Here is a 72,089-nt window from a genome sequence, read left to right on the forward strand (position 1 = left end):
TGTGATGTTAAATTGCGAAGCTTTTTCCGTTCAGGGAAACGGGGTGGTCATGGCGGCACGTAGAGTTTCAATCACTCGCAAAAAGCAGTAATCTGCTGTCACTAAAAAACACAATGTCCAATCTCTCCCAAAGGTCGCAGGTGTGATGAGACTCGAGCTTGGAAATGTTTGTTATGCTATTTGTCAATAATGGTTAGAGCGCCACCTAGTGGGACGACTATACTCATGGTTGAATAAGATGAAATGTTAGCTGGTGATTAAAAGCATGAAATCCATCAATGTGACATCACATCGGACGTGACGGTTTGAGGTGTTGGCAGTGGCTCGACGTGCCGGGGGTGCGAGGGCCCTCATAACGCTGCTTGCAGCTTTAATTATTATTATTATTATTATTATTTCGGCAAATGAATCGGCCTTTTGAGGACCTAAACATGCTCGAAAACTCATGAAATTTTGCACACGCGTCAAGTCTGGTGAAAATTTACGTATTTTAATGTTCTCAGACATGGCCAGGGAAAATTAGCTCAGTAGCGCCACCTAGAAAAATGAAAAACGCGAGCCCCCGGTATGGGTATCACCTACATGTTTGAAAGTCGGTACACCTATATAACGTTCAGAGTCGAACAAAAAAGTCTATTATGGCAATGTCCTAAACCCAACAGGAAGTCCGCCATTTTGGATTGAATGTGACATTTTGGCTCTGATTTTACCGTTTCCATGCCTCGAACTTTAACGAACTCCTCCTTGGGGTTTGATTTCATAACCTTCATATTTGGTCAGTGCCAACTACACCCTTATGCCATGTTAAATTGCGGAGCTTTTGAGTTTTCACAATACCATGAGGCCGTGGCGCCACGGCGAATTTCGATGACTCGCCATGAAAATCTTATTGCCTCTCATTTTGTCATACATTTTCTGACCTTGACCAAAGTGAACACATATGATAAGGCTCCACCCCTGAACATATTTCAACTGCCATATTTGACACCAGGGACAGCGCCACCTAGTGGGAACAGGAAATGTCATGTTTTACACTTTGGGGTACAGTATAGTGATGGGTGACACCTGCAGCCTCAAATTTCTCCAGGAAAGCCTTAAGGAGTTGGTCTTGGGTTACAGTGAAAACTGTGACTTTTCGCAAAAGGGTGTGACCCCAGCAGCATGGCGAACTTTGATGTCACGCCATGAAGAAACAAATTAGTATAACTCAATGAAATCCAGTCTGTTCAGTACCAGACTTTACAGGCATGATGTCAGACCCGCCCTGAACAGATTGATGTGCCCATTGTCGGGAATACGTACAGCGCCACCTAGTGGCAACAGGAAATGTCATGGCTTTAATTTTGTTGTACTGATTTTCACAGGTTCATCGTGGCCACCTCAAAAGCGGTGAATATCAACATCAGTCCCTCGTGATGCTTCAGTGCAAAAATTGTGACTTTAAACTGAATGGCGCACCCTGGTGGCAACGCGGTTCACCATGAAAGATGAAGTGGCTTTTGAGGGACTTGGAAAGTTTATAGAGGCTTGAAATTTGGCACACACCTCCAAATGGATGTAGGCTTTGTTGTCATGTGATCATTTTCATTGAATAGCTCGAAATTGCTCCACAGCGCCCCCTACAAAATTTCAAAACAACAGCCCCTGCTCTGTGTTTCATCTATGAGTCTGAAACCTGGTAAGCTTATGGAAAATATCAAGATGTACAAAAAAGTCTCTTGGAGCAATATCCCAAATCCAACAGGAAGTCAGCCATTTTAAAATTAATGTGTAATTTTGGCGACATTTTCCCCTCTTTTCAGGCTTCATACTTTGACGAACTCCTCCAAGGGATTTCATCATATTGAACCATTCTCCAGTGTGTGGAATCTAAAGACCTTTGTGATGTTAAATTGCGAAGCTTTTTACGTTCAAGGAAACGGGGTGGTCATGGCGGCACGTGGAGTTTCAATCACTGGCCAAAAAGCAGTAATATGCTGTCACTCAAAGACACAAAGTCCAATCTCTCCCAAAGGTCGCAGGCGTGATGAGACTCGAGCTCGGAAATGTTTGTTATGCCCTTTGTCTATAATGGTTAGAGCGCCACCTAGTGGGACGACTATACTCATGGTTGAACCAAATGAAATGTTAACTGGTGGTTAAATGCATGAATTCCATCAATGTGACATCACATCGGACGTGCTGGTTTCAGGTGTTGGGCATGGCTCGACACGCCGGGGGTGCGAGGGCCCTCATAACGCTGCTTGCAGCTTTAATTATTATTATTATTATTATTTCGGCAAATGAATTGGCCGTTTGAGGGCCTAAACATGCTCGAAAACTCATGAAATTTTGCACACGCGTCAGGTCTGGTGAAAATTTACGTATTTTAATGTTCTCAGACATGGCCAGGGAAAATTAGCTCAGTAGCGCCACCTAGAAAAATGAAAAACGCGAGCCCCCGGTATGGGTATGACCTATAAGTTTGAAAGTCGGTACACCTATATAACGTTCAGAGTCGAACAAAAAAGTCTATTATGGCAATGTCCTAAACCCAACAGGAAGTCCGCCATTTTGGAGTGAAGGTGACATTTTGGCTCTGATTTTACCGTTTCCATGCCTTGTACTTTAACGAACTCCTCCTTGGGATTTGGTCGTATAAGCTTCAAATTTGGACAGTGTCAACTATACCCTTGTGCCATGTTAAATTGCGGAGCTTTTGAGTTTTCACAATACTATGAGGCCGTGGCGCCATGGCGAATTTCGATGACTCGCCATGAAAATCTTATTGCCTCTCATTTTGTCATACATTTTCTGACCTTGACCAAAGTGAACACATATGATAAGGCTCCACCCCTGAACATATTTCAACTGCCATATTTGACACCAGGGACAGCGCCACCTAGTGGGAACAGGAAATGTCATGTTTTACACTTTGGGGTACAGTATAGTGATGGGTGACACTTGCAGCCTCAAATTTCTCCAGGAAAGCCTTAAGGAGTTGGTCTTGGGTTACAGTGAAAACTGTGACTTTTCGCAAAAGGGTGTGACCCCAGCAGCATGGCGAACTTTGATGTCACGCCATGAAGAAACAAATTAGTATAACTCAATGAAATCCAGTCTGTTCAGTACCAGACTTTACAGGCATGATGTCAGACCCGCCCTGAACAGATTGATGTGCCCATTGTCGGGAATACGTACAGCGCCACCTAGTGGCAACAGGAAATGTCATGGCTTTAATTTTGTTGTACTGATTTTCACAGGTTCATCGTGGCCACCTCAAAAGCGGTGAATATCACCATCAGTCCCTCATGATGCTTCAGTGCAGAAATTGTGACTTTAAACTGAACGGCGCACCCTGGTGGCAACGCGGTCCACCATGAAAGATGAAGTGGCTTTTGAGGGGCTTGGAAAGTTTATAGAGGCTTGAAATTTGGCACACACCTCCAATGTGATGAAGACTTTGTTGTCATGTCATCATTTTCATTGAATAGCGCAAAATGGCTCCACAGCGCCCCCTAAAATATTTCAAAATATCAGCCCCTGCTCTGTGGTTTATGTATGAATCTGAAACCTGGTAGGCTTATAGGAGATATCAAGATGTACAAAAAAGTCTCTTGGAGCAATATCCCAAATCCAACAGGAAGTCAGCCATTTTAAAATTAATGTGCAATTTTGGCGACATTTTCCCCTCTTTTCAGGCTTCATACTTTGACGAACTCCTCCAAGGGATTTCATCATATTGAACCATTCTCCAGTGTGTGGAATCTAAAGACCTTTGTGATGTTAAATTGCGAAGCTTTTTACGTCCAGGGAAACGGGGTGGTTATGGCGGCACTTAGAGTTTGAATCACTCGCCAAAAAGCAGTAATCTGCTGTCACTCAAAAACACAATGTCCAATCTCTCCCAAACGTCTCAGGTGTGATTAGACTCGAGCTCGGAAGTGTTTGTTATGCCATTTGTACATAATGGTTAGAGCGCCACCTAGTGGAACGACTAACTAATCATGAATGAATGAGTTGAAATGTTAGCTGGTGGTTAAATGCATGAATTCCATCAATGTGACATCAGATCGGACGTGCTGGTTTTAGGTGTTGGGCGTGGCTCGACGCGCCGGGGGTGCGAGGGCCCTCATAACGCTGCTTGCAGCTTTAATTATTATTATTATTATTTCGGCAAATGAATTGGCCGTTTGAGGGCCTAAACATGCTCGAAAACTCATGAAATTTTGCACACGCGTCAGGTCTGGTGAAAATTTACGTATTTTAATGTTCCCAGACATGGCCAGGGAAAATTAGCTCAGTAGCGCCACCTAGAAAAATGAAAAACGCGAGCCCCCGATATGGGTATGACCTACATGTTTGAAAGTCGGCACACCTATATAACGTTCAGAGTCGAACAAAAAAGTCTATTATGGCAATGTCCTAAACCCAACAGGAAGTCCGCCATTTTGGATTGAAGGTGACATTTTGGCTCTGATTTTACCGTTTCCATGCCTCGAACTTTAACGAACTCCTCCTTGGGGTTTGATTTCATAACCTTCATATTTGGTCAGTGCCAACTACACCCTTGTGCCATGTTAAATTGCGGAGCTTTTGAGTTTTCACAATACCATGAGGCCGTGGCGCCACGGCGAATTTCGATGACTCGCCATGAAAATCTTATTGCCTCTCATTTTGTCATACATTTTCTGACCTTGACCAAAGTGAACACATATGATAAGGCTCCACCCCTGAACATATTTCAACTGCCATATTTCACATCAAGGACAGCGCCACCTAGTGGGAACAGGAAATGTCATGTTTTACACTTTGGGGTACAGTATTGTGATGGGTGACATCTGCAGCCTCAAATTTCTCCAGGAAAGCCTTAAGGAGTTGGTCTTGGGTTACAGTGAAAACTGTGACTTTTCGCCAAAGGGTGTGACCCCAGCAGCATGGCGAACTTTGATGTCACGCCATGAAGAAACAAATTAGTATAACTCAATGAAATCCAGTCTGATTAGTACCAGACTTTACAGGCATGATGTCTCACCCGCCCTGAACAGATTGATGTGCCCATTGTCAGGAATATGAAGAGCGCCACCTAGTGGGAAGAGGAAATGTCATGTCTTACACTTTGTTGTACTGATTTTCACAGGTTCATAGTGGCCACCTCAAAAGCGGTGAATATCACCATCAGTCCCTCGTGATGCTTCAGTGCAAAAATTGTGACTTTAAACTGAACGGCGCACCCTGGTGGCAACGCGGTTCATCATGAAAGATGAAGTGGCTTTTGAGGGGCTTGGAAAGTTTATAGAGGCTTGAAATTTGGCACACACCTCCAAATGCATGAAGGCATTGTTGTTATGTAACCATTTTCCTTGAATAGCGCAAAATGGCTCCACAGCGCCCCCTACAATATTTCAAAACATCAGCCCCTGCTCTGTGTTTTATCTATGAGTCTGAAACTTGGTAAGCGTATAGGAGATATCAAGATCTGCAAAAAAGTCTCTTGGAGCAATATCCCAAATCCAACAGGGAGTCAGTCATTTTAAAATTAATGTGTAATTTTGGCGACATTTTCTCCTCTTTTCAGGCCTCATACTTTCACGAACACCTCCAAGGGATTTCATCAGATTGAACTATTCTTCAGTGTGTCGAATCCAAAGACCTTTGTGTTGTTAAATTGCGAAGCTTTTTACGTCCAGGGAAACGGGGTGGTTATGGCGGCACGTGGAGTCTCAATCACTAGCCAAAACGCAGTAATCTGCTGTCACTCAAAAAAACAATGTCCAATCTCTCCCAAAGGTCGCAGGCATGATGAGACTCGAGCTCAGAAATGTTTGTTATGCCATTTGTACATAATGGTTTGAGCGCCACCTAGTGGAACGACTAACTAATCATGAATGAATGAGTTGAAATGTTAGCTGGTGGTTAAATGCATGAATTCCATCAATGTGACATCAGATCAGAGGTGCTGGTTTTAGGTGTTGGGCGTAGCTCGACGCGATGGGGTGCGAGGGCCCTCAAAACGCTGCTTGCAGCTTTAATTAGGGCCCGAGCACTGATAGTGCGAAGGCCCTATTGTAATTGCTCTGTTTATTATTATTATTATTATTATTTCGGCAAATGAATTGGCCGTTTGAGGGCCTAAACATGCTCGAAAACTCATGAAATTTTGCACACGCGTCAGGTCTGGTGAAAATTTACGTATTTTAATGTTCCCAGACATGGCCAGGGAAAATTAGCTCAGTAGCGCCACCTAGAAAAATGAAAAACGCGAGCCCCCGGTATGGGTATGACCTACACGTTTGAAAGTCGGTACACCTATATAACGTTCAGAGTCGAACAAAAAAGTCTATTATGGCAATGTCCTAAACCCAACAGGAAGTCCGCCATTTTGGATTGAAGGTGACATTTTGGGTCTGATTTTACCGTTTCCATGCCTTATACTTTAACGAACTCCTCCTTGGGATTTGGTCCTATAAACTTCAAATTTGGACAGTGTCAACTACACCCTTGTGCCATGTTAAATTGCGGAGCTTTTGAGTTTTCACAATACTATGAGGCCGTGGCGCCATGGCGAATTTCGATGACTCGCCATGAAAATCTTATTGCCTCTCATTCTGTCATACATGTTCCGATCTGGACCAAAGAGCACACATATGATAAGGCTCCACCCCTGAACATATTTCAACTGCCATATTTGACATCAAGGACAGCGCCACCTAGTGGGAACAGGAAATGTCATGTTTTACACTTTGGGGTACAGTATAGTGATGGGTGACATCTGCAGCCTCAAATTTCTCCAGGAAAGCCTTAAGGAGTTGGTCTTGGGTTACAGTGAAAACTGTGACTTTTCGCAAAAGGGTGTGACCCCAGCAGCATGGCGAACTTTGATGTCACGCCATGAAGAAACAAATTAGTATAACTCAATGAAATCCAGTCTGATCAGTACCAGACTTTACAGGCATGATTTCAGACCCGCCCTGAAGAGATTGATGTGCCCATTGTCGGAAATACGGACAGCGCCACCTAGTGGCAACAGGAAATGTCATGGCTTTAATTTTGTTGTACTGATTTTCACAGGTTCATCGTGGCCACCTCAAAAGCGGTGAATATCAACATCAGTCCCTCGTGATGCTTCAGTGCAAAAATTGTGAGTTTAAACTGAACGGCGCACCCTGGTGGCAACGCTGTTCAACATGAAAGATGAAGTGGCTTTTGAGGGTCTTGGCAAGTTTATAGAGGCTTGAAGTTTGGCACACACCTCCAAATGGATGAACGCTTTGTTGGCATGTGATCATTTTCATTGAATAGCGCGAAGTGGCTCCACAGCGCCCCCTACAAAATTTCAAAACCACAGCCCCTGCTCTGTGTTCTATGTATGAGTCTGAAACTTGGTAAGCTTATGGAAGATCTTAAGATGTACAAAAAAGTCTCTTGGAGCAATATCCCAAATCCAACAGGAAGTCAGCCATTTTAAAGTTAATGTGTAATTTTGGCGACATTTTCCCATTTTTTCAGGCACCGTACTTTGACGAACTCCTCCAAGGGATTTCATCAGATTGGACCGATCTGCAGTTTGTGGAATCTAAAGACCTTTGTGATGTTAAATTGCGAAGCTTTTTACGTCCAGGGAAACGGGGTGGTTATGGCGGCACTTAGAGTTTGAATCACTCGCCAAAAAGCAGTAATCTGCTGTCACTCAAAAACACAATGTCCAATATCTCCCAAACGTCTCAGGTGTGATGAGACTCGAGCTTGGAAGTGTTTGTTATGCCATTTGTACATAATGGTTAGAGCGCCACCTAGTGGAACGACTAACTAATCATGAATGAATGAGTTGAAATGTTAGCTGGTGGTTAAATGCATGAATTCCATCAATGTGACATCAGATCGGACGTGCTGGTTTTAGGTGTTGGGCGTGGCTCGACGCGCCGGGGGTGCGAGGGCCCTCATAACGCTGCTTGCAGCTTTAATTATTATTATTATTATTATTCCGGCAAATGAATTGGCCGTTTGAGGGCCTAAACATGCTCGAAAACTCATGAAATTTTGCACACGCGTCAGGTCTGGTGAAAATTTACGTATTTTAATGTTCTCAGACATGGCCAGGGAAAATTAGCTCAGTAGCGCCACCTAGAAAAATGAAAAACGCGAGCCCCCGGTATGGGTATGACCTACATGTTTGAAAGTCGGTACACCTATATAACGTTCAGAGTCGAACAAAAAAGTCTATTATGGCAATGTCCTAAACCCAACAGGAAGTCCGCCATTTTGGATTGAAGGTGAGATTTTGGGTCTGATTTTACCGTTTCCATGCCTTGTACTTTAACGAACTCCTCCTTGGGATTTGGTCCTATAAACTTGAAATTTGGACAGTGTCAACTACACCCTTGTGCCATGTTAAATTGCGGAGCTTTTGAGTTTTCACAATACTATGAGGCCGTGGCGCCATGGCGAATTTCGATGACTCGCCATGAAAATCTTATTGCCTCTCATTCTGTCATACATGTTCCGATCTGGACCAAACAGCACACATATGATAAGGCTCCACCCCTGAACATATTTCAACTGCCATATTTGACATCAAGGACAGCGCCACCTAGTGGGAACAGGAAATGTCATGTTTTACACTTTGGGGTACAGTATAGTGATGGGTGACATCTGCAGCCTCAAATTTCTCCAGGAAAGCCTTAAGGAGTTGGTCTTGGGTTACAGTGAAAACTGTGAGTTTTCGCGAAAGGGTGTGACCCCAGCAGCATGGCGAACTTTGATGTCACGCCATGAAGAAACAAATTAGTATAACTCAATGAAATCCAGTCTGATCAGTACCAGACTTTACAGGCATGATGTCAGACGCGCCCTGAACAGATTGATGTGCCCATTGTCGGAAATACGGACAGCGCCACCTAGTGGCAACAGGAAATGTCATGGCTTTAATTTTGTTGTACTGATTTTCACAGGTTCATCGTGGCCACCTCAAAAGCGGTGAATATCACCATCAGTCCCTCGTGATGCTTCAGTGCAAAAATTGTGACTTTAAACTGAACGGCGCACCCTGGTGGCAACGCTGTTCACCATGAAAGATGAAGTGGCTTTTGAGGGTCTTGGCAAGTTTATAGAGGCTTGAAATTTGGCACACACCTCCAATGTGACGAAGGCTTTGTTGTTCTGTGATCATTTTCATTGAATATCCCAAAATGGCTCCACAGCGCCCCCTACAAAATTTCAAAACCACAGCCCCAGCTCTGTGTTTTATGTATGAATCTGAAACCTGGTAGGCTTATAGGAGATATCAAGATGTACAAAAAAGTCTCTTGGAGCAATATCCCAAATCCAACAGGAAGTCAGCCATTTTAAAATTAATGTGCAATTTTGGCGACATTTTCTCCTCTTTTCAGGCTTCATACTTTGACGAACTCCTCCAAGGGATTTCATCATATTGAACCATTCTCCAGTGTGTGGAATCTAAAGACCTTTGTGATGTTAAATTGCGAAGCTTTTTACGTCCAGGGAAACGGGGTGGTTATGGCGGCACTTAGAGTTTGAATCACTCGCCAAAAAGCAGTAATCTGCTGTCACTCAAAAACACAATGTCCAATCTCTCCCAAACGTCTCAGGTGTGATGAGACTCGAGCTTGGAAGTGTTTGTTATGCCATTTGTCAGTAATGGTTAGAGCGCCACCTAGTGGGACGACTATAATGATGATTGAATGAGATGAAATGTTAGCTGGTGGTTAAATGCATGAATTCCATCAATGTGACATCAGATCGGAGGTGCTGGTTGTAGGTGTTGGGCGTGGCTCGACGCGATGGGGTGCGAGGGCCCTCATAACGCTGCTTGCAGCTTTAATTATATGATTGTACTTGCTCTATTTTCTGACCTTTAATTAAAGTGACTCCGTGCCCATTTTGTTGTTTCCTAAAATCAACAACCATGTCTTTTGTTTTAGATATGTTCAGCTGGAGATAAGACTCCTCCCACCACTGAACAAAGTCATCAATGACTGGGCCGTGGTTAGTTTCACCCTCTTTCAGTAAGCTGACAATAACAGAGTCATCTGCATATTTAATAATGACCCTGTTTTCATGTCTGCCCTGACACATGTTTGTATAGAGAGTGAATAATAAGGGCGATAGGACGCAGCCTTGAGGAGAACCTGTGGAGGAGAACACTGGGTCAGACAGAACCCCATTTATTCTCACTCTGTGTGACCTGTCAGTTAGAAAATCTAAAATCCAGCCCACCAGGTTTTTCCTGATTTCAAACTGTTCTAAAAGTCTTTTAATTAAAATATGGGGCTGTGTTGTATTAAAAGCCGAAGAAAAATCAATGAAAAGAAGTCTTGCAAAAGTCCCTTTACTCTCTACATGTTTAAGAATCAGATTTAGTAAAGTCAAAAGTGCGTCCTCCACTCCTCTGTTGGGCCTGTATGTGTAACGATGTAAAAGAATGGATATGGTTTTGTTGTTGTTAAATTCCTGTTAAACTTGGGATCGCAACCATGGGTTTATTTTGGAACTTTTATTTTGAAAATCCGCAGCGGAAGTCTGCTACTGGTAAACGGGCTACCCCCTAAGCCTATCGTTAGTAGTGATGGGATTTCCGGCTCTTTTTAGAGAGCCGGCTCTTTCGGCTCGGCTCACTAAAAAGAGCCGGCTCTTTCGGCTCCGAACCGGCTCTTCAGGTTGTTTTGTTGCTTTAATTAATTTATTATTCACAATAATATAAAATTATGCACAAAAGGAATTACTAACGTAAAAAAGTGGTTTTATTTATATATGTTTATATATAAATATATATGCGGTGGCCCCTAGAGACAAAACACGTACAAACTCCAAAACACATTTCTAGCATGAACTGAACTTCCAAAGCAGAGCTACTAGATCACTTAAATTACACAATTGAAAGCATGTGTGTATTGTTTGTGTATTTATACACAGGCACTCAAATATATTCAAATAATTAAAAAAAAAGTTCATCTACCTGTTACTATCACACACCAAATCCGGTCGTTGGTACTTGCTGGATTGTGTAGCCACAAGATAACAAAAGCTCAACACTGCGCCCAGCATCCTGGAGCACTTCTGTTGTGTTTTGTACGTGTTTTGAGTTTTTATGTGCTTCTGAGTTTTTACGTGCTTCGGAGTTTGTACGTGTTTTTACATGTTTTGGAGTTTTTACGTGTTTTGGAGTTTGTACGTGTTTTTACGTGTTTTGGAGTTTGTACGTGTTTTGGAGTTTGTACGTGTTTTGGAGTTTGTACATGCTTCAGAGTTCGTACGTGATTTGAAGTTTGTACATGCTTCAGAGTTCGTACGTGATTTGAAGTTTGTATGTGCTTTGTCTCTAGGGACCACTGTAAATATACTTTTATTTATTCACGCCACATAAAATGTAATAAATAAATCATATAATACAAAAATCAACTATTCACATTTCAACTTTTAACTATTTAAATTTTCAGCTGTTTCCTTTTACAAATTTAAAGTGAAAACAACACAAAACACTGAAAAACACAATTAAATATAAATTATAATATGAAAACAAAAAGAACATGCACATTCTCTGTCATATGGGCCCGCATGAATCCGCACTTTCTGAATCCTTTATCATCTGCAACCGAAAATAATTGTGGATGATTACTATACCTTTCTAATGTGAAGTTGTTGTCCCTGGCTCTCTTTCTCTCTCTCTCCTTCTGGCTCTGTTCCTGTGCTACTGAGTGTAACTACCGCCCCTCCCCCCTCTGCCCAGCGTAAAGCACAAGGCTCGCGTGCAGAGTGAAGCGGAAAAAAGTGCGAGACAGAGGTTGAGAGAAAAAAAAAAAAAAAACACGAGCCGTCACGGCTCGCGATAAGGAGCCGGCTCTCGTCGTTCACGTCAAAGAGCCGGCTCTAAGAGCCATTTCGTTCGCGAACGACCCATCACTAATCGTTAGTAGCAATGAAGCTTTCGCTGTGGTAAGTTCCTCTCCGTCCGCTCTCACAGAGCATGAGTTTAAAACATATTTGAAAATCCTCATTGAAGCTAATATGACAGTGCACTAACTGCATGAACTGCCCATACGGTAGTATTTGAGTAGATTTCAGGTTTATGACCGTGTTTTGCAGTTAATAGATTAGACGGTAAGAAAAATGGACACGTGGAGCTAGCGGCTAACAGCTAGAGGAGGCTGTCGTGTCTAATAATTTTGAAACTTCTCTCAATAGTTTGGGCGGAATCCTGTTGCTGAAACCCATGGTTATTCATGTCCCATGTTATTGCAGGTATGTGTACTTTGAAACATGTATATGGTTGAGCTGCAGGCTAATTCTGTTTAAGACATATTGCTTATTAAGTTTGCCCAGTAGATGGCAGCATTGTTCCATTTACTATTGTACGTAAAAGGGAATTTTGGCTTTGGTTTATTTATATTTACATGAATGTGCATTTAAGTGAATTAATTTTTCTTTTGTTATCTAAACCACAACGCAGTAATGTTTCTATTTTATTTTCCGTGATAAGTATTGTTGCCATTTTATTTTTCAATCAATATTTGTTTTTATTTATTTGGGAAAACTAAGAGTTCCACTATACGATCATAAGCCTATAGTTAGTAGCAATGAAGCTTTCGCTGTGTTTGGGCGGAATCCTGTTGCTGAAACCCATGGTTATTCATGTCCCATGTTATTGCAGGGGAATAAATCACGCCTGAGCTCTACCCACTTCGAGTCCAGAGAGTTTTATTCACACAGCGCTGGAAAGAGAAGCTGACCAGGGGTTACATTGGTGCCGTGAGCCGTCAATCGAGTGTTTGGACGGTGGACTCCTCTCAGCAACGTGGGCCAGTTTCAGCGCTGCACGTTTGTGATTCATTGTTGTTCTTTCTGACACTTTTTTTTTTTTAAAAAAGGAGCATATATAGCATTTTTGTTTTATTCTAGTTGTTGTGATGGACATCACAGAGGAGGGATCGAGTACTCCTAATGTTGTTGGTAGGGGTAGGGGGTTGTTATGTTCCCCTTTGCGTTTGCGTTATGACACTCCTGTTAGTGGGCGTGGTTTTGTTAGGGGGGATAGTCAGGGGATCCCAGGGCCCCAGTCCAGTGAAGGGGTTGTTGTCCCTCCCCCTAGCCATGTGTCACACACGTCTCAGAACAACAGTTCACCTTCTCCTAACCCAGATACTATTGCCACGGAGATTGTGAGTCAGATGGGGGATGTGATCCAACTGGTTGGTCAGAGAGTAGCGCAGAGTATCTTAACCCAGCTCAGCCCGTCTGCTAGTACCCCCTTACCTGCACCTACGGCCACACCTTTCCATGCTGTGTCATCTACATCTGCTGTTGATGCTGCGCCGGTGCAATTTGTGTCCCACAGGAAGCTTAAGGACCCACCATGCTTTAGAGGGGATGGTTCTGATCTCATTTCTGTGAGAGAGTGGGAGGATCTGATGAGAGCCTTTATAAAGCTGGGGAGTCTGAGACCCGAAGAACAGGCTGAGGAGATTCTTGTTTATTTGAGAGGCAAGGCTAAGGATGTGGTCCAGGTTGGCATTAGAAACAGTGTCGTAGATGTCACACGTGATCCTGAGGCTATTTTTGGAATCCTGAGGAGACACTTTGACTCTGCTCAGTGCTCACCTCTTCCACTGGCAGACTTCTACACCACTCTCCCAGAGAAAGGCGAAAGTGCATTCGATTACTGGCTTAGGCTGCACCGTGCTGTTGATCTTGCTGTTGAGCGCCTGAAGGAACGAGGACAGGCATTGGGTAGCCCCAGCACTGAGGTCACCCGAATGTTCATCAAAAACTGTCCCTCCCCTGAGCTTGCCATGATCTTGAGATCAAAGACAATTGATAAATGGACAGCCAATGAGGTCCAGGAAATCCTGTGTGAGTCCCACTCTGGAGGAACGTTGAACTCAAGCAGCATGACGGCCGAGAGAGTTGCAGTGAATACGCAGCAGATATCAACAGAGAAGCACATTCAGCCACAGTCGACAGATTCAGCTGCTTTGGAGCGGCTCATAGGCATGCTTGAGAAGGTTCTTCTGCAAAGATCCTTTCAGCCTGGTTTGACCACACGGCCTAACTCCAGACGTTCCAGGATTGAGGGCCTACATGATAAGCCCTGCTCCGTCTGTCATGATATGTCGCACACAGCTTTCATGCACTGCCGAGATCACAAACTCTGTTTTCTGTGCCACTCACCTGACCACACCAGGCGTGCCTGTCCTGGATCCTCGTCGTCTTCTGCCCCTCGACGGTCGGAAAACTAGTTGATCCACATTTGAGGGAGGAAAGTGTGGATCATCTGAGTGACTCTCCCACTTGCGACAGCGATGACCTGGGATCCATGTATGAATCTCTGTGCTCCACTTCGCCACCTGGTACGACAGTTGTCTTCCAAATGACGCAAAGAATTAAGAAATCTGACAGTTTGTTTTATACGACTGTGGGGACTGTGGGCGGAGTTTCACTGAGAGCCATGATCGACAGTGGCTCTATGTCGTGCTCTATTAGTGAGGCTACTGCTACGCGGCTTTTACAGTCCTGCCCTGATCTGAAGCTCGAACCAGCTAATGACATTGTTGTTGTTGGTGCTGGGGGCCACCAGTTCCAACCTAAAGCAGTTTGTGATTTGGAAGTGACTCTTTATGGTTTCAAGCTGCTCATCCCCACGCTGGTTATTCCAGGCCAAAGTGACGACATGATTATTGGCAGTAACGCTATTAAGTCGTTGATTCATGTAATGAAGAATACGGATGAGTATTGGAGGCTTGTATCTATTTCAGGTGATGTCACCAATGATGACTGTAGACAGTTTTTATCCATGCTTTCCAATGTTGAGCGTTGGCGAGGAGGGGCGGTGCCTGATAAGATTGGCACAGTGAAGTTGAGACAGCGTGTTACGCTGGAACCCCTTCAGCAACACCTTGTGTGGGGTAAATTACCTCCCTCTTCACCTCTATCAGCAGGCTGCACTGTTATTGTTGAGCCTACACAGTCACGGTGTAGACCCAGAGACATCCTGGTTGGCCGCTCCGTCTCATCATTGTGGGGTGACAAATGGGTTCCTCTCAAGGTGATTAACCCCAGCAACAAGCGTGTGATTCTGAGGAAGAACTGTAAAATCGCTGATGTCTACCTCTGTGTCGCAGTTGAAGAGCTGTCTCCCCCTGAAAAGATCATGTCTAACAGCCACTCTTTTGAACAGGGTTCTGTTCCCATAAGGTCTGTTGAACAAAGGAAGGAACTCTTGCACAGACTAGGACTACAAGACTTGGACTTAGACAGTTGTGAGGTGTCTGACAGATGGAAAGATCAGCTTCTGCAGCTTGTGGAAAAGTATGAGTCTATCTTTTCTAAGGATAAAATGGACTGTGGAGAAGCTACCGATTTTGTCCACAAAATACACCTTGTGGATGAGAAGCCTTTTCGTTTGCCTTATCGCAGAGTACCGCCGAGTCAGTATGAGAAGCTAAGAACTGCTCTGAATGAGATGGAAGAAAGGGACATAATCCGGAAGTCGAACAGTGAGTATGCATCGCCGCTGGTCTTGGTGTGGAAGAAGGATGGCAGCCTGCGCATTTGCACTGATTTCAGATGGCTCAATGCAAAGACTGTTAAAGACGCGCACCCGCTGCCACACCAAGCCGATGCCCTGGCTGCTCTCAGTGGAAATGTTCTCTTTTCAACAATGGATTTGACCTCTGGATTTTACAATGTGCCTCTCTACGAGCCTCACAAGAAATACACAGCATTCTCCTCGCCCTTTGGTCTCCATGAGTACAACCGGATGCCTCAGGGCCTGTCGAACAGTCCGGCGACATTCATGAGAATGATGATGTCGATCTTTGGTGACGAGAATTTCAGCAGCTTGCTTTGTTACTTGGACGACTTGATGGTGTTTGCGCCTGACGAGGCAACTGCCCTTCAGCGTCTTGAGATGGTCTTCTCTCGGTTGAGGAGTCACAACCTTAAGCTGGCCCCTAAGAAATGCCATCTTCTTAAGAGGTCAGTTAGATTTCTTGGACATGTCATTTGTGCGGATGGTGTGAGAACTGATCCGGACAAGGTTAACACCATTACCAACATCAGGGAAGAACAGCTTATGGAGAGCGATGGTGTGACTCCCTCCCAGAAGAAGATCCGGTCCTTCTTAGGAATGATCCTCTATTACCAACATTTCATCCCTGATTGTTCTGCGAAGGCCAAGCCCTTGTTTAGGTTACTTTCGGGACGACAGGCAATTCCCCATGGGAGGAAAGGAAAGAAGCTCAGGAAGCAACCCTCTGCCAAACCATCTCTGACACCAAGTGACTGGACATCAGCATGTCGCACATCATTTCAAACGCTCAAGATGGAACTAGTTAATGTTGTCACCCTGGCTCATCCCAACTTTAGTGAGCCTTTCATCCTGGCGGTTGATGCCTCCTTTGATGGCATCGGGGCAGTACTCTCACAGGTTTCTCCTGGCGAGACAGTGGCTCGACCTGTTGCCTTTGCCAGCAAGACATTGTCACGGTCTCAGATGAACTACCCAGCGCACAGACTAGAGTTCTTGGCGCTTAAATGGGCCGTGTGTGACAAGTTCAGCCACTGGCTGAAAGGAAGGCACTTCACTGCTTGGACAGACAATAACCCCTTGTCCTACATCTTGACAAAGCCACGTTTAGATGCTTGTGAGCAGAGATGGGTGGCGAAGCTCGCGGCATATGATTTTGATCTAAAGTATGTGCCAGGGGTTAGAAATACAGTTGCTGATGCTTTGAGCCGTGAACCATTTGTCGAGTCATGTATTGGTCATCGTTTGCTGAAAGAACCTTATGTTGCCCTGCTAGATGAGGTCAACGGGGTTGTGAGAGGTACTGTGCAGGATGCTTTTCGGCTGACTAACAACTGCCACATTGTTCAAGACACAGAGCCAGACTCACCAGACTCTGTTTCTGAGTGCGACCTTCAGAGCGAGAGGGGTTCGATCGATGCTGATGAGGTGTCAGCTGTGCTGAGTGCGCAGTGTGACCATGGTTTGACCAATGTCAACCCACCTTTATCACAGCTCCCTGAGGTGGACCCGGTCGTTCCTCTTCCCCAAAGCCAGCTCTCGAGCCTTCAGCAACAAGATCAGGCAATAAACAGAGTCCTTTTCTATGTGCGAAGAAAAAGGAAGGCTACGAGGCGAGAAGCAGCTTCAGAACCAGGTGGTGTTGGTGGACTTCTCAGGCAGTGGAAGAAGCTTAAAGTACAGAACGGCATCCTGTACAGGGTGATAAGGCATCACCGCTTGAGTAGAAAGATTTTTCAGTTTGTTGTTCCTGATAGCCTGAAGGTTCAAGTCCTCCTCAGCCTTCATGATAATGCAGGCCATCAGGGCCAGGCACGAACACTTTCCCTCGCCCGTGAGAGGTTTTTCTGGGTCGGGATGGAGAGAGACATAACCAACCATGTTCGACAGTGTGAGAGATGTGTGGTTGGAAAAACACCTGAACCTCATGCCTGTGCACCACTAGAGAACATCCAGACGTCAGAGCCGATGGAGCTAGTGTGCATAGACTTTTGGACTGCTGAGCTCAGCGATAATAAGAAAGTGGATGTCCTGGTCGTAACCGATCATTTCTCCAAGATGGCACATGCCTTCCCCTGCCGAAACCAGTCTGCAAAACATGTCGCACGCAGGTTGTGGGATGATTTCTTTTGTGTTTATGGCTTTCCCAAGAGGATTCATTCGGATCAGGGATCAAACTTTGAGAGCAGACTGTTGAAGGACCTCTTAGAGATGGCAGGTGTGCAGAAATCGCATACTACGCCATATCATCCTATGGGCAATGGGGTCACTGAACGGTTCAACAGGACACTTGGGAATATGCTGAGGACTCTCCCTTCTACAGCCAAGGCTAGGTGGCCTCAGATGTTACGCACTCTCACGTTCTGCTACAATTGCACAGTGCATGAGACGACTGGTTTGGCCCCCTTTTATGTCATGTTTGGGCGAGTCCCACGCCTCCCTGTTGACATGATGTTCCAACATGTGCTGCAAAATGATGATGTGATCAGCCACCATGAGTTTGTCTCACGGTTGCGGAAAGACCTGTTTGATGCCTCACAGATTGCCCAGAACCACGCTTTTCACGAGCAAGCGCGCCATGCCAGACTCTACAACCGCAAAGTCAAAGGCTCACCTCTGGCTGTAGGTGATAGAGTGTTGTTGGCCAATCGTGGTGAAAGGGGAAAAAGAAAGTTAGCCGACAAGTGGGATCCCACGCCTTATGATGTTGTGTCAGTTAGGTCTGGGATCAATGTGTACAGGATAAGAGAGAGCCACACAGGCAAGGAAAGAGTTGTACACAGGAACCTCCTTCTCCCTGTTAACTTCCTGGGCTTAGGTGTGGAAGGGAGTCTGGCCTCCCGTGCTGACTTGGACGGAGGGAACCCGAACAGTGGAGATGACCAAGGGTCTGTGAGGTCAACACAGATGGATCATCATGACAGGACACTGGACTGGCTGCTGAAAACGCCAGAGATACAGGGTCTCGCTAATGAGCCGGTGGAAGTTGAAGGTTCCCTCGACGTGGGACACCATTCTCTCTGCGTTGTGGACCCCAGCAGTGGCTCTATCGCAGCGGAGGACCCACCCCCTGAAGTTAATGCTGAAGTGTTTGAAAACTCCATTAGTGAATTCCCCTTGCCTGCTCCCGTGATCAGTGATGCTGCTCTCCGTCAAGGCTCTGAACCTGTTGCCGTGGCTCCTGTGGTTCCCATGGCTGATGTTGACTTAGATCTTGCTATTTGCACACAGCCTCAGACTATTCAGGCGGGCATGGATGGGCTAGCTATCACTAGGTATGGGAGAAGTGTTAGGCCTCCCAAGAGACTGATTTGTGAGATGGCAGCGCAGAAAGTTGAGGAAACTTCTTCTGTTTCAGGGTCAGTTTTTGCATTTCTGACTAGTATGTTTTAGCTCTGAGGGAATTGACTTGGTTTCATGTATCTTTCGACTTATTTTTTTGTGTGGTCCAGGATGTGATTTGGAGTATTATTTCGGGTGCTCTTATATGTGATGTTAAGGAGGTGTAGATGGCATCTTCTCTAGTCTGTTGAAGGTATTGGGCTTGGTACCACCCAATGTCTCGACACTTTTATATAAAAGGATTCTGTATCGACAATGATTAATATTAGTGTATCGATTTTACCCCGAAGCACCTGCTGTTCATAGTTCTTTTGTTTCTGGCCCTTGATACTCCCTTGAACTGGTTTGGAGTTTAACAGAATTTAAGGGGGGTGTATGTAACGATGTAAAAGAATGGATATGGTTTTGTTGTTGTTAAATTCCTGTTAAACTTGGGATCGCAACCATGGGTTTATTTTGGAACTTTTATTTTGAAAATCCGCAGCGGAAGTCTGCTACTGGTAAACGGGCTACCCCCTAAGCCTATCGTTAGTAGCAATGAAGCTTTCGCTGTGGTAAGTTCCTCTCCGTCCGCTCTCACAGAGCATGAGTTTAAAACATATTTGAAAATCCTCATTGAAGCTAATATGACAGTGCACTAACTGCATGAACTGCCCATACGGTAGTATTTGAGTAGATTTCAGGTTTATGACCGTGTTTTGCAGTTAATAGATTAGACGGTAAGAAAAATGGACACGTGGCGCTAGCGGCTAACAGCTAGAGGAGGCTGTCGTGTCTAATAATTTTGAAACTTCTCTCAATAGTTTGGGCGGAATCCTGTTGCTGAAACCCATGGTTATTCATGTCCCATGTTATTGCAGGTATGTGTACTTTGAAACATGTATATGGTTGAGCTGCAGGCTAATTCTGTTTAAGACATATTGCTTATTAAGTTTGCCCAGTAGATGGCAGCATTGTTCCATTTACTATTGTACGTAAAAGGGAATTTTGGCTTTGGTTTATTTATATTTACATGAATGTGCATTTAAGTGAATTAATTTTTCTTTTGTTATCTAAACCACAACGCAGTAATGTTTCTATTTTATTTTCCGTGATAAGTATTGTTGCCATTTTATTTTTCAATCAATATTTGTTTTTATTTATTTGGGAAAACTAAGAGTTCCACTATACGATCATAAGCCTATAGTTAGTAGCAATGAAGCTTTCGCTGTGTTTGGGCGGAATCCTGTTGCTGAAACCCATGGTTATTCATGTCCCATGTTATTGCAGGGGAATAAATCACGCCTGAGCTCTACCCACTTCGAGTCCAGAGAGTTTTATTCACACAGCGCTGGAAAGAGAAGCTGACCAGGGGTTACATATGCAAACTGCATTGGATCCAGCTGACCTTCAGTCTCTTCATAATAACATTTCTGATGATTTTTTCAAAGACTTTCATGACAACTGAAGTGAGGCAACAGGCCTGAAGTCGTTTAGATTTAGGGACAGGAACCACGACTGCTTCTTTGCAAAGAGAGGGCACATGTTGTGTTTGCAAGGATTTGTTAAAAATAACCTGAAATATAGGCCTGAGTTCATCAGCACAAGATTTAATTAGGCGGCCACTAATATTATCAGGACCTGGCTCTTGTTCACATTGACTGTATGAAAGGCCTTTTTAACATCGCTGAGTTCAATGATAAAGTGCTGAGTATCTCTCAGTTTCTGTTTCACTTCCCAAATATCCTCGCTGAAATCAGAAGAACTAAAACGAGCAGAAAACATGTTTAAAGCATTTGAAAATCTCTGTCTGAATTAAAACATCTAAAATGACCTGACTGCTGCTCTGGGGGTTTTGAAACCCTGCTATGGTTTTCATACAAGTCCAGGCAGACCCAAAAGTTTTTGCAGCAAATTTGCTTTCAAGAAGGTTTTTGTCTGTTTTGCTTTCAAGATCTCGATTTTCATTTCCTTGGTAGCTGTCTGAAAATCGGTAACAGCCCCTCTTTAAAGGCCTGTCTCTTTTTCCTTAAACAGGATTTGACACTTTTAGTGACCCATGGCTTATTGTTAGCGTAAATTTTAACGCGCTTACGGGGTATAATCATGTCTTTACAAAATACTGCACAGGAGCTAGTAACATCCACCAAAGCGTCGAGATCATCTCCACAAGACTTAAGACGGGGCTGTACGAAGTCACTTTATCTCTACAGGACTGTAAGCTGTCGTCTGTGAGGCGTGAGCGTGTTTGTTTGAACACAGTTCACGGTGGAGAACAGCTGCTGACATAATGTGGATCCAAGATCCATAACTGGCCTACCTGGGGCTGAAAGTCTCCATAAATGCAGGCGTTTCGGCGGCTACACCGGCTTCCACGAGTGTGACGCTTATTTTGAGAAAATAATAGAATATAAATGTATTTTTATATTTCAATATCACAATAATCTTCCAATGTAGAACTACAAGTTAAAAAAGAAGTAACATAAATCAAATCCACTTCAGCTAAATACTTCTCATTTATTTCCATCTTACATGCTGTGACTGCAGCCATTCCCACATCTCTGTGAATGGGACTCATGGACATGGATCAGTGGTTGTTGATCAATGGTCCTGAGAATCTGCATAATTAAGATGAAGGAACGGAGCTCCCAGCCCATCGTTCCTGCAGCTGCTTTCAGTCTTTATGCAAATGTCCTGTTTGTAAGACTGAAACCTGCAGCTGAGACTGAAGACGTCACCTGATGATGACGACACGTTTTTCCCACAAAACGCTGCGTCCAGATGAACAGAAGCAACAGACTCACTTTCCTGGATGATTGAGATGCATCAAGACTTCATTGTGTGTTACTTCTCATTCAGCACAGACACATTATTCCTGTTAGGTCATGTCAGCTGTCACTCAGTACAAGCACAACTGTGAACAACACAAACTTCTCTTCAATGTGTCACAGAAACACTAAGTGTGAGAGCCTGTATGACACACAGGACAGACTGTAAGCTCTGCTGGCTGCACAGCACTTTGTAGCAGTTTTCCAACATGTCCTCCACCCGTGATGTCAGTGGTGGGACCCCAGTCACAGCACTCAGCACCACCTCCTTTAAATGTATTTTATAGCAGTTCCTCCCGTTACTCGGTGCAACGCTTCTTAAATGTGTTTTTGCAGGATAAAACACAGCAGGTGGTGTAGAGAGGACGTCAGCTGACGGAGCAGAGGGAGGCAGACTGTGGATAAATGACAGAGTGAGAGGAGAGCAACCATGACAGAAGCACAGGTGTGGCAGATAGAAGTGGCTTTATAGACACTTATTGTCAGTCCTCGTGCATGCTGTGGAAATAAGTGTCTGTGTCATGAGGTGACATGTGAGCTTATCTTTGGTCAATAAAGCTGAACGACCAGTTTTCACTTTGCTTGTTACGCTTGTTTAGTGACGTCTGGGTTTCTGTGGAGCCCGAATTTTGATGAGTTCTGGTGAAATCATCTGAGATCATCTGAGCATCGGTGAAGAGTCAGCAGAGAAAGTGTGGGACAGAAGTTTGCTTTGGACACATGGACTGAAATCAAAAAGTAACAAACAGGATTTCCAATGGACAGTATGGAGAAGTGAAAGTACACAAAGGCTGTGCTGGAACACGTGTGTTACACTTTTTGACAGCTGAGAACAAAACACAATATTTTGCATCATCTCTGCAGTGTCTCTTCTTTCCTCTGCTGTTGTGCTTTTAGCTCCAAACTGTTTCAAATGGTTTGTCAGCAAGCTGACCTCTGACCTCTGCAGTACTAACTCCTGACCCGTACAAAGAGCGGGCGTTTCTGACCTTTGACCTGCAGCTGTATGTCTCTCAGTCTCAGTTCTTCTCTCCGTCACTGATGGAGCAGGTGTAGTTGCTGCTGACAGTCAGTCGTTTGTTTTCTCAGAGTGAGGCTGAAGTCTGAACTGTTCAGAGCATCAGGTCTCATCAACGTGCGCTGCTGTAACGCCGCTTTGTCCTCTGAGATCACCAGGTATGAAACCTGAGTGCTGACAGAGCAGCATGTTCCCCCTCATTCACCTCCACCACCACAGCCAAGGCATGCTGGGAAACTGAGGACACACAGACGGAGAACTGAAGTGTCTGCTGTGTGTTCATCTCAGAGTCCTCACAGGTGACACATTAGCTCCAGAACACCAAGCCAGGTGTTTGAAGCCTGACAGGGATTCTTCCCATCCAGAGGGAGGATTTAGCTGCACAACAATGAACATTAGTGTGTAGTTTAGAAACACAGACTGTGCCTGCACTGCATCTAGTGAAGAAAAGTGTTACTGCGAGAGAACGAGGCTCCTCAGGCCTCAGGCCCTCCAAGGTTTGGAGGCCTATCTCCACCCACCACCACTTCCCCTGCCGGTGGCGGACTCCCTCAGGTGTCGGTGTGTTGGTGGTTCTTTGTGTCTGGGGGTGGGCGTCCGGGTACACACCGGCTCACTCCTTGGCGGCCGCTTGTCGGGGCCTGGGGCCTGGGGCTCGCTCGGGCCCCTTTGGAGGTGGGGTGCCCCCGGCCTCTCGGCCTGGGGCTCGGTCACTCAGGCGCAGCTGGGGGCCGGCGGAGCTCACGGGCGCGTCACTGCAACTCCCCCTGACTTCTGCTCCGCGGCTGCTGGGCGAGCCCTCATCTGGGACTCTCCTCAGCTCTTACTGGGACAGTGGCGCGGCTGCCCCTCTGTGGGTCTTCCATGGTCTCTTGTGTTCTGGGGGCCTCTGGATGTCTGGAGTTTTGATCTCCTCCATACCCGCTTCACACCCTGGAGGACGGGGCTGTGGCCCCCCCACACTCCCTAGCAGATCATTACATGGAGAAACCTTTGGAATGCAAGCATGCTGATCCACACAGGTATGCACACATGGGTATTCACAGACGCGGACTAAAGCTTTCTTGGCTGCTGCCTCAAAGCACACTGTGCGCTGTCTATCTTGCGTGCTGCACAATATCGTTTATTACTTAGTAAATACTGATATCTATGACTAGCTAGTTTATTGTGATGGTGCTTTGTTTTCTCTATTATTATGTTGCTCTTTGTTGTTTGCTGTCTCCTCTGTTTGTTTTTGTTTGTTTGTTTGTTTGTTTGTTTTTTTTTTCTTTCTCCATACAGGTGACCCAGGAGTTTTTTTTTTTTTTTTTCTGTCTCTCTTCCCCCCCCCTTCTCACCGTCTCTTCTCCCCTTTGGTTTTCTTTCTTTCTCTCCCCCTCTCTCTCTCATTCATTCCCCCTGTCCTATTTATTAAAAAAAAAAAAAAAAAAATGACAAAGGATGAACTGAAGCTCTGCCATCACGTAATGTCGCATACTGCTGTTTCTGATGTCATTTAAAAAAAAAAAAAAGAAAAAAAAAAAAAAAAAAAAAAAAGAACGAGGCTCCTTTAAAGCAGCTGATATTAAGGTTGAAAAATCAACAATAAGCTGATGTAATCACCGTTTCACAAAATGGTCAGCAGCTAAAATCTGGAGCCGTTCTTTGGTGGTAATTAACAGTTTGTTCTTGTTAGCTAATTATGTAATTAAAGGTAGCAGCAGAAGCCTTGTGTTGAAAGCCCATTCACTCACACATTCACACAGTATGTGTGTGTCTGTGTTACACTGTGGACATCCCTTCTGTTGGAGCGCCATCTTGTGGCAGGTTTAAGAAATGTTCTTCTTGTAAATCCAAACTGATGCACCTCCATAGCAGACTGTGGAGGCTTTCAGTGACATGAAGACTTGATTTATACTGTCATATTCTCCTGTTACACAAAGCACAGCACGCTGAACATGGATGAACTGAAACTCCCAGCATCTGACTGAGGAAAAGCACAAATCATTCTCACACTGACTCCTGCTTGATTTTAGATTTGCTTTCAAATCCTCACACTTTCATATGAAGCACTAAATGGGCTCCAGACTGTTTATCTCAGCTTCCTGTCAAACACACTGCTGCTCACACCGAGGCTCAGTTTACTCCTCCAGCCTGGCTTAACCTGCTGTCTGTTAAAAACAGTCCCACACTCCTCTGTTTAATCCTTCTGATCAGACTCTTTGATTTTGTATTGTTTTTACCTGAAGTTGTGTTTTTGACATGGTTCTGTCTGTGAAATAAAGCTCACACACACACTGCTACAGTCCTTCATACACTTAGAAACGAAGCTGCTCCTTTCCTCAGTGCTGACACATAAAGAAGAGTTGCTTTTATATCCAACACGTCTCTGTTCCAGAAAACAGCTTCAGCAGCCTCTGAGTCTGAACTTGGAGTTGGTTATAAGCCACAGGCCTGTGTGCACAGCAATGAGGAAATATAATGCAGTAAGTGAAACATGGATGTGTGGAACAGATTATCCCAAAGGTTGATTCTGTTCATCTGGACGTTCTCAGTGAAACATTTGGTCTCTCGGTCAGGTGACTCCTTTAGTCTCAGCTGACTGCAGGTTTCCAAACCTTTGTCACTGGATCACTCACTTCATCTCCAACGTGTCCCTGACACAGACAGCTGGAGCCGTTACAGCAAAATCATTGATCATCGTTTTTAGAACATTAGCTGGTGTTGGTGGGCAGGCTAGCAGTGCTAATTGTTAGCACTAGTTCTGCTGCTCTCCCTTTGTCTCTGTTATTGTTGGTCTTTAGTGAACAATAGAAAGTGTCTTCATGAGACTGTTGCCTAATGTTCAAATGTAGATAACACCACCTGCACCAACCTGTTACACAGCACAACCCTCTGGTGTAGCTTTGGCTGGAGCACATATTGGCAGCTCCAGTGACATCACCACTCCATGGTGACATCATCTCTACAGACTGTGGCTGTTACATATCCTCACCTGGTAATAATAAGACTGTCCTCAGCTGCACACAGCTCCAAGATGAACAAACTGAAGTAAATACAAATTAGAGTTACGATAGATTGAAATCTTGTAATCAGAGCTAATTCTTAGTGAAACTCTCACAACATCATATCATGATCCTGGGTTAGTGTCTCGGTCTCAGATCACAACATCAGCACAGGCTTGGCTTGGGTGAGGTATTGAGTGGTTCTTGTCCATGACAGCTGCAGGTACAGTGCCATAAGCTATGCTGCACCACATGTCTGCCCAGGAACATTAGTGTGGCTGAGTCTCATGTAAACATTGTGCTAAAGTGGTGGGAAAGTGGCTGCAAGCTGGCTGCACTGTGTCCAATACTCTCAGTATGATATCCACAAACCTCTGAGTGTCACAGAGTGGGCCTGTGCTCAGCTCACTGTGCCCCATTCAATTCTACTTGCATAGTTTTACAAGTAAAATTAAATATACAAGTTGCTCAATGATAAGTTATTGTAGTAACAACTAAGTCCATGGTCATTATTTGTTAATAGTAGCTTAAAGCTTCTGCACCAATCATGGAGCAGCAGGTTTAGAGCATGTGGATCTACAAAAGTAAGTCCCAGTAAGATGGGCTGAGCCTTACATACTAGAAGAAACATGTCATTCCCAGCAGATGAAGCGCCCTTTAAAGCAGGATCTCACTTTAAACCTAAAGAACTTGCTATGAGCATGCAGTGCATTCATGGTTATTATTCATACGATTGTGGGGAGCTAATAAAGTGCAACTATCACATTACATTTTATTATTAAATTGTTGTTAACAATCCCTTCACTTCTGCTTATCTAATTCATGGTTGCAGGATGGCTGACAGCTTCCATTAGGCAGGAGGTAATGTCCATTCTGGCCACAGTGCAACCCACAATGTGTAACTGACACTATTATATTGCATTATGTCACATTGTTACATCTTTTTAATAAATGATGACAGTCAGCTGAATTTGCTGCCCCCTTGGTGGAGGACATCAGGATCAGCAGCTGCTGCTCCATCACAAACACCACAGAAGAAGAACACTGGATCAGATTATCTGGACGTGTTTGACAGGGACAGTGTTCATGTTCATGGACATCAGGACAAAAACAGACGATGGAAACCTGCCAGATTTGAGCTAAACTGCTCGTTTCCATGTGTAGTCCCTGGGAGGTCACATGACCAACAAAGACACACAAGCTGTGTCCCAAAACGTCGGCTGCATCCTCCGGAGGCCGCATTTGAAGGCCGATGACGTCACAGCCAGGCGACGAAGGCTGTCCCGATTCCTCGACTCCTTCAAATGCGTCCTTCATTCCCCCGAGTTTGAAGGATGGGTCGGGTGTGTCCTTCGTGGCCCACCATATCCCAGAATTCATAGCGCGGCCCAGCCAAATTTCAGCTGCCAACAATGGCGGCCGCTACTAAGTTTTAAAATTTAACGAGGGAGCACTACTTACTTACAATGAATTCCTTACACTATATAATTTTCCCGTCAGTGTTGGGGAATTCTCAATGGTGCTTGGTGCCATACCCTCAGGGACTTTAATGTTATATAAAAACACTGACAGCTCAATATCTGCCTCAGTCACTCTCCCTGATCCAGCTGAGTCAGCAGTGGGAAAAATCTGCTTTTCACAGGAACTTGGTAACAGCAATAAGAGAATACGTAGTTTATTCCAAGAAGATATCATGTCTCTCCCATATATAGAATATCTTACTGGAACCGACATGTTCCAGATATCACCTGGAAGACAGTCTGGATGATCCCATAAATATCTAATTGTGAACAAGGTGAAGGAAATCTCATATAAAATTCTTCATAAATGTGACCCAGCCAGTCACTATATGGTAACATTTAAAAGAGACATAAATACTAATTGAACTTTCTGTGGGGATCATCCAGAAACTGTGGCACATCTCTTTTGGTTCCTCTACACAGAGATTCTGGAAGAATTTAGCAGTTTTGTTATTGTCCATATTTTAAGGGAGTTTTCTTTACGATGGAAAATGTTTTATTCTGTTTCTTTAAGTTCCCCAGGAAGAATGATAAATGTTTTTTATAAAAAATTTGTTAATACTTTTAGCTATTTTATATCCATAAATGTAAGTTTATTAATAAAACACCATATTTCTGCCTTTTTATAAGGATATGAATTGTACATACAATCAATTTCAGACTCAACCAACAAAAAGCCTCTCAGAACAATATTTATATGTTGATTTTTTTCGCCTACTCATATCATCATTTTTTTACTCCTGGTTCTGTATGTTCATGTTCTGTTCTTTTGTAAACTTCATCTGTTTGTATGTTGTAAACTCATTGTGTTTCAATAAAGTTCGATTTAAAAAAAGGTACTTTCTAAACGAAGCTTCAGACGTCACTGATCACGTGACTCTGGCCAAACGAATCAAGCCTCGACACGGTGCTTCTGAAGCAGCGCGTTGATCTTTCTGACACACGCACCGGAGCGTCAGCTTCAAGCGGACCATCACTACGTCTCACATCTAAAGGTGTCAAGGTAACTTTGAACTGAGTTCAGTCAATCTGGAGTTTTTCCAAGTTTTCTGTTGCTCTCTGTGAGAGAAGAGCGTTAAAGGCGGGGCTCTCCAGAGTCCAGCAAAACAGGAAACCACAGCTGGGTGTGTGTAAGTGTGCAAACCAATAGAATGCATCGTGGTGGGGGGGGGCATCACGGGCAAGAAAAAAATAAAATAATCGGTCGTACCCATGCTTCCCCGACGTCATGCCAGCGCATATTGGGAAATTCGTAGGCACCGATCGGTTTTCTATCAGCCATTTGCTGGGAGTAAGGGCGCCCTCCGTTTGCGAGGTGCGCCTGCTGCTGGCGGCACAGGGAGGAGAGGGCGGGGCGGCGGGGAGTCTCTGGCTGGCTGGAGCGGCATCTAATAACCAACTCGCAAAACAAAATAAAAACAACAAACAGATATTATGATACAGACTTATAATCTGCACCGATGTTTTTTCTAAATTCTATAAAGTGAGCGCGAGAGCCCTCGGTGCGCCTGCGCGCTGCTGAAGTCAAAGTAAACTTTATTGTCATCTCCGCTACAGACAGTCCAGCATATAGAGAGACGAGACGACGAGGCTGCAGTTACAGCGGTGCAAGTAAACAAACAATAAATATAAGAAGAGTAAGAAAATAAATCTACACTTTAGGACTCGGGGTAAAGGATCAATAACAATTTAATTTATAATTTACAGTTTGATGATTTAAAGTCTCACACAACCCGTCAAAAGGGGCGGGGCCGGCTGCTTCCAAGTAGAGCACATTTCATTTATAATGATGTAAATCCAAGCCCATCATGGATTCACGATCTGAATCCTGGGTTGTGTGAAATCCCAGAAATCAACCTTAGACAAAGTGAATCTGTGAACTAAGGTGTAGGTCTGTTAGGCAGGGCTGTGCAGAGAGGTTTAAAGGGGCGGGTGCTCAAAGTTAAAAAGGAGCACATTGAACCAGGCTGAATAACAACAACACACTTTCATCAAGAATCTAATATGGGCAACAAGGCAAAGCAAACGTAGCCGATGCTTTACCTGATGGGTACAATGTTGCTGTTGAGGGGTTGCTGTGGATAGTGCTGGAGGGCAGGCAGGGCTGGACTGGGACAAAAAATCGGCCCGGGCATTTTGACTGGAGACCGGCCCACCAAAAATGTGACGTCATTCATGGATAAAACCGCAAAGGATTCTGGGAACTTTTGGCAAGCGGTACTAGCGCATGCTGGGTGTCAATTGAACTCAGTTACACAGCGATAAAAAGAAACACAAAAAATGGCAAGAAGCTGCTGTATTATTAACTGCAATAGCCGGTGTTGTGCCAAAAAGTGATTGTCTGCCAAAAACTGATTTCCGGTATTTGCAAAGAAACTGATTGCTCGTATTTAAATTGCTATAAGTAACTTGATGGGCTATAATATGTGAAACATATGTCAAATGCATCCCTCATGGATGACACAAAGTCATACTGAGCTACAAACAACATTAGTGTAACAAGGTAGAAGCCGCAATCAGTCTTTGGCAGTGACATTTATATAACCTTTATTTATGCCGTAAAAAAAAAATCTAATTAACATTAAAAATTTATTTTGTAAGAAGTAGTTGGACAGCAGAAATGGCTCAAATATTACAATTATTTTTCCACTACTAATTAATTACCGTTGAGCTCAAAGGTTATATTAATACACGGTTAACGAATGTGTATTTATGAAGACGATTTGTGAGACGAACAAAGGTAAACGTACCTTTGTTCGTACGATGGTCTTTCGGTGCATTTCAAGGTCCTGTACCCATCCGTCGGTAAACTGTACCTGGGCTTGTTGCAGTGACCTGAAGTTACTAAACTTCATGAGTGTATGCACTCACTCCAAGAAGCGTATAATTATAAATCTGAGCGTGGTGAAAGTTGGGCAGCACGCTAACGTCTTTTGTCCCTCTGTGTGCTCGTAAGGGTCTGACCCTTTCACTCCTTTGATTTTTCCTCGTATCTTTTCTTTGTCTTTTCGTCGAGTCTGTCTTTGTACGGACCGGCATTGTTCTCCGTCGTTTTGTACATACCTTTTTTGTGCGGCAAAGAAAAAACAAGAAGGTATTGGAACCGGAGAATGAACGTTTTGCGGTGCTGCAATTGCAAATGCTTGTATTTGATGCGGTACTTGGATTGTTTTGCCAGGAGTTCCCGGCATGCAATGCACAAAGTCACGTGGTCTGTCAATCGCTATAGGAAAAACCATAAAGCCTTTGCATGAAAACAACTGCTTTGATGTACACTGCCTTGTTGGTATATATGTATCAATCTGATAAAGTTAAACCTACACCATTCTCCCTATTCGGGATTTTAAACAGTACATAGCGGAAACAAAAAGACTGCTTGGTAGAGTTAACCTCCTGAACTATCTACAACACATGGTAGAAACCTGAAATTAAGACCAAGAACACTAGAGGTGAGACATGATCATTAATTAATATTAAAATTAACAAATGACAGATTTAGGGATATTTTCATAAAGTATTTATTTACCAAAACAATAGAAAACAGCATGGTAGCACAATATATTTTGCTAACACAGCAACCTTTAAATATGAAAGGAGACAGAGAAAGAAAGGTGAGAAAGAAGAATAAGAATAACACTTAATTGAGTTTTTGATGGCATTTTACACACAGTACTAATACAGTATCTAGAAAATATGGGAAAATACTGGCATCATATACAGTACTTACTTCTGAAGAAATTATATGGGACCCTGAAAAACAGGACACAAGTGAAAGGACAAAGAACTGTTAATGGCAATTGATGGACTTGCTCAGATGATCACAGTACTGGCATCTTTATTCCAGAAAGGAATTAGAGAAATCATATACACTAGTACTTACGTTGATGAACTTAAAGAGTTGAATGGTCTCGAACCTCTTAAACAAACAATGTATGATCAGACCCTGACAAACAGGACAGAAAGGAATAAAGATTAGATGAATATTAAAATCTATAAAGGACAGATTATGATTGAATTGTATCACCAAAGACTATTCACTCATCAATAAAAGGTCACCTACAACACTTCCACAGCAGCAACACTGAACATATCTTAAGACATGGAAACCTTTATGAAGTGAAAGGACAGACAGTGAAGGTTGAGAAAGAATTGTACTTAATAAACTTAATTAAACTGGTGTTGACCAGAGGGGCCGATGGCGCGATATGGCAGCCTCGCTTCTGTCAGTCTGCCCCAGGGCAGCTGTGGCTACAACTGTAGCTTGCCTCCACCAGTGTGTGAATGTGAGAGTGAATGAATAGAGCTTTGGGTGCCTAGAAAAGCGCTATATAAATCCAATCCATTATTATTATTATTATTATTATTAATAGATTTTTTCAGACGATGACAGTACTGGTATGCTTACTCTAGAAAAATGGTTGAATCATATTCCATATAGTACTTATTTAAAATGAACACACTTCAGTCCTCCTAAAATGACTGACAGCATCTGAAATGAAACAATGACAGATTAAGACTGTAAGAATATATGTTTATAAATGCCTAATACTCCAATCTCATATTTATTCTATCTATTAAGATGGACAAATTCTAAGCATTTACCAATCACTTGACTTGTTTGAAGTGAAGGTAGATGCTAAACGTATTCATTTAGGCAATAACAATAAAGCTGAATTTAATATTAACAATAGATAATTAGGAATGTTTTGCTCATTTTTATTTCACCTCACCAGGTTACAAAAGGAGCTTTCTCAGCAGGTCACTCTTCTCAGCTACCCTGTCAATGACCATGTCAGAGTCCAATGACATGAGAATGTCCTTTTCAGTGGCCATCAGCATAAACATCTCCAGCTTGTTTGCAGACAGGCTGCTTCGGAGTCTGCTTTTAATGAACTTGAGTGTAGAGAATGTTCTTTCACAGGCAACCTGAGTGAGGGAGAGGGTCAGCAGGTACTTGTATGCCAGCCCAAGGAGACGATAGGCATCAGACAGCATGTTGAACCGCCTGAGTATTTGATAGCAGCACAGTGGGCAATTTTTGCAAGAACCACAGCTTTCGGTCACAATTTCACTTTCTTCGTCCCATTCTTCAGATCTGTCCTTTGCTGTTCTGGTCGTGTACTCATCTACATGTGATGTCTTAAGCCTTTCCCACTGTTCAGCAAAACGTTTCAGTTCTGACTGAAGGTTATTAACTGTAGCCCTGCTGTCAAATTTAAGTAGACAGGCGCTGAGGTTCTGAAATGCATTACTTGGAAGAGAAACTGTTCTGACCTGGCTAAACTTCCTGGGGTCCAACCTTGCCAAATCGGCAAGAAGAGGGCCATGCATGACAAATCGTCTGTGGATTGCTTCAATAACTGTGTCCAGGATGATGTTGTGCACTTTCACCTCATATGATTTCTCAGCATTGATTTGCAACTCATCTTCAGGCATCTCTCCGGCCATGCCTTTTCTCCTTTTGGCTCTCTTTTTAGGTAGTTCAGCCTCCACTTCCATGTCTGTGTTGTTCTCCCTCTCCTCTAGTTTTTGATTTGTCTGTTTCACAAATGTGTCTGCAGCTGTCTTCACAGTTGGAAAGTCCCTGGCAATACTTTTGAGGCCATCTTGTGTGGCAGTCACCATATGATGGGCAGAGAGAATGTCCATCCCCTTTGACTGGAGGTACTTTGACAGAGGAGTTGTTGCTCAAACACTCTAAGAAATATCTGTGCTGTTAACACAGTTTCATGCTTCAAGAGACACTCTTTAAAGCCTCGTGCTTTGGCACGAACAGCTGGCTTTTCTTTTTCCCTCTTTTCAATGGCTTCCATCGTCAGCACTACATCAACGAAGAGGCCATCATCTGGTTTTCCAAAATGTCCAAAGATTTTCTGGAGGGCATCATGCTTGGCCCACCACCGTGTCTCACCTATTGGACTGAGGCGTCTGTGTCTTGTGTTTTCGGTTTGTTTCTCCCACAGATTAACCCTGTGATAGGACTCCTTGATGAACACAGCTATGTCATTAAGTTTTATTTCACTTGTATTTTTATTTTTATTCCTATTTATTCTATTTATCCCCTTCGTATATTTTATTTATATTGTCTCTGTATTTATATATATGTGTGTGTGTATAACTCTGTAACTTCTGTCGGTGCTGTGCTTTTTTGGAAATCGAATTTCCCAGAGGAACCCACCCGAGGGATTAATAAAGTTCTATCTTATCTTATCTTAAGTAAATTAAAGAGTGATCCACTTTCAATGACACTTTGTGTTGTGTCAGCAATCACAAGATTAAGTATGTGTGCATAGCACCACACATGCACATGAGTTGGAGACTGGGCAGTCATAAGTGCTGAAAAGCCTTTGTACTGGCCCTGCATATTTGAAGCACCATCTGTTGCATTCCCAATGCACATGGCCTTGTCTAGATTCAGATGCTCTAAAACTCCGGAAAGCAAGTTTACAAAGTACTGCCCCGTGGATGCTTCGCACCTCACTATGGAGACAAGCCTCTCCTGCACAGACTCAGTAACATACCTGATGATTACTGAACACTGATCATAACCTGTGATGTCTTGGGTTGTGTCTAGCTGAACAGAAAACATCCCAGCTTTCTGGACATCACTGGCGATGCTCTCTTGAAGGAGATGGCCAAGTGCATCAATCACTGAGTTGACAGTTGTTTTGGAGAGTAGGGTGATGAGAGATCCTCTACCTCTTGATCCACTGGTCTGATGCAACTTCTTGCTTTTTTCAATGCAGTCATTCAAATGTTCTCCAAGGCACATATCATACTTGCCTAATAACACAATCAGTTCCAGAAAGTTACCATGATCGATGGTGTTATCACCTAAAGTGTATGCAGCCTCATTCTCCACATGCCTATAGCTGAGTCCCCTCTTCCCAAGTACTTTGATCACATCCACTATACGCTCTAAAACTTGCCGTCTCTTTTTCACTTGTGCTCTGTGAGCTGACAACTGACTGCCAGCAAACAAGCTCCTGATGTTGCCTTTTGAGCACCTTAAGAAAAAAGCTTCAGCACAGGTCTGGTGTGTATTGCTCTTTTCATGCTCCTCTGTGCGCAGATGTATATGTCGCCAGTCACTCATGCCTGTTATAAATGTGCTGGTGTCAGTCAGCCTTGCAAATGCCAGACACACAAAGCAGAACAATAAATGGCGTTCTTTGCAATAAGTAAGCCACTTCCTGTTGGTGCCATCTTTACAGCTGAACACCCTCATCACAACTGCACTGCTACTGTTCTGCTGTGGGTGGTAATCTAAGAAGGCCTGTAATATGGCAGGTTCAGGGCGAGCAAAGTAATCGATGCCCTGGCTCTCTCTCTCTTGCTCTTCCATCTCTCTCTCTTGCTCTTCCATCTCTCTCTCTTGCTCTTCCATCTCTCTCTCCTGCTCTTCCATCTCTCTCTCTTGCTCCATCTCTCTCTCTCCTGCTCTTCCATCTCTCTCTCCTGCTCTTCCATCTCTCTCTCTTGCTCCATCTCTCTCTCCTGCTCTTCCATCTCTCTCTCTTGCTCTTCCATCTCTCTCTCCTGCTCTTCCATCTCTCTCTCCTGCTCTTCCATCTCTCTCTCCTGCTCTTCCATCTCTCTCTCTTGCTCCATCTCTCTCTCTTGCTCCATCTCTCTCTCTTGCTCCATCTCTCTCTCTTGCTCCATCTCTCTCTCTTGCTCTTCCATCTCTCTCTCTTGCTCCATCTCTCTCTCTTGCTCTTCCATCTCTCTCTCTTGCTCCATCTCTCTCTCCTGCTCTTCCATCTCTCTCTCTTGCTCCATCTCACTCTCCTGCTCTTCCATCTCTCTCTTGCTCTTCCATCTCTCTCTCTTGCTCTTCCATCTCTCTCTCTTGCTCTTCCATCTCTCTCTCCTGCTCTTCCATCTCTCTCTCTTGCTCTTCCATCTCTCTCTCTTGCTCTTCCATCTCTCTCTCTTGCTCTTCCATCTCTCTCTCCTGCTCTTCCATCTCTCTCTCTTGCTCTTCCATCTCTCTCTCTTGCTCTTCCATCTCTCTCTCTTGCTCTTCCATCTCTCTCTCCTGCTCTTCCATCTCTCTCTCTTGCTCTTCCATCTCTCTCTCCTGCTCTTCCATCTCTCTCTCTTGCTCTTCCATCTCTCTCTCTTGCTCTTCCATCTCTCTCTCCTGCTCTTCCATCTCTCTCTCTTGCTCTTCCATCTCTCTCTCTTGCTCTTCCATCTCTCTCTGCTGCTCTTCCATCTCTCTCTGCTGCTCTTCTGTCTCCTCTGTCACAGACTTCTCCACTTTTGATGATAAATCAGCCTGGTGCAACATGGATTGGCACAATTTGTTCAGATTTTGAGGAGTTTGAGAAACTAACCTTAAGCATAAAATAAAATTTACTATCAGTAACTTCATAGCACCCGCCCAGCAGTATATAAACTCCGTCATGCTAGTTACGCTGTACGAGTTATTCTAAGCGACTGTATAAAGTCACCACAACGAAAACCAACTACAACTAAAATTAGTTTCTATCTGACACAGATAGACAGCAGGTCATAACTTCTTACCTGAAGTTCAGTTCCTCTGCCACTATGACCGGCGGCCGCCTCGGGTCTCTCCTCCTCTTGCCTCCCCTTTCCTTCATCCACCTGCTGGCCTCCACCACTTGCTGATCTTGCTAAATCTATGGAAGCTATGCCATAGCTACCACCAAACAATTCAGTAATTTTCACACATTTGGCAGCGTCTGCCTGAAGGGCTTGTTTCTTTTTGGCCCTAATTTTTTCGGCACCTCCTTTCCTTTTCTTGTTCTCCATTTTCTTTAGTTCGTCTATAAGATTGCTAAACAAGGAGGAGGGTGCATCCGACCTCCTCGGCTGTAATTGGTCCAGCCCAGAGTCGATCATGACCAATTGGCCAATCCAACACCTTTCATTGTTTATACCCTTCCCAAAAAAAAAAAAAAAAACTGGCCCGATGGCCAGTCCAGCTATGAGGGCAGGGCTGTGTTGGTCTGAGACTGTAGACATTAAAAAGTCCACAGGAGAGATGGTAGCTGATTAAACAAGTGTCATGAGATAATAACAAAATGCAAAGATTGGTGACAGCGCTTGGAACCATAAGGCAACAAAAAACTGTGAGAAATAATTTAGGCTCTGCCTGTGAATCACTCTTTGCTTCTCTTCTTCCTTCCATCCCATCATTTCATATATCACTCTCCACTTGCTGTCTATCTGAGAATAAGGCACAACTTGCTATTGCAATAAACTATAATCTAATTATCCACACCTAACAACTCTTGCACTTAATCTATAATAAAATGATGACAGAAAAATGTTATAGCCCTGCCTTTAGTAGCCTCACGCAGCTCCTGCTGTTTCCTCCTCATGTCCTTACCAGCCATGTCTGCACAATGTTATATCATGAGTAATACTTTTTTAAAATCCATCTAAATAAAACACACACATGCACGCACACACAGTGACATTTTAGACCTTCTTCAGAATACTGTATATACTATGGGCATCATGGTGCTGATCCAGAATCCTTACATTATTATTCATTACTAGAGCTACAATAATAAAGCAAAGAAGAGGGGGAAGTAATAAATATGAAATAATGTATTTATGATGATTCCATTTGTTTCACTATCCACTCTGTGCAGGGCAAAGCTTATTACATGTTTAAACTGTAGAGATACAATCATTTTACTACTGTAAAATCCAAATTTTGTCTTATTTAAAATATAAATCTAATATAATCTGCTTCTTAATGTATGTTCTTTAAAATACAGCTTTTTTAAAAAAAAAAATATTATATTATAAAAAAATATTATAATTATGCATAATTATGTGAACATGCATATTAGATCGTTTTTAGTGAAATATAATCCCTCCAGAAAGGCAGGAAAAGCCCGGAAACTTACTTTAAAACTAAATATGTTCCCTAAAACGGTGACAGAGCTACAGACCCATGACAGCCTTACACAGGTAGCCAGCAGCTGTGACCAGCACTACTTGTGCAGTTAATAAAAGGACAGGTAATGTTTGTCATGCTGTTGCACACACAGCACGCTCGTTTGTTTCAGTTCGTCAGTAGCAACAAGACAGCTTACCAACGTGTACGTAATAAGCTAATACTCCTGTGTGCTACACACTACAGTGTGCGCTGTACACCTACTTACTGGTTTTGTCGCATCAGTCTGTGTCTCTGAGTTAACTTGTGTTAACTTGCACGCACACACACATTAAAAAAAAAAAATCATTTAAAAAAAAAAAAGTTGCCTCAACAAAAGGGCACCTTGGGCACCCATCAGGAAAGGGGCGGGTGCTCAAGCCCCTCTAGCCCCCCCCCCCTCTGCACGTGCCTGCTGTTAGGTTAATTGTGCTGATCCTCGGGTTGGGGGATTTGTGTTTGTACTGGAGCGCAAAATTCAAACCAATGGAAGATGGACAACAAAAGTTCAAAGCCATCAGGTGCTCAGGTTAGAAAGAGAGAAAAGATGCAGGTAAGCAGACGTGTGATTGGATAATGGCAGCTCATCCTGAACCAATCAGACTAAACTCCAAACAATACATTATGTTACAGATTTTAATATTAATTAGTCATTGTTACTTGTTGATTTGTCCTTTTCTCATTGTGTGACGAATTATGACGACTGTTTGGTAGCTGTTATTGTCTCTCTCTCTCTCTTCATGTGTGTTTCTCTGGTGAAACAATAGTTTTGTGTTAATGTTAGGGCTGCACGATTTTGCATAAAATGAGAATCACGATTTTTTGGCTGAGAATTGAGATCATGATTCTCTCATAACAACAAATAAACATAAAAACAACAAATGTCTCACGTTTTGTTGTTGCAGCAAAATGTTGTCCTGCTTGAAATTCCGTCTCCACCGTTGCTCGACGCTGCGTGTACAGAGCAGGTAGTGCAACAATAGAAAAATAGTTGCGGGACGGCACTGTGTAGCGTTTGTCTAGGGTGTTGATCGTTTTCCTAAATCCCTCGTTTTGCACAGTGTTGATGGGAGCCATATTGTAGGAGCCATATTGTCAATCCTCAAGGATTGACGTACGCACGATGTAGTTATAAAACAGGGTTTATTCTGGTCTTGGCAACCCGTGAGAACTGCTCACGGACAAAACAATAAAACAAAAACATCACATCAAAATGCGCTCTTGTACGTAGTGTCAATCAATCAAAAAAAATCCTTAATTACAGAAAATAAACCATTTAAAATACACAAACCTCGTGAGCTGACATCCAGGAGGAGCTAAATAGACCTTTATGGCCTTATTGCCTTATCTTCCATCTTCTTCGTCAATTATTTTCACTCTTTAAACAATATTTTCTCCATGTGTGGAGCTAACTGTGAGTTGCAGCATGCAGACACCATGTGTGCTAGCAAAAGAAAAGTGGCTGGGTGGAGACCCAAACAGCAAAGCTGTACCCTACACAGTTCACCACCAGAGGGTGCAAAGGAACAAAATCCAGACATACAGCTTAACAAATATCAAATGCAACAAACATCAAATGCAACAAACATCAAATGCAAAAGACCGTTACACTCCCACCAATCACTTGTGATTAAAAAGAATAAAGTATTGCCTATGAACTAATGAACGGCTTTTGAATGAACTATCGTGAATTATCCTTTAAGCAGAGTGCGGTGGAGAATCGTCTTCCGCTTCCATCAGAATGACTGTCTTCTGAATGGGTCTTTCCAGGTGCACAGGTTTGGAGGTACGTTTTCCTGCTCTATCCAGGGTTGAATCACAGGAGGACAACATCATTGATCTTAGCATTTCTGTGCTCTTTGGTCCACTTCTGTCTTCCTTGAAGATTTAACAAATACTCCTTTTTCCACCTTGTCCAGAAAGTGTTGGCAAGTAGTTGAACACGACGCCACCTCTTACGGAGATAAAGATCTTCTTTCACAAACCTTCCTGGAGGTGGAGAGATGATTGTGGACTTCATGGTTAGTATGTGATTCGGTGTTAAAGGTTCTGGGTTTGATGGATCACATAGTTGGTCAGTAGTCAATGGTCTGCTATTAATCACTGCCATGACTTCATACAGGAATGTCCTCAGAGAGGAGCTGTCGAGTTGTTTGGCTGATTGTTCCAGAATGGACATGAGAACACTTCTTATGGTGCGAATTTGTCTTTCCCAGACACAACCCATATGACTAGATGCTGGGGTGTACATGAGAAACTCACAGTCCAGTTTCCCTAGCTTGACTTGATCCATTTCCTTAAATGCTCCAATAAACTCATTTCTAGTGCCGACAAAATTCGTGCCTTGATCGCATCTTATCTGACGAACTGTACCTCTGATGGCCATGAATGCACGTAATGAGTTGATGAGGGAATCTGTAGAGAGATCGTCAAGCATTTCAAGATGCACTGCTCTGGAGCACATGCAAGTGATTAGCAAGCCATAACGCTTTAGCTCCTTGCGGCCTTCTTTGACATAAAAAGGACCAAAGCAGTCCATCCCACAGTAGGTGAATGGCGGTGTGGTCTCCATCCGATCCTCTGGGAGGTCTGCCATCTTCTGCTGCTCTGTGCGCCTTCTGAACCTTCTGCATTTTATACATTTATAGATGTAAGATGACACGATCTTGATGCATCCAAGAATCCAGAATCCGTTAGCTCGAAGTTCATTCATGGTGATCCCTCGTCCTTGATGGTATGTCTTCTCGTGATAATGTTTGACCAGTAATGCCGACACGTGACTGTCTCTTGGCAGGATCGCGGGATGCTTGACATTGGGGTGCAAAGCTGCATGTGTTAAGCGTCCGCCTACCCGAAGAATGCCTTGGTCATCAAGAAATGGACATAACTTGTGTAACTTACTAACCTTGTCTTTCATCTGCATCACATCATGATGTTGCAAGGTTTTTATTTGCTGAGCAAAGGCTGTTTCTTGAACCATCTTTATGATTGTTAACTCTGCTTCCTTTCTCTCTTGTTACACTACTGATGTCGTGTGATCTACTCTTGTGATCCTTTGCTTCGTTCACATAGCGCTTGAGTCTAGCAACTGCCTTAATCATCCTCGACCAGTCGGAAAACTTGTGTAAGCGATCTAACAGTGACCTTTGTTCCTCCCCTTGTATCTTGTGGACTTGAACCTTCTTAACCTCCGGGTCACTGGTTGATAACTCTCCCACCTTAATTTCCCCACTGGGTATGATCTTCTGCCAAAGGAGGTCTGGGCCTTTGAACCAGTTTGATGCTACAAGTTGTTCTGCTGTGAGACCTCTTGAGGCGTGGTCTGCCGGATTATCTTCGGAAGTTACATACCTCCATTGGGTTGAATCTGTGCTTTGTTTGATGCGTTCCACTCGGTTTGCAACAAACACATGAAATCTTCTGGCTTCATTGCTGACGTATCCGAGTACCACCTTCGAGTCAGTCCAATACCTTTCTTCTGAAATTTCCATTTCCAATTCCTTTTTCAGCATGTCACCAGTGCGCACAGCAACAACGGCCGCCGACAACTCAAGCCGAGGTATAGTTGTGACTTTGGCTGGTGGAACTCTTGATCTTCCCATCACCAATGAGCAGTGGACTTCACCAGTTGTGCTTACTGCTCTGAGGTAAGTGCACATTCCATATCCAGATGCACTTGCATCAGAAAAATGATGAAGTTCGTAGTGCTGTGCCTTGAAGTTCGAAGGAATGTAGCATCTGTGAACCTTTACGTCTGCAAGGTTTCCCAGGTCACGCAACCAATACTCCCACTGAGGTCGAAGTCTGTCAGGTAAGTTATCATCCTGGCTGAGTTTATCTCGACACATTTGTTGCAAAATCTGCTTTCCCAGCAGAATGAAAGGTGACACAAACCCAAGTGGATCGAACACAGAGGCAACTGTGGCCAATACTCCTCTTCTGGTGAGTGGTTTGTCCTTAACAACTACTCTGAACTGAAATTGATCTGATGCCACACACCATTGTACGCCAAGTGCTCTTTCCATGTGTACTTCACCGAGTGCCATATCTAGCTCTTTGGGAGCTGCAGCGCATTCTTCTTTCGGAAGCGAAGATAGAACTTTGGTGCTGTTTGAGATGAACTTGTGCAACCGAAGTTTGCCCATGCTGCAGAGTTTGCGTGCTTCATTAACCAGCTGTATTGCCTGATCTTCAGTATCAACACTTGCTAGTCCGTCATCAACATAGAAGTTGGTTTTGATGAACTTGATGGTTTCTTCATTAAAACTTCCTTCCCCTTCAGCTGCAAGATGCTTGAGGCCATAGTTGGCACAACCTGGAGAAGATGCTGCTCCAAATAGGTGTACCTTCATCCTGTAGACAGTGAATGGAGTTTCAAGGTCACCGTTCTCCCACCACAAGAACCGTAGGTAATCTTGGTCACAAGCATGCACATGGAATTGGTGGAACATGCGTTCGATGTCACACATGAAAGCCACTGGGCCTCTTCGGAAGCGACACAAGACTCCGAGCAAGGTGTTTGTTAGCTCTGGACCAGTGAGGAGATGGTCATTTAAGGAAGCGCCTTGGAACTTGGCAGAGGCATCAAAGACGACACGAATCTTTCCGGGTTTTTGTGGATGATACACACCATGATGTGGGATGTACCATACTGGTGTCTTGTCAATGTCTTGCTCTGTGACCTTTTCAGCATCTCCATGGGCTAAGATGTCATTCATGAATTTCTTATAGTCCATGTAGTACTGCTTGTTACTCTTGAGCCTTTTTTCTAAACATTTGAGGTGATGAATAGCACATACCTTGTTGTTTGGCAGGTTCGGCCTTTCACTCTTAAATGGGAGTGGCATTTCAAAATGACCATCCTCCTTGTGCCTAATGCCGGCCTTCATCTTTGTTAAAAATTTGAGATCTTCTTGAGAGACCTTTGTGTCTTCTGGTGCTTTCTCAACAAAGTCAGACTTCAACATCTTTAGGACCTCTGTGGGAGAGATCATTTCCTTTATTTGAGTTCTGTAGACATAGTGAACCTTGTTGGTGAGATTTAAAGAGGGATTAATGTCAGGCACCACTTCCTTCACAATGACTTGGTGACTTATTCCGAAGGCGTCTCCATAATCGAGACATGGATTGCCATAACCCACAATACTCCATCCCAGATCAGTTCTTTGCACAAACGGCTGATTTTCCTTTCCAGACACAACCTCACAAGGAACAAGTGCTTGGGGGCAGTTGTACCCAATCAGCAGACCAACATCACAGCTTTGTAGTGGAGCGATCTCACTTGCAATGCAGTCAAGATGAGACCATGCCTTAGCTGTTGCAGGCGATGGAATGTGATCTCGGTTTGCGGGAATAAAGTCTCTGGCATACGTCACTGGTAGGGAAATGGTCTTATTTGAGTAGAACCCTCTGACTTGTAGACCTGAGAACTTGCGACAGGACACAACTGTGTTTCTTGAAGACATAGTAGTGAGCTTTAGCTGAGTCGATTCACCTTTGATATGCAGAGCTTGTGCCGTTTCTTCAAGAATAAAGGTCGTATCGCTCTGTGTATCAAGGAGCACGTACACAAGAATTTCATGCGCTGGCTCACCTTTGGTTGACACCCATACTGGAATAATGGAAGATGTGTGAGTGTCGTCAACATTCTGTGTGACTCTGTTAGAAGTCGCTTCACTTGTTGTTGGTGTGACACTGTTGTCTTGTGAGACATCTGCGTTCGTTTGTCTTGTCCTGTCACTGTTCTTGTGTGGATTTCTCCTTGTTCTGTCTTCCTTCGTGCGATTGTCATGAAGACATGTTGGATGTCTTTTATTACATGTGTCACAGGTTTCTCTCCCTTCGCAATCCTTGGAGCGATGACCAGAGTTCAGACAGCCAAAACATAACTTCTTGTCTTGAACAAACTTTAGTCTCTCAACAATGCTCTCATTTATGAACCTTCTACACTTAAGTAGGCTGTGACTCGACCTTTCACAGTACACACAACTAGCACTAACAGTCCTATCATTTGAGTTAGTTGCTAGCACCTTTGCTCCATTGCCTCTGTTCCTTGTTGTTTTTGCCCCTTCAGTTTCACTTGGCTTCAGAGCAAAGAGAGATGTTATGGGATTACAGGCAATTTTGGCTTCCCGTGAGATGAAATCTACGAATTGGCTGAAGCTTGGAAAGGTGTGAGTCTCTTCTTGCACTTCTGTAACCTTTCTGTTCCACCTTGAAGTAAGCCAATCTGGAAGTTTTGCGAGCATTTTTTGGTTTTCATTGCAGTCATTGAGCACTTCAAGCCCCTTCATTTGCGACATGGCTGTCTTACAGCAGCAAAGGAAGTCAGCAAATGCTTGAAGTTCCATACTGCCTTTAGAGCTTATCTTAGGCCATGCGTCAAGTTTGTCTCTGAAGGCCTTTGCTACGAGGAAGGGATTTCCATACCTCTCTACGAGAACTGTCCATGCTGCATAGTATGCAGACTCTGTGCCAAGCGGGAAGTAGCCTTCTATTGCCTTCCTTGCAGGTCCACTTACATATTTCCTCAGATAATAAGTCTTCTCTTCAGTTGGTATATTTTTCCTGTCAATCAGAGTCTGAAAGGAAATTTTCCAATCATTATATCTGATAGGGTCGCCACTGAATATTGTTGGCTCTGGTACCGGAAGACGACTTGCATTAAGAGACACTGCAAATGCTTTGACCAGATCTTCTGTGTTCACCTCTTGGTGCGGTGTCACATTTCGTGGCGAGGAACACCGTTTCATATGCTGGTCATTGTTTTCAGACTTGACTTCATTTTTATCAGATCTGTGGTGAAGTAGGTTGTATATTTCTTCATCTGAACATTCACTTTGTTCATACACTCGCTGTCGAGCCTTTGCTGCATTCAGCTTTTTTACAGTCTCAAGTCGCTCTACTTCTCTGCGCTTAGCTTCTAGAGCCTTTTGTCTTTGTGCTATTTCTGCTTCTTGCCTTTCAATTTCCTTCATATGGATTTCTTGTTCAAGCAGAACTTGGAGAGCAGCCTCATTTGCTGCAACTTCAGCAGCTGCATCTTGTCTTTTAGCCGAGAGCCGGCTGGAGTGTCTAGAGGAAACCCTCGAATGAGAAGAGAGCTTAGTGTGGTGTGACTTAACACTCATCCTGTCTGAGGCTTCTAACTTAGGCATAGACTCAGTCTCCTTCCATTTTTCATCCCTTTGACTTTTCACATCTGAGGCTACGTATTTAGATGAAGACTCAGTGTCCTTCCAAAGTTCTTCATCTCTTTGAACCTCCGCATTACTTGGGCTTGGACACTTTCTTACAGATTCGATAATTGTCTTTGTTATGGCTTCACACGTATCCATCCTTCGTCTTGTGTCACTATCTGGAGATTCAATACGTCTCAAGTCATCATAGGCTGCATTCACATCCTTAGAAGCACTCAAAACCTTGGAAACATGTTCTTGTAGCAGATCCTTTGAGCATTGACCATCTATAGCTCCTTTGGCATTCTTAATGACAACCTTCCACTTCTCATAGCGCACACTGAAACGATGTGCAGCCTTCTTTATGTGCTCACCGTACAGTTCTTTGCCCTTTTCCGTCAATGTACGGACTCGTTGGCTCTGTCGTGCTCTTTGTGAGGTAGTAGAAACATCATCAGCTGTGCCTTCAACTGCTTGTAGTTGCTCATCTGCAGAAAGTTGTTCCACATCACCCTTTTCGCTGACTTCTGGATTAGCCTCAAACTCTGCCATTGTTGGAGGGGTTTGGGTTTTTTGTGTATCTTACTTAGCCTTAATGTAAAGGTGCAGCAGCTTAAATTTGATTTGTTAGTTGAGGAGCAAATGAATATTAATCTTCATTTACTGTTACAACTTTAAAGCACAGTAATTACTATTACTCCTTAAACATCACTTAACATGTATACTTAACTCACATTACATCTCTTCTCCAAGCCAGTAATACTGTTTCTTACAGCAACTGCTGAAGCCCACCATATGCACGATGCACAGGTTACTCATCACAACATTAACTTAACACTGTATGAATATCAGTCACTTGAACAGCAGAAATGTAAACAATGAGAAGGAAAGAAAAAAGAAGAAATATTTCAGTCCTTTGTTTATTTATAAAAGGAAACTTATCTTAATTAATTTTACAGTCCTTTTCCTTTTTATTTCTCTTTCTTGTGGTTAATTATATTGAGTCCTTTAACTGAGGCAACACTTATTTTCGGGGCACCTGAATTTCCTGCGGGGCTGCGTCCTTCATCTACCCGTGCAGAGCGGAGTTCTCACTGTAGCACCCTCAAGGATTGACGTACGCACGATGTAGTTATAAAACAGGGTTTATTCTGGTCTTGGCAACCCGTGAGAACTGCTCACGGACAAAACAATAAAACAAAAACATCACATCAAAATGCGCTCTTGTACATAGTGTCAATCAATCAAAAAAATCCTTAATTACAGAAAATAAACCATTTAAAATACACAAACCTCGTGAGCTGACATCCAGGAAGTGCTAAATAGAGCTTTATGGCCTTATTGCCTTATCTTCCATCTTCTTCGTCAATTATTTTCACTCTTTAAACAATATTTTCTCCATGTGTGGAGCTAACTGTGAGTTGCAGCATGCAGACACCATGTGCGCTAGCAAAAGAAAAGTTGCTGGGTGGAGACCCAAACAGCAAAGCTGTACCCTGCACAGTTCACCACCAGAGGGCGCAAAGGAACAAAATCCAGACATACAGCTTAACAAATATCAAATGCAACAAACATCAAATGCAAAAGACCGTTACACATATCTTTGGTCAGGTGATAAGTGATAGCCTCCGTGATGTCTTTGTGCCTGCGGGAGTTTGACGTGTATAGGGAAGCGCTGTATAAGGTTCCCGTTATTGATGTTTGGGTGGTTGAACCGGACGGATTTTCTCCTGTCACTTTCTCGTCATCCCTGACGTGCTCTCCGTTGTTTTTTCCCTGCTAATTTTAGCATCACACGGCACAGCTTCTGTATCACGTGGTATAAGGCTCCGCCCTTGTGATTTGTTGAGTAGGAAGAGTGAGCGCTTGTTTTCATGCAGAGTACGTCCCGGATCAAAATGTGAAGTTTTACAAATCACCACTTCTTTAGTTAATATCATTTCAGTCTCAGACAATCTCGTTTCTCTTACAGAGGTTGAATGCACCTTCTGCGGATGGCGGTACCACACAGTGTGCGTGGACTTCCCCTGCACAGAAGGCAACTACAAATGCTGTGAATGCTAAATAAAGAGAAACAAATGATCCCTGTTGTCTTTGCTTGATGATTGGTTTGAGTCTTGACAATCCACATTGCTGGCGTTGCATCTTTCAATGGCAGCAATGGCAGGTATCAGTGCTCAAAGCTTTTGTGTTTGTTTCCAACAAGTTGCCCACCTCGGGAAACAAAAATGTGTTCTTTTACTTGTCAGATGAACATATGAGACACTTTGACTCTTCAGTGCAGTGTGGAGCCTAACAAAGATCTGTTTTGTGTCCCAGCTGATCAGCAGGAGGAGGAGAGTCTGACGGAGCAGCAGAGGAACATTTTCAGCTACTTGGACTCAGCTCAGCCACTACAGAGGAAACAATGAGCTCAACACAGAAGGTGACAGACAGAGCAGGACCATATGACCAAAGATATTTATCACCATATACATTTGAACATTTGCCATAACGATGTAGCTGACGATAGAATTGACACCAGACAAAATACTTTACAGCTGCACAACTTTATTAAAAACCCATCAATGTATTTTCACTGAAACAAGCAGCTGTTGTTTATGTGCATTAAAGTTATATAAAAATGTAACAGTGCAAATGCAAATTCCTCGCTGACAGTTTAACCAAAAGGCGTTTCCAGTGGAAACTGGCCGACACATCCTGAGCATAACCATGTATAATATCCACTAAACTTCAGAAGAGGTTATACAGTCGTGGCTAAAAGGTTTGAGAATTGCATAAATATTGGAACCTGGAGAAGTTGCTGCTTAAGTTTTTATAATAGCATTTTGCCTGCACTCCAGAATGTTATGAGGAGTGATCAGATGAACTGCATCGTCCTTCTTTGCCATGAAAACGAACTTAATCCCCAAAAAGCCTTACCACTGCATTTCATTGCTGTCATCAAAGGACCTGCTGAGACCATTTCAGTGATCGTCTTCTTAACTCAGGTGAGAATGTTGGCGAGCACGAGGCTGGAGATCATCATGGCTGTATCCCGATTCAGGTTCTGCAGCTTTAAAGTCCTCAAGGGCCGCGTACTCAAAGACCGCTAAGGCCGAAGTGCGAGGCTCGTAGGCTCGTGAAATGGGACGTCTAGCCTCCGTCGCGCTGCCCAGGTTGCCTAGCAACCATGATACTAACAGCTGGAAACGTTTCATACAGCTTTGTTTGACAGAAATGAAGGAGAACATATTTAGTTCATTTGTTTCTACATGAGCTCTGTGTGATTTGATGAGTATCTGAGGCTGAGACCACAGGACTGTGAAACATGATTGTTGGGCTTCATTTCTGTGCTGAACAGTCGTTTAAGATTAGCTGTAAATAACAATTAGCTGATGTTGTTCATGAGACTAAAGTCATCTCACTGTGGTAATGTAAATATAATATGGCCAATATTATAGTTATCATATTAATCACTTCACTCACAGACAAGTATCTGTGACAGTGTGTATACAGATGTATCATATATAAGAGACAAATATTGTTCATTTAATATGTTGGTACTAAATGTGGCTCAATGCTTACATATATGTGTAAAAAGCAAATGTACGAGCTGTGATAACTGTGTCTGATAGAATGAAGAGTAGACTGATATATGAAATATTCCTTTATTGGGTGAGAAAATCAGACCATGTCATAACTGCTGTAAGTCACACAGAATAGATATCAGAGCCTTAAACAGGCTGACTTCTGCTAAATGGGTCAAACTGGGCAGAAAGTCTACAAACACATAACATCCTTATAGAATATGATGTAACACTATAGATCAACTTAGCTCAGAATATATAAAGCATATAAACAGTTACAGCAATATGATGCAACAAACACAGCAGCTACTGATCCAAAATACTCAAAGCTTCATAGAACTGAAACCAACATTTATTTTTAGCTCCATCCTGCTGCTGATACAGACTTTAGGTTTCTGAACATTAAACTTGTTGCTGCCTTTCATAGTGTGTAACTTGAAGGCCCTGAGTACTTTCTCCCACACTGAAAACACTGGGATGATCACATTATTTGAACATTACCTAATAAGACTGATTCAGCACAGACAGTTATGTTAAACTTTCCTAGCAGTCCTTCACAAACAGGGAACAGTCTGTCTATTCTCTCCATCTGTCAGCTGCTGCTGGCTCTTCCTCCTCCTCTTCCTCACACACTGCTGAGTTTGTCCTGGTGGATCATCAGGGCTGCAAAGCCTCACAAATGATGTGCAGCAGTGGCTCCCTCAGTCTGTCCTCACTCTGGACACTTGCAGTCGTCACACATGGAAATCAAATGTGTGATAAGCTGCAGGATTCAAACACAAGTGTAACTTATAAACACATGTTCATACTTTTATTCCACAATCAGAGAGAAAGAAACAGAGAGAGTGCAGGACAGACAGACAGGTGACAGTCTCAGGTGTACACACTGCTACACAACAGCACCAGAGAAGCAGGATTTAGTGTTTGTGTTATTACGAGTGTAAACAAGAAGAGTTCCAGATGGTGCAGTGGACACATGTGTGACTGCTGTGATTAAAGCATCTTTCTTTCAGCTTAACGAGTGAACCGTCAGCTCGTTCAAACACACGTTAAAGTGCGTTTGGCTCGACACCACCGAACAGAGGCAGCAATATAACACAGCTCACATTAACAGTGCAGTGAATCCTGCTTGTGCCGTGATGTTCAGGACTGCAAACCGAGCAGCATCACTGACTTTCAGCTTGTTGTGTTTGTGGATATATGACTGACTTTAATTATCCACAAAATCATCACATTCTCTGTCAGATTAAGGTCGACTATTGGACGGCGTATATTTTAAAGGCTTTAAAACCAAGTTAACGCTGAAAGTACAAACATCACTAATGTCACATGACTCTGCCGACAAGGCATAGCTATGGCTATGAAATGCTCTTTGTGTATCACTTCTTCATTATGAAAGATGTCATTAATGCACTAGTAATGTCTCATCTGGAGTATTGTTCAATCATTTGGTCAGCAGCTAATAAGAAAGATCTTAACAGACTTCAGTTAGTCCAGAATAAGGCGTCCAGATTAGTGTGAAGATGTTCATACTATACTAATATTGATAAAATGCATAATAACCTTTCTTGGCTTCCTGTACAGGCTAAAATATTCTATGGCTTACTTGTAGTTCTAAAGAAAGCAATTCTGTTAAACACACCACATTTATTCTGCTCAGCTGCAGTATCCAGATGAAATACATCATCATATTACACAGTTTTCAACAAGCTGCAATTTAGTAAATGCTCGAGTTAAAAGTAACGTTTTGTAAAACTGTTACATTTAGAGCAACTTTTAAGTGGAATAAGTTGCCTTAAAAAATTAGAGAATTATTCAAAACTTCAATGAACACTTAAAAGCCGATTTACAGAGCTTTTAGTTGTTGTAAATATTGTAAGACATGATTTGTTTTTGAAATTTGTGTAATGTGCCTCAATGTTATTGATATTATTATTATTATTATTGATTGCTTATATTTGAACAATTGTGAAACCTCACTGTGGATGTAAGAGTGAAATTATGTGGATATCTTGAATCCACTTTATTGTGTAATATTTTATGTGAGTATTTGACGGAAGACGAGCAACATCTGTTGTGGAAGCTAACGGGGTTCCTTTAGAATAAACAAACATAGGATTTATTATCACTGAATAATTCTGTATAAATCTATACAAATTATAGAAATATGTAATAGGAAACAACAAAATGATCTAAATTATAAAATAATGTGTGTGTGTGTGTGTGTGTGTGTGTGTGTGTGTGTGTGTGTGTGTGTGTGTGTGATTTTAGTGTTTGAACAGTCATGAATTATCTTTAACAGCAGGTTGGATGTAATGTGTTAGAACTACCAGCAGGTGGGGATAAGAGACCTTTAAGGTGTTTGGCGCCACGCTCCACCTTCAGGTTTAAAACTAGTGTTAATGGAGTTTGAAGGTTGAGTTTGTTCCACGACTGCATTTCACTCACTGCCTCTGTTTGTATCTCTGTCACTGCAGGACCAACATGGAGCCAGAAGTCAGGGCTCTCAGGAGGCCGACAAACCTCACAGAAGAAAGGGAGAGAAAAAACACACCTGTGACGAGTGTGGGATGGAGTTTACTCTGAAGGCTTCACTAAAACGGCATCAGGTCATCCACACTGGAGAGAGACCGTTCAGCTGTGACTTGTGTGGAAAGTCTTTTTCCAGGAAGGGTTACCTAAAAACACACCAACTCATCCACAGTGGAGTTAAAGCGTACAGCTGTGATCAGTGTGGCAGAGCTTTTACTCACAGTAGCCACTTACAGAGGCATCTAGTTACCCACTCTGGAATTAAGGCATACAGCTGTGACGAGTGTGGAAAGTCTTTTTCCTTGAAGGGTCACCTAAAAGAACACCAACTCATCCACAGTGGAGTTAAAGCGTACAGCTGTGATCAGTGTGGCAGAGCTTTTACTCGCAGTAGAAGCTTACAGAGTCATCTAGTTACCCACTCTGAAATTAAGCCATACAGCTGTGACGAGTGTGGGAAGGGTTTTACTGTGAGGGCTAAACTAAAACGTCATCAGGTCATCCACACTGGAGAGAGACCGTTCAGCTGTGACGAGTGTGGAAAGTCTTTTTCCTTGAAGGGTCACCTAAAAGAACACCAACTCGTCCACAGTGGAGTTAAAGCGTACAGCTGTGATCAGTGTGGCAGAGCTTTTACTCGCAGTAGCTACTTACAGAGTCATCTGGTTACCCACTCTGGAATTAAGCCATACAGCTGTGATCAGTGTGGCAGAGCTTTTACTCACAGTAGCAGCTTACAGAGTCATCTAGTTACCCACTCTGGAATTAAGCCATACAGCTGTGACGACTGTGGGAAGGGTTTTACTGTGACGGCTTCACTAAAACAGCATCAGGTCATCCACACTGGAGAGAGACCGTTCAGCTGTGACTTGTGTGGAAAGTCTTTTTCCTTCAAGCGTTCCCTAAAAGAACACCAACTCATCCACAGTGGAGTTAAAGCGTACAGCTGTGATCAGTGTGGCAGAGCTTTTACTCAAAGTAGCCACTTACAGAGTCATCTAGTTACCCACTCTGGAATTAAGGCATACAGCTGTGACATCTGTGGAAAAACTTTCAGCCAGAGAGGGTACCGAAATACACACCTACGCATTCACACCAGACATGATGTGTACTGCTGTGAACAGTGTGGCAAATACTTTACAACAGACGCACACTTAAAACGACACATGTTTACCCACACTGAGGAGAGACCTTATCGATGTGACCTGTGTGAGAAGACTTTTAAAGCTCCACATCACCTGAGACGACACCAACAGATCCACACCAGAAAGAGACTCTACAAGTGCAGCTACTGTGAGGTATATATTTATATTGTTATCTTGTCATTTTAGCCTGACTGTTTGGAACAACTCTGCTCATTAAACTGTGTTAGCATGTTAGCAATTCTACTGCATGGAAAAGCAGCTCTGAGTGATTATTCAGATTTTCCTTTCAGTTATGATTTTAGTATTACTGTAGTATTATGGTGGTAGTATTGTAGTTATTGCAGCCCAGTAAACTGAGTGTGTTAACTGAAACAGTCAAATGTAGTTGGACGTCTGCAGAGATGCTCTTTATTTCAGGCGACGTTCAGGATACAAATGTTGAAGGACTGACTTACACTGTCTTTGTGTCTTTGTTTAGAAGCAGAGCGACACAGATGGATCCAGTTCTCAACCCTGTCATCACTGTGGTGGTGGGAAAGACTTTCATTGTGACCTCTGTGGAAAAACTTTCAGTCAGCAAAAGACCCTAAAAGTACATCAACGTAGACACACTGGAGACAAACTGAAATACTGCAAAGAATGTGGGAGAAGCTTCACCACACCAAGTGAGTTAAAACAACATGAACTGATTCACAGTGGGGTTAAAAAGCACCTCTGTGATCAGTGTGGGTCATCCTTCACCACTGAAGATCAGCTTAAATCACACAAACGAGTCCACACAGGAGAGAAACCACACAAGTGCAGACACTGTGAGAGAAGCTTCTCACGGTCAGGTAATCGTAACATTCATGAACGTACACACATGGAAGGAAACTACAGCTGTGACCAGTGTGACAAGAGCTTCAGGAATCTCAGTTCATACTCTGCACACAAACGATCCCACGTTACTAATAAACTGTTTCACTGTTACCAATGTGCCCAAACATTCACCTCATTGTCTGCTCTGTGCAAACATCAGCGCGATCACTCAGGGCTGAAATCACTCCCATCACTGGATCACAGTGAATCTGAAGACACAGAAAGATCCTCTGGTTTCTGTGTCAGACTCAAAAAGCTTGAGATCAGGCTCCACAGAGTTCAGATAGAATCATTTAAACTTGTGTTGAACTGAACTGGTTGCTGGGCTGAACTTCTACATAATACAGATCTACATGGGATCTTCTTTTCTGTTGTTTTACTGAGTCAGTTTTGTCCTTTTTTCTCTGTCCTGGTTTTGCTCGTCTGTAAATGATTGAAACTCAGTCAAATAGTTCATTGTTCTCCAGCAAAACATTTTGGAAACTCATGTTTAACCTTTAAAACTCTGACATGTTTTAGCACACAAGGCTTCATCGGGGAGTTCACTCATGATTGGACCATGAGAACAAAGGTTTTTAGTTCTTTCAAAGAGAGTCTTGGAGATGTTTGATGTTTCTGTTTTTCTGAAACCACCTGAAAGAAAAACTATTTTTCTTGCTTTATGTAGTGTGGAAGTTTTTAATGTTTCTTCATCTGTGATGTTCTTGAATGTGTTCACGTGAAGATGGTACAAATAAACTGTCCTTTCAGCTTTAGCTCCTAATTTATTCATTATTTATGGATGTAGCACAGCAGCCGTCTCTTGATTAACACATGGAGGGCTCGGGATCTGATGGTGTCGTCTCCCTAATTTGCCCACTCAGTAAATCTCACTCATGGCCAAGAAATTGAAATAAACCTTGTTTCCCTGCTGGATAGTGATCCACTGTAACTCTGCTCCTCCTTCCTGTTTAGGATTTCTGTGGCTGAAGTAAAATTCCCTCCATCCATCACTTATCCCAGCTAACCCAAAGTGAAATAAAGTTTTGCTGGTCTTAAAAAAGCATTACAATAATGGGCATTACCAATGCAAACTGAATGATACAGAAGATGAAAGAAGAGACTTTGATCAGTTAATAAAGCTCATGATCTGGATTCATTGTGGCTGCTACACAGATACTTCTGGGTCACTTCTCTCAGTTAGGAACCTTCCTCACCAAACTGACTGTTGGACCACACCCCTGGTTTCATGAGAAATTGTTTCAGCCATGATTTCTCTTCCTGTATTTCAGAGTAAAGACTGAAGTGACAAATGGAAGCATGTTTAAAAAACACAATGTGAGAGAGACGTTGAGGTCCTTAGAAGTTACCCTGGGTTTTTCTGTCACCCTGCTAGATGTTACACACCTTGTTATTGGACTGATTTCTACTGCTGGACTACTCCTGCGGAGAGTAACAATACTCTTACTAATTAGCTCCCTTTCACACCTTTGGGGATATTTATTTTTGTGTTTGCAGCGCTGTGAGCCAGAACAGCGAGAGAAAAATCTGCAACAGCGACGAGCCGAATGCTTACGTGAATCGCAGCAGCTGCACATGTGCTACGCTGAATTAGAGGATATCTTTGCTCTGGATTTCTATTTCTACTTTTTCATTTCTATATGATTCTTCTTGCATCTAAACAAAGATGATTCAATTTGCTAAATGTTGATGGCTCTTCGTGCTCAGGTGTAAATGAGACGTAATATTTGCTCTTGGTTTGGTTCTCCTGTACAGAACCTTGCAGTACAACAGAAACCTAAAAACATTATTTGTAGTTGTTATTCTTAGTTGTTCTGCTGCCTAAATACCACAGGGTCTGATTATGAAGTTATTGAGCTGCACATACTTTACGACCTGCTTAAGTTCGAGGTCACAGCGTCTGTAGAGCAGCTGGAACATAATGAAGTCTACAAGGTTAAAGTTTTCTCTTCAGTTATTGTTCTTTCTGCTGCTTGGTTTGATGGATCTGAGAGCTTTTGTTTTTATTATTGTTATTATAATTATCATTAATATTTTACTCTCTAGAAGCTTTAAAATAGTGTTTGTGTTTGAAAAAATTGATTTAAGAATTGAACAGAAACATCTGCCCTCCTGAAAATCGCCCAAAGGCACGGAGACAAAGTCAAAGGATGCAACCTGTAACTTTCTCTTCCTTCATGTCAGGACCATCATCCATGATTTATATAAAATGCATATAGCAACAGTAGCACTTTAGTTTGGACTTTATGATTTCTGTAACTGGAAAATATTATTTTGTTTAAAGACAGAAGTGACCGCATAGTTGCAACATCAAAGGGAAATATTAATTAATTAGCATCAAGTATATTTGTTGCTTAAGCGTTTGCACTATAACTTAAGTAGGATTACAACTTTTAAGGAAGGAAAGATTTCAGATATTTAGTTCACTGTTTCAGTTATTTTATATGAAATTAAAACATTTACGTTGGTCAAATATGATGCTCTAAATCAAATAAAAGTTTGAAAATAAATGATGTATTTTTAAATGCTGCAACAAATGTTCACAAAAAGTAACTATAATTAAAACCAGTTAAACAAAATCAAATGTTTGAATCATGCTTAACCAAATGCCAGGCTGGAGAGCTGAACCTAAAGTATACGTAGAAAGATTTCAACATGTGAGCAGTTTTTAATGTTTTTATCACATATAAATGTCACAGCAGTGGGTCCTGGCCCAATGCTTTGTGTTTTTGGTTTTCTTTGACTCTTGTTTTTCTTGGTTTTTGTTCTTCTTATTTATCAGGCTCTCAGTAATCTTAGTTCTCCCTCCCTCGGTGTTCATTTCAGCCTGTGTTTAGTTTCTGTTCCCGTGTCCCACGTTTCATCGTTTCATGTCGAGTCAGCCCTGTCTCTCTGTTTCCTGTGTCTCCCCAGTCAGCCCCGCCTCCCTCGGGCACTCATGTGTGATACAGAGTAATAAACCTGACTACATTTGCTACACTCTCTTTATTACCTGTTACTTTAAAATTCATACACTAATTATGTCTGCCCATCTCTCTAATGTGAAGGTCAAAGGTCAACATCCCAGTGACATAAGAATAATCCCAAAGGGGCAAAGGCAGCGGTTAATTTAGCACATTTAGCATTAAGGGTACAGCAAGGATATACTTTTACTTATTGTGGCAGGGGTGTGGTCTCTGGCCTGCTGCAGTGGAGGCTGGTGGCGGGACATTGGACGGCCCAGGTGAGGGTGATGGAGCTCATGACTCTCCCCTTTATAGTGACGGAGGAGACTGGCGTGGGGGAAGCGTGTAGTGGAGGAAGCCGAGGAGAGAGCTGGTTTCTGGCTACAAAGACGGCGTCAAACCAGAAAAGATTGCTCGTGGTCAAATGTCAAAGGAGCTTGCAAAGAAAAGCGTCTGGACTTCTTTAAGTTACTTGAAGACGTTTCACCTCTCATCCGAGAAGCTTCTTCAGTTCTAAGGTCAAATGGTGGAGAGTCCCAGATATAAACCTAGTGGGAGTTTCCCCCCCCAGAGGGACAAAAGGACCCCTGATGATCCTCTAATCGCCTGAGCCAAGGTGTGAAACTGGGTGTGGGTCCCAATCAGCCAGAGTTTCGGGTGAGTTCATTGTGAAACCTGGCCCCACCTTATCATGCGGATTCCTGAGGTCAGATGGCCCAGGATGTGAGTGGGCGTTAAGGCGTCTGGGAAGGGAACTCAAAACTGGATTATTGATGGCAGAGAGTTGGTGTCGTAAACCCCGCCTCTGTTCAAAGATGGTCGCTCACAGTGGACATAGATGCTTCTTTCACTCCTCTTTCAAACCATCTGTCCTCTCTGTCCAAAATGTGAACATTGGCATCCTCGAAAGAGTGTCCTTTATCCTTAAGATGCAGATGGACTGCTGAGTCTTGTCCTGTGGAGGTGGCTCTTCTGTGTTGTGCCATGCGCTTGTGAAGTGGCTGTTTGGTCTCTCCAATGTAGAGGTCTGGGCATTCCTCGCTGCACTGTACAGCACACACCACATTGTTAAGTCTGTGTTTTGATGTTTTGTCTTTCGGGTGAACCAGTTTTTGTCTGAGTGTGTTGCTGGGTCTGAAATGCACCGGGATGTCATGCTTGGAGAAAACTCTCCTGAGTTTTTCTGATACACCGGCTACATAGGGGATGACAATGTTGTTGCGTCTGTCTTTCTTATCCTCCCTCGCTGGTGTCTGATCTTCTTTTCTGTGCCTCTTTGCTGACTTTAAAGTCTAGAAGCGCTAGAATAAAGGTTTTTAGTGGTTTTATTATAAGAGTTGTATTATTATTATATAATAATGATAATAATAATATCAATAACATTGAGGCACATTGTGTGGAGGAGGTTCAGTCATATCCTGATCATCCAGACAGATTTGATGTTTGGGAACAGCTGCTGTGTAGAAATGGTCTGACTGGTCGCTGTTACTGGGAGGTCGAGTGGAGAGGAAACGTTTTTATATCAGTGAGTTACAGAAGCATAAGAAGGAAAGGAGACAGTTATGACTGTGTGTTTGGACTCACTGATCAGTCCTGGAGTCTGATCTGCTCTGATCGTGGTCCTCAGTCTGTCTGGCACAATAAGAGTCAAACATCCATCTCCTCCTCCCCCTCCTCCTCTGTCTCTAACAGAGCAGCAGTGTATGTGGACTGTCCTGCTGGCACTCTGTCCTTCTACAGAGTCTCCTCTGACACTCTGATCCACCTCCACACCTTCAACACCACATTCACTCAAACTCTTTATCCTGGGTTTACAGTCTGGTCTCCTGGTTCCTCAGTGTCCCTGTGCTGAGTGGAGTGTAAAGAGTGTCTCCTGTTACAGAAACACTCTGACTGTTGAACAGATAGTTCAGTCTGTACATGTCTGTCTCTTTCACTCACAAACACGTTTTCAGATTCATGGATTCAATCAGTTGATGTTTGAAACTCTTCTAAATGATTCCTTGTAAACTTCTTCAGTCACAAACAAACAGGAAGTGATGTCACATGTGTTCCTGTCCACACAGCAGAATGAGTCTATTGCTGACAGTGATGTACAAACAGAGTGAGCATTTCTGAGGCCCAAAATAAACTGAGTAGTTCACTGAATGAACAATGGACTGTGAGCTCAGTTCCTTCATCATTAGTATGGATTATATATGTATATGTATTATATTAGTATCATATATATCAGGTGCTGCTGCTTTCAGTCATTGTGCAAATGTGCTGTTTGTAAGCTTGTAAAGCTGCAGTCAGCTGAGACTGAAGAAGTCACCTGATCAGTGAGCAAACGTTTCTGAAAAGGTCCAGATGAACAGAATCAACCTTTTGGGATCAGCCAGCAATGCAGCATCATTGTTGTTCAGCTTCAGAGGTTTGCAGGAATGAACTGATGACCAGAAACAGCTGCAAAGTCCAAGAAAATACCAGCTGGAGTTCAGCTGCATTTGAAGAAGTCAAAGAAAAGTAAGGATGGCAAAGGGCGACGTTTTCTTCCAAAGAGCTGCAAACATGGTCGACGCCTCATTAGAAGAATCATCTGGACATTTGTGAGGAACTCTAACCAAGAAAGCAACGTCACACAGATCCAACAGACAGTTTCCATGACTGCAAGTGTTGAGTGGAAAAATGCTACATTGCATTATTGCATCCTCTCACCACAGGAGGCGCTGTTGGTAATCATTATGAGTCTGAACACATGATCACTGAATGTTAGTCTCCACAATAATAAGCTAACACAAGCAAACACAGCTTTCAGCTCTTATTTTGAAACTGGCTTATTTAGAGAGCTGTGATGTGAGCGTGCCTGGCTCTGAGGCACTTGGGTCAGCCTCTGTTGTTTAGAAGTGTTACAGACTGTGAATGACACAGACCTGTCAGTTTCCATGTTTGTCTGTAACACAGCTCAGGGCTCCATGCTGAACGCATCCATCCAGTGTTATTGATCCAGGACTGATACCAGCATTGGGATCAATACTACAACACACAATCACATGTGTCCACGTGATGTGTTTGACCAGCTTTATTCATTAATGATCAATCAGCTTATTTACTGCATCTGAGTCCAGCTTCATTTAAATGATCCAACCATGAAAATGACATCAGTCCTACAGAAGCACTTCATGCTAACAGGAAGTCATTGATTAAGGTGGAATAACACAGAGACACAACCACTCACAGCTAACCTGACCCCACTAACTGCATGTGTTTGGACTGTGGGAGGAAGCCGGAGTACCGGAGAGGACGCACACAAACACGGGAGAACATGAAGCTCTGAAACAAAGATGGTGGATTTGACCTCAGGACCAGGCGGGGTTACGGGGGTCATGACCCCCCAATAATAGATCCAGCTACACTGAAACTGTCAATTTCATTTACTTTTCCTGTTTTAAAGCTATCAGGCTGCTTTGTGGCTCACTCAATACTAAACTAAGATACTTTCAGTGTGAATCATTTGCAGGAACACAGGCAGGATTTAAAGTGCAGAACTTTACAGTCTCTGTCTCAAAGTTGGTCTAAACATGCTAACAGCTCTTTGTTTTTTTCAGTTTTCACTGGTTTGATGTAATGAAAGAAATTTTAAAGAAGCAGACGATTGTTGTTATTTTAGTTCTATAGTTTCATAAATCGTGGTGTGGATCTAAGTCAACATTCAGAATAAATAAGATAATACAGCACTTTGATGGTTGCCTTTGTATTTTCCCAGCAGTGCTCAGGTTGGTTCTCGGCTACATTTACATACAGATGTTAATGTGTTCAGCAGCTGGACTCATCTGAGGAAGGAACATTGGAAAGGTGCTCAGTGCACAACTGCATCACTAATTTTATGTAAGACCCTGTGTTTTATTGTATTTATATATTTGTAACATTTGACTCAAACACTTTTGGGAAGGATGAAAATGTTTTCTGGAGGAAGTTTTTCCTTCTGTCCGACTGCAGTACACACAACACTGCGTCTCCCCCCATTATCACACTTCCTCAGGCTGGTGATGAGCGCCCCCTGGTGTCAGTGTTGATGACGTCATGCACAGTGAAACATAAACAGTGTCTGTTAATAAAAAATCATGTGTCCATTTTCATGTTTGCATCATGTTTCTGTAAAATCATCAGCTGTTTCTGAACCTTCTTCATTGTTTGACTCGTTCCAACAGCTGTGAGCTGTGATGGAGTCAGAGCAGCTTCATCACTGATGTTCAGGTGAAGCTGAACTTAATAAACTGTAGAAATGATCAGGATTCAGGTTGGATGTGTAAAACACTTCTGTGTGAGGTCGCAGTGCTTCATATGTGTGTGTGGGCTGAAGCACACACGTGTGAGTCCTCAGAGGTTTCACACACATCACTGCACACACTTATAATCCTAGTTTAAGCTTGTGGATCATATCGGACACATCAGCAGCTCTTTGGAGACAAAGATTTGAGATTTAAGATGAGTCATAGTCTTTCTATCCATGGTAGCTTCCACTGCTGAGGCTCGGGAAACATGAAGAGGATGATTAAGAGCAAGCATCAGCTCTGTCTCATCTAACTACACAGTATTATGATCATGCACTTATGTCTCAAACTAAGACACAATGAGACAAAATGAGTTCTGTGAGTCTTTAGATTATCAGTAAATTCTGGTGACAGTTTGACACTCAGTGGAGCCATTTTTGGTTTGTGATGAGTGTTTTGTGAGCTTCTGTTTTGTGAATCGCTCTTTGTAATTTAGAAGATGGTGCAGAAATGTGCGCGCCCTTATCTGAGAGGACACGGAGAGAGTGTCGCAGACTCGAGGTGAGGAGATAAACCTCGGAGCAGGACGGCCTGCACGTTACCCATGTGCATCTTTTCAGTGACATCAAGTGAACCCATAATAAGCATTTCTATGTCTTAGACATCATGTCCATTTCTAATGAGAGATTATTTTTAAATGAGGGAAACCTGGTCTAACAACACGCTTCCAACAGAGCTAAAGGTTCACCACAGTGAGACGGTGGGACTCTGATAAGAACTGAAACACTGTGTATGAACAGCTGAGACAAAACTATATATAAACACTCATTTATTCCAGTTTAGTTTACAATGATTTTAAAGTAATGTGGAACGATTCATGTTCATGAGCTGTTACAAACACAACTATTGATTTGTCTATATATGGTCGGACTACAAGGCTCGTGTTGAGGCTCTTGGAATAATGTGTGAATTACAGCAAGAAATGATGGTTTTCCATTTCACCAAAGTGGAATAAAATCACCACAGCAAAGAAATAATGTTATTGTCTGCAGCTAAAATATATGGTGAACATGGTTTTATAATAATGTGCAAACACAACCTCACTCTGCTCTATACGAGGAGCCAACCACAGCTGTCCGGGTCTTCATCCACCACCTCCACCATCTTTGCTCATCATCATTCACTTAATTGCTGATTGGTTTAAATCAAACTCCATTACAGGTTCAACTCCATTATATAACAGCATGTTGACTTTGGATCTGGTGTGCAGTGCCACCTTAAAAGATGAGGAAACTAAGAGATTACAAAAAAAGAAGTGGAGGAGTTAAAGAGCTGCAGCAGATTAACAGTTTCTGACAGTCATGTGTTAGAAATAGGACGATTAGATGAGCTGAGGGATCCATCTACTGCTCAGTGAAGCCTCATCAGAAACAGTCTCAGTGGAAGGATGGCTCTATTGTTAAGGAAGGACACAGGCAGAAAGACTGGCGTCTGTCACACAGGAACTGGACTGAAAATCAGCTGCACATATTCATCAGTACATGCAAACATATTATAGGTGTGGAATTCAGGACAGTACCATCAGAAGTTGATCCACTGTGCAAATGTCTGATTGGCAGTGGCTTCATTTTTCACTATGAACAAACTGCTAATGCAGCATCACAGGACGTCAGCCATGGATTGGCCTCCCCAGACCTCAACATTACTGAAACATCTTAACAGAGGATGGAAACAAAGGGAACCAACATCCAAGAAAAGAGCTGCTGCTGAAAACTTCCTCACAGAAAACACAAACGAGCTTGACTAAGAGACTCCAGGCTGTGCTGAATTATAAAGGTGGACTGACCTCCAGGGTCCTTAGTATCATATAAGCTCAGTTTGTGTCTTATATACTTTCCATTTATATAACAAAATATATAGAAAGGAGGGTGGTTTAAGATGTGTGTAGAGTTTTATTCATTATCTTTAGACAAACAAAGAAAGCACCATCCATTCGTCTCCAGTCTGTATGAAAAACAGGGGAAAGGTCAAATTAAAACTTTGAAATTCCTTTCACAATAAATCCATAAATAAACAAAATAAAACATAGAAAAGTGTTTAAACCCACTTTTCCATAAAGCTGTCAATAGGAAATGTTCCAGTAAACATGTCTGTGTTTCTGCTGTTTTCCTTTCATGCGTCCACAGCTGACAGGTAACCCTATTGGAGTCGCCATAGTGACGGGTGGCGTCTCAGCTTCAGCGTGTTGATGGGCACAGCCATGGTTACCACAGCTGGAGTTGGTATACGGCGAGCTGTGAGAGGACAGAGATGGAGAACGCACATTTAACTCTTTAACAGGAGATACGTTACGACTAACAGACGACTGCTGTCTACATGATGTCTTTGCAGCCCTTATGCTACATGTTACACAACTTTTCTTCATGCCAACAAGACTGAGGTGCCACATAGTCGACACACACAGCTGATTATGATGCATGTTTTACTATTGCTATGTTCACATCATCTGCTTGGCTTTATTACTGAAAGCCTGGAGATCCTCTGACGTGTGAGAAAGAAATTCATGTGTTAGTGATGTTTTTCAGCCCTGATGGCTCATGTTGGAGAAACAAGCTGAGGTACGTGGAAAGTTCACACACACAAGTGGGCGTGAGCGCACACACAGAGAGAAACACAACTGAAGCATCTGTTTGCTGTTTCTGCTTTCATCATCTCTGCTGCTGTGTCAGGCTGGGGTCTCTCAGTGACGTGGTTGAGGTGAAGTATGACGAGTATCCCTGATTCAGTCCATCGAGACAAAGGGCAAAGAAAGCTGTTGTTAACAAACTCTATGGTGATGTGGCATTTAGCTCTGACTCTACGCTCTGCTGAATCCTTTGAACCTGCTGATCAGTAAAGCTCTACGTGCTGCAGCAGATTGACCTCATCTGTGTTCACAGGTGTGGACCTCAGCGCTGAGGTGCAGGAGACTTTCATTCAGTTCTCCCTGCAAACAGCATCCAGCCTGGAAATACTGTCATCTTTCCCACAAATGGTGCTCTTATCTCAGAGAAGAAGTCTGATGTAAATAACTGCAATCAACAGTGATGTTCTGCACAGATCACTTTTCCATTTTGCTCTCTAGATGAGTCCCAGCTGCCTGACCTTGTGTCCAGGTGATCGTCTCACTGAGGAGCTTTTGTTCTGAAAATCTCACGTCCATCACCTGTTTCCTTTTTACTATCTCTGCTCTTTCTTTATTCACAATGCTCATAATATCACACAATTATATTCATCACCTGCATGTTTTTATCCAGCTGCTGTTAGAACCAAACAAATAAAAAGGATGAAAAGCCTGAAATCCTTTGATTTATTACATTTGAAACAAATATGAGAGCATCCCTAACAGCACAGCTGAGACCTTTGTTTTAATCAAGCCTTTGTATCGACACACTTGTAAAGATTCATATACAAAACATAATAGAATAAATCAATATAAAATACACATAATCACAAAAATGCAGCCATGTTGTGAGTTTGCATCTAAAACATGCATGTTTCCCTTTGTACAGGCAGATTTACAGCAGACAAAGCAACACGCTGATCGACTTTGACCGCTGCAAAAACAAAATACCCACCAAGTCTGAAGTCGATCAGAGGAACTGTTGACAGACTGACAGACAAACAGATGCTTGATTCATTAGTGCGATTAAATGTTCTTCTTTAGCAGCATCACTTCATGTGTTTGTGTTCCAGGAATAAAGGTCTGTTTAAACTGGACGTCTCCTCAGCATCACTCGTGCTGTCATGGTTTCAAAGCTGTGCAGAAAGAATCTGAGGGATGATACAGAGGTGACCAAAGTTACAAACATCCAGCTGTGCTGCAAATGTTTGCAGAGCTCCAAACTCTTTGGCTTTCTGCAGAGCAAGTATGGAAGAAGCACCTGAGCTAACTTCAGTTTAGACGATATGAGGAAAAATGCTGCTTCCCAAAGTTTCCTACAAGTATCCAGTTTATATTTAGAGAAGCGAAGGCTCTTTATCCTGACAACTACTCCCTGGTGGATCCCTGTCCTGTGACAGCAGCAAAGACTGTGTATCAGTATCATCAAAGCCACTTCAATAACCAGTGTTTAAAGCTCTCTAGCAGATGGACTTCAGTGGCAGCAGCCTCTGTCTGCTGTGTACAGAAGGTTCTCTGATGAAGCACACAGCAGATGCTGCACTACAACAGCAGCAGCAGCTCAGCTTCAGTTTGCTTCGACGCCCTTTTTGACCTGTGAAACAGCAGAAAATGAAACATTTCAACACCCGTTTGTTAGCGTGAGCTATTCTGCTGTTTTTCATCATTTCACAGGTGAAATAAAATCACATTTACTTCCTGTAGGAGTGATCGTGTCCAGCCTGACTGAGACCATGTGCTCCATCCTGCACAGGTAATAAACCTCTGACATGAAGGGCTGTCAAGTAGTTTTAGACAAATGGGGGTAAAAGAGACGTTAAAAGCTTAAAGAGAAACTACATTTTCTAAGAACTGTCTGACGTTCACCTCTCACACAGTGGATACGATTCTGCCGCTGCAGGAATAATCTTTGTGCTTATGAAACTGTCCATGTGTTTGCAGAAAATGTCACATGTTCAAAGCCATCCCAGCACCTGGGGTTTGTATAAGTGCAGCTGTTGGTGGGGAGATAGTCTCACTCTTCTATATAAAGAGTCAGCAGGCAGCAGATCTTCATCTGTGATCTCCTCCATCATCACGTCTTCACTCTTCAGCAGCTATGGCTTCACTTCGTGCCCTTCTGGGAGTGGTGCTGTGCTCCTCATGGTTTCTGCTTCTGCCTCAGGCGGACTTTGATTTACAGAGTCATCCATAATATTTTTTATTTTTTATTTTACTGCCCATCTATTTTCATACAAATGTCTCCGTCTTATGGAAAAGGGGTGGAGCTTATCCAACGAGGACAGGCAGGGCCCCCCAGACAGTTTAGCAGTCTATACAGGAGGCTGACCTTTGCAACATGTACTTCTATAATGACTTCACCATTTAGGTTATTTGGTTATGTTTCACCCTGGATTTTGTGTGATAATATTTATTTTGTCCACTGATTTAAAAACAACAAACTATATGAATATAAAACAGTGTGAACAACAAAACATCAGCTTTGGAAACTTTGATGTAAAATTCTGCAGTTGTTTTCTCAGATATAGCATAAATCAAACTAACATACATCAGTGTGTTATTAATGTGCACACACACACACACACACACACACACACACACACACACACACACACACACACACACACACACACACACACACACACACACGTGTTACAATAAACAGCTCTTATGCTTCTGTATGATTCTCAGTGCTTTCCATTTGCGTGTCCACAGGTTGCTGTAAGTGCTGCTTGACTGCAGTTTGCTCTCATTTCAAGTGGTTTGCTGTCACAAAGCCAACAGGAAGTCCGGCCATGGTTGAGCCAACTGAAGATGGGTTGAAGGTGGCGTCCTCGTTTCCTCTGAGTGCGAGAGGACAGACAAAGCAAACACCGTTTGGACAGCATTAAAATATTTACACTGATGATTAATGTTGTGTCTTTGCACCTGTAGCGATACATGTTGGAAAATGGAGACTTTAGCCACCAAGACTGACATGCCTGGAAACTTCCCTGTGAGTACGCCCACAAAGACAGGAAACAGTTTAGCCACCGCGGTTAATCCTCCATCATCATCATCCAGTATTTTTCACATCTTTTCTTCTGCTGTTTCCCTTGTTGTCAGTCACGGGGTTTGTGACTGAAATGCGTGTGGTCGACGGGAAGCCTGACGAGTACGGCCTGAATCATTCCATCAACACCGGACGGAGTGAAACCTTTGTTGAAAACAGATTATATGGTAACGTTGCATTTAGCTTCAGTAAACTGTGAAGTTACAGCAGCAGATTTACATCACGTGGCTTCACAGGAAGTAGTCTGGACCTCAGCGCTGAGGTTCAAGCAGCTCTGCTTGCAGACGGCATCCTTCCTGAAAATGTTCTTCATCTTCCTAAAACCAGAACTTTTACATTGGTGCTGAAGTTCTATATAAAAACAGCCTGAAATACAAAGTGATGTTGTGCACTGATTACCTCACACTTTCCATGTTTCCTTCTACAGAGGAGTGTCCGCCTGAGTGTTTTGTCTGATCTGTTGTTGATCGTCTCATTGACACTGCATGCAGATCTGACACCAGGGCTGGACTGGGACAAAAAATGGTCCCGGGCATTTTGACTGGAGACCGGCCCCCCAGGTATTAAAGGAAAAACCATGAAGCCTTTGAATGAAAACAAACGCTGTTGTCACAGTGATGGACGCTGTCTTGTTGGTATACATGCATCAGTCTAATAAACTTAAACCTGCACCATCCTCCCTGTCCTGGTATTCTAAACAGGAAGTAGACTGTTGGTCGAGTTAACCTCCTGAACATCTACAACACACGGTGGAAACCTGACATTAAGACAGAGACTAGAGGTGAGACATGATCATTGCTGATTACTGATGACAGATTTAGATATGTTTTCATAAACCTTTCATTTGCCACATCAATAAACAGCACGGCAGGGCAAAATATGTTTTCTAACATGGCAACCTTTAAAAAGTGAAAGGAGACAGAAAGACAGCTGAGAAAGAATCAAACGGACTTTTTGATGCATTTTACACACAGTACTGGTGCAGAATCTAGAAAATGTGGGAAACACTGGCATCATATGCAGTACTTACTTCTGAAGAAATTATGATGGGACCCTAAAAAAATGACTATGTACAATAATGGATTTCTATACATTTTACATCAGATGGAAACGTTTGTTGTAAGATTCAGATAATTATTTATTAAAAGTGAGACATTTTAAATGAGAATAAGAAAGAAAAGTATGTCTTTGTGCCCCCCTCTCCCTGTTAATGCCCTACCTGCCCCCTGGCAACACTTTGCTAGACCCGCCCCTGCACAGTTACCAGCTGTCAGCTACACAAAAAGGATCCTGGTGTTATTTGTCTCTCAGAAACAGTTCATAACTTCAACTCATTTTTGTTTTGTCATGTTTTGTTCTTTACATTGTCTTTCTTCTATATAATTGTTAAACATTTAATAAATATGTCTACAAAAAGATTTTAAAAATCAGACATTTCACACAGACACCCAAATGATTTCTGACTGATGAAGGGGGCTGAAGGTGCCCTGCTCTTGCCCAGCTTCTGCTGCTCTCTCCCTGCTCACTGTCAGCAGCTGGCAGCCTCGGTCCTGCCTGAGACTCTTCATCTATCAGTGCCAAAGAATATGGGAAATAGCAACGCACAACATGCACATTACAAAACAAGCACATGAATCAGCATTACATTCATTAGTGAAGTGCTGACGTTCGTTCCTAAACTTTGGGCCTTAATTAACATCACTGTGAACTAATGTTTGCTTTGCTTCTTAACCAGTGAAGCAGCGAGGGGCTTTCTGAGGTTCCTGCTCGTAAATGCCCAAAATGAGTCGAGTATTTCTGCAACTACAAACTCTGTTTTCATCAGAGGTGTAAATATTACAGCACTGTGTCAGAGTCACTGAGGCTGGAACACAGAAAAAGGAAGTAGATGTATTTATTTTTAGGCTTTATTGCCTGGAACCACTTTAAAAATACGCTTTGGGTCACAATTAACTCCAGAAACCAGGAATCCACATATGAACATTATCTGTGCAGAGATCTATGCTTCTGAAGGTAAACACTGAAAACTTACAGCACTAAATGCACAGATAGCCAGGCGTTTCACATTTTGGGACCATCTGCCAGTTTTCATTTCTTAGGTATTGAAGAGCAGAAATGATTGAATTTTATTTACATGCTTAAAAATGTTTGCTTTTGAATATTATTTGAAGAATTACCCACACACTCAGGCACTGTGGGCCTGTTTCCCTTTGCACAACCGAGTGTTGGAAACGGGCCTTTTCTCTTTAAACTCTGAGGGGCTGTAACTTTGGCTTCTATTGGCAGATTTGCATGATTGACCCTCTTTTTAAAATAGTTTTAGCCAAGAGAATCAAGCTAACATCACTGTTTTTACGTCAGCTCACGTCACACGAGCTGTTTCAAGAAAAGTCCTCCTGTCACACAGCAATGCCTACATGAATCACACCACTCTGCTTAAATAATAATAATAATGTTTAGTGAAGCAGGTGAAGCAAAGGGCTGCTTTTAATAGGCTGGGAGACCCAGGTGTGCTGCTTTAGCTGCTGAGCCTCTCATGCTAGCCTCCATCTATAAGCTGGGATCACAGGAGCACTGCAGTCCTGACTAGATCAAGGATTGTTATTCATGCAGGTGACAAAAGTTTACATTCACAGAGTCATAGGATTGAGCCTGGTTTGAAAAGCAGCTGTTTAATGCAGCTGCTTAGAGTTCACACACAGTAGAAGAATCAGACTTGAGTCACATTTCAAACACTGGAAAAATACTCAGCAAGTAACAATGAAAACAGCACAGACTCAGTATATCCTGTTCAGTCCTGTGTTTGATATGAATGTGCTGTTCAGAGAGGATCTCATGTCCTCTTTTACAAAGCCTTTGTTTCATGATGTTTGTGTATAAATGAATGTAGGTGTGTTTCTAAGTGTGAAGGAGCCCTGGGAGAAAAGACTGAAGCTTGTGCCAAAGAACAAACAGGAAAGAAAGACCAGCATTAATGAAGACGAGCACAGAAGGAGCCCAAGCACGTGTTGCTTTTTCAGATTTCTCTAAAAGTGTGTGTTCATTTGTTCCATCCTTCACAACAAACAACAGCTGACAGACACACATGCACTCTGTGTCACTTCACAGGGGCTGATGAAAGTGGACACAGTAAAGGGAGAGCTGGACCTGCTCTACACATCCTGCACTCTGTTAACAGACTTTATTCTGCAGCATCAACAGATAAAAATATATGAAGATATAGAAACGTTTAACATTGTGACTGTTCACATTAGTGAAGCTGTTACTTTGCTGCCAGGTGGGAAAAGAAGCCTAAAGCTGAGTCTGATTAAACATCTGCTGCACCAGAGAGTTTCATGGCCCTGCTTTATCCTGTGCTTGCTGACCACCTCGTCCTGAAACCTCTTCATCATCCTCACAGTCGTGTGAAGAAAGAGGGAAGCAGGTGGAAACCATCTGTGCTGCTGTGTTCACTTGTGTGTGTGCGTCTATGGTCATATCTAATGTGTACCTACAGACAAACACAAACACCTGGCATTGCACAAGAGTCTCTATGGAGCAACCTGCAGATGTCAGAGATGTGATTAGAGGGTAAAGTGGACTAGTGAGAGCATCTATGTTGTTGTTGTCTGCTGGGGGACAGCATCAGCTCCAGAGATGCATCAGGATCAGCAAACTAATCTGCAAGGCTGCAAGTGTCACTGAAGGAGTTTGAGTCAGTGAGGGACTCAAACTCACACAGCTGGTCAAGAAGGCTCAGCAGCTGCTGTATTTCCTGAGGAGGCTGAGGAAATTTGGTATGTTGGCCAAGATCCTCAGCAGGTTCTACAGCTGCACTGTGGAGAGCAGCCTGACCAGCTGCATCACTGCACGGTACGGCAGCACTACTGCAAACCGCAAACGCCTGCAGAGAGTGATAACAACTGTGGAGAAGATCATCAGGACCCCGCTGCCCTCTCTGCAGAGCAGCTACCATCACAGACTCCAGAGGAGAGACACACCTCTGCCCTCGAGACGAAGGTTCAGAAGTGTGAAATGTAGAACATCCAGACTCAACAACTCCATCTTCCCCACTGCTATCAGACTCCTGAACAGCTGACCGACCTCAAACTGCAGTTTGCACATCAGGTCACTTTGCACACTAAGTTCATTTTGCACATTAAACTCCATGTACATCCATGTACATCGACATCTGCAGACCACACGTGTCTTCAGTTACTTATTTGTACTTATTTGCAGTTATTTATCTTTTTATTTTATTTTTTTAAGTTATTTTTTATCCTTATTTTATCTTTTTATTTATTCTTATCTTGTTCTTTTAACCATTATCTAACTTGGCATTGTGCACGGTGTGTTTAGATTCAGTTTAAATTCAGGGACAAGGAGCCCCTGTTGATCCTCTACCTAATCACACGAGCCACGGTGTGAGAACGGGTGTTGGTCAAGTTACTTGAAAAAAGTAATCAGTAATTAATTACTGATTACTCCCCCCAAAAAGTAATCCCGTTACTTTACTGATTACTTATTTTCAAAAGTAATTAATTACTTAGTTACTTAGTTACTTAGTTACTTTTTAAAAACACGATTTACAACCTGAAGAGGTGATAAAGTGATAGATCTTTCAGCCCAATTCTACTTTTTCTACATAATCCATCATACAAAATGTAATCAAATGGAAAAGTCTCTTTTTAAAACTTGTTTTATCAGTTTTAATCTTTTAACTTTATGCATCAAGCAAAACATTTAATTATATGCAACATTCTCTGACTTGAATAAATTAGTTTAACATTTAAACCTATTTTCTGCACATTCCAGCACATAAAATAAAATATTTTTTGTGTTTACACTCAGTCTTTCAAACAGATGCAAGTAAAACACAGCAGAAAATAAATAAAGTCAAAGACTCAGCGGTCCTTTTGCTCTATTTTCACCTGTAAAGCAGGAGCAGGGTAGGCGGAGGGTTACCCTGGTGTAGGTGTGCTGCGGTCAGTTGAAGAATCCGCGCGAGTGTCTCTGTGAGTTTCCCATTATGTCGTAGCTACTCGGTGCTTGCTCGGAAGTTTAGGGGGTTTTTTTCGCTGTAAAAAGAAGTTTTCTTCCCACGCACGATGGACGCTAATGTTTTTGTCACTTTTTATGGAATCAAACTCAAAGTAAGGTCAGTACTTCCACACTTTAAACGCTGCACGCTCATACTCTCTCCCGCACTCGATATATTATCCATTGTTGATCTGCACACAGCTGCTGTCACCAACGTCGCACTCGCTTACGTCACTGTCATGAGACATTCTCGCAAAAAAAATCACGGTTTTAGTAACGCAGTAACGCAGCGTTCCTACGGGAAAGTAACGGTAATCTAATTACCGATTTTGCAATAGTAATCCCTTACTTTACTCGTTACTTGAAAAAAGTAATCAGATTACAGTAACGCGTTACAAGTAACGCGTTACTGCCCATCTCTGGTGAGAACGGGTGTGGGTCTCAATCAGCCAAGGTTTTGGGTGAACCCATTGTGAGATCTAGCCCCACCCTATCATGTGATTTCCTGTGATCAAATGTCCCAGGATGTGAGTGGGCGTTAAGACGTCCATGTCCCTCTTCAAACAACTTAAAGAAGTCCAGACGCTTTTCTTTCCAAGCTCCTTCAACAACATCATTCATAGAACAGCTTCCAGCTTCTTTTGCTCGGCTACAGTTTGGATGGATTTGCAGATGCAACAAGACTAAAATGGTTAGGGTCAGGAGGTCAAAGGTCAGAGCTCCTGTGGGTCTGAGGGCGGCCTCACGCTGGAGAAGGATGAAGGAGTCTGACCTGAGCCAGTGTTTGACATGAACACATCAGCACTGCTGTCAGTGAGCCTAACGACAGCCGTTAGCATCATTTCAGTGTTTCAGTCATAAAAACACTTCCTGTCTCTGTGGTGGTTACAGTGACATCATGCAGTTTGTGCTTTGACCTCCAGAGGGCGACAAATCAGCACAGACAGAGAGCTCCATTCAAACTTTGCTGCCATCAGGAATAATTCTTCAAATATAATCATCAGTGTTTGAGCAGTTATGATATCAGGGACAATCTAGACATGTGTGACAATACTGAACATGTCACATGACACACCTCAAACATCATGTGATCCACTCTCAGTCTGCACTTTCATTCATGACTTCAACAGGTTGAAATGAGCTTTGAAGAAACATCAGTTCAGTGCTGAAACATTTAAACGCTGCAGGAAGAACAACAACAAAGTGATGACGGATATTTGTGCTTCAAACAGGAAAACCAGCAGAAATAAATCACAGCCTGCCAGAGGTTTGGAGTTTCCGAGGTGCAACTGAACGCAGCACAGTGTTCCAATGCTCCTGATTGTCCGCAAACGTCTCTTTGGGTGTTTCCTTCCTGCTCAAAGTTTACTGTCACTTCCTGAACTTCGTGGAGTGGAGCTTGTTGTTGGTGTGTGAAGAAACTGTAAGTTTGCTTTGTTTCCTCCTTTAACAGTTTGTCTTTAGGAACTTTACTGTTTGTTCAGCTCGTGTTTGATTTCTTCACACAACAAACTGTGTGTGTTTGTATTTCCGGTCTCTCCATTAAAGTCAGTGTGTAATGTTTCCTGGCTAACATCAGCTGTGTGCAGCTTAGTTCAGCACAAATCTGCCGCTCCATAGTTCACGGTAACGGACTCACAGCTGGACCAACGAGGCCGAGTGTGTCCGCCACTCTGAGCTACGTTCGTGTTTGTGTACTTGTAGTTTGTACTTTGAGTTCACTCAGAGCCCACAGAGGACGCAGCGTACGTGATGACGTCACAGCC

At 42.9% G+C, this 72,089-nt stretch overlaps 1 protein-coding gene and 1 pseudogene across 1 annotated transcript; one reads left to right on the forward strand and one right to left on the reverse strand.

Moving 5' to 3' along the window:
- The first annotated feature begins 28,084 nt into the window (after positions 1-28,084).
- LOC146672531 (uncharacterized) lies at positions 28,085-55,686 on the forward strand. Its single transcript, XM_085402584.1, has 7 exons — positions 28,085-28,194; positions 38,817-38,896; positions 39,030-39,131; positions 46,608-46,713; positions 50,335-51,687; positions 52,013-52,259; positions 55,583-55,686. The coding sequence occupies exons 4-7, from the start codon at positions 46,696-46,698 to the stop codon at positions 55,684-55,686; spliced, it is 1,722 nt and encodes a 573-aa protein (XP_085258710.1). The 5' UTR covers positions 28,085-28,194; positions 38,817-38,896; positions 39,030-39,131; positions 46,608-46,695.
- LOC146672532 (uncharacterized) lies at positions 43,714-44,840 on the reverse strand (annotated as a pseudogene).
- Positions 55,687-72,089: the final 16,403 nt, after the last annotated feature.

This window comes from Rhamphochromis longiceps, linkage group LG3 (assembly GCF_057381845.1).
Source record: "Rhamphochromis longiceps isolate RC_006_pf linkage group LG3, R_longiceps_female_GT1.1, whole genome shotgun sequence".
NCBI classification, from domain to species: Eukaryota; Metazoa; Chordata; class Actinopteri; order Cichliformes; family Cichlidae; genus Rhamphochromis; species Rhamphochromis longiceps.

What these genes read in the sequence shown, in the direction of transcription:
- LOC146672531 (XM_085402584.1), top strand. An exon ending in ACAAGTGCAGCTACTGTGAG is followed by an intron (nt 51,688 to 52,012) that starts GTATATATTTAT and finishes GTCTTTGTTTAG; the next exon opens with AAGCAGAGCGACACAGATGG. An exon ending in AAAGCACCTCTGTGATCAGT is followed by an intron (nt 52,260 to 55,582) that starts GTGGGTCATCCT and finishes GGCCTGCTGCAG; the next exon opens with TGGAGGCTGGTGGCGGGACA.